This window comes from Dioscorea cayenensis, chromosome 8 (genome assembly GCF_009730915.1).
Source record: "Dioscorea cayenensis subsp. rotundata cultivar TDr96_F1 chromosome 8, TDr96_F1_v2_PseudoChromosome.rev07_lg8_w22 25.fasta, whole genome shotgun sequence".
Taxonomy (NCBI): Eukaryota; Viridiplantae; Streptophyta; class Magnoliopsida; order Dioscoreales; family Dioscoreaceae; genus Dioscorea; species Dioscorea cayenensis.
Genome location: NC_052478.1, coordinates 12,154,517 through 12,205,345, shown reverse-complemented (window position 1 = coordinate 12,205,345; position 50,829 = coordinate 12,154,517). Strand labels below are relative to the sequence as shown.

The 50,829-nt window shown below is 35.4% G+C and overlaps 5 protein-coding genes and 2 non-coding genes across 10 annotated transcripts; 3 read left to right on the top strand and 4 right to left on the bottom strand.

The window, feature by feature from the left end:
• Nucleotides 1-6,010: 6,010 nt before the first annotated feature.
• On the bottom strand, nucleotides 6,011-8,583 carry LOC120266362 (ribosomal RNA small subunit methyltransferase). The gene is made up of 2 exons (XM_039273990.1): nucleotides 8,198-8,583; nucleotides 6,011-6,918 (listed from the first exon to the last, which is right to left on the bottom strand). The coding sequence occupies exons 1-2, from the start codon at nucleotides 8,501-8,503 to the stop codon at nucleotides 6,166-6,168; spliced, it is 1,059 nt and encodes a 352-aa protein (XP_039129924.1). The 5' UTR covers nucleotides 8,504-8,583; the 3' UTR covers nucleotides 6,011-6,165.
• A 4,878-nt stretch (nucleotides 8,584-13,461) lies between these two features.
• Nucleotides 13,462-13,568, top strand: LOC120267985. The gene has a single exon (XR_005538656.1). It is a non-coding gene; the product is annotated as a small nucleolar RNA R71 (small nucleolar RNA).
• An 11,249-nt stretch (nucleotides 13,569-24,817) lies between these two features.
• LOC120267283 lies at nucleotides 24,818-25,384 on the bottom strand. Its single transcript, XM_039274955.1, has one exon. The coding sequence runs from the start codon at nucleotides 25,382-25,384 to the stop codon at nucleotides 24,818-24,820; it is 567 nt and encodes a 188-aa protein (XP_039130889.1).
• Nucleotides 25,385-26,409: 1,025 nt separating this feature from the next.
• On the top strand, nucleotides 26,410-26,515 carry LOC120268082. Its single transcript, XR_005538752.1, has one exon. It is a non-coding gene; the product is annotated as a small nucleolar RNA R71 (small nucleolar RNA).
• Nucleotides 26,516-28,540: 2,025 nt separating this feature from the next.
• Nucleotides 28,541-34,798, top strand: LOC120267432 (pentatricopeptide repeat-containing protein At5g48910-like). Of its 4 annotated transcripts, XM_039275087.1 has the most exons (3): nucleotides 28,541-29,184; nucleotides 29,284-31,260; nucleotides 33,824-34,798. In XM_039275087.1, the coding sequence occupies exons 1-2, from the start codon at nucleotides 28,851-28,853 to the stop codon at nucleotides 31,038-31,040; spliced, it is 2,091 nt and encodes a 696-aa protein (XP_039131021.1). In that variant the 5' UTR covers nucleotides 28,541-28,850; the 3' UTR covers nucleotides 31,041-31,260; nucleotides 33,824-34,798. The 4 variants fall into 4 exon arrangements, with proteins under 4 accessions (XP_039131021.1, XP_039131020.1, XP_039131019.1 ...); XM_039275086.1 differs by having other exon boundaries at nucleotides 28,542-31,260; nucleotides 33,978-34,798; XM_039275085.1 differs by having other exon boundaries at nucleotides 28,542-31,260; nucleotides 33,884-34,798.
• A 3,785-nt stretch (nucleotides 34,799-38,583) lies between these two features.
• LOC120267862 (tRNA (carboxymethyluridine(34)-5-O)-methyltransferase) lies at nucleotides 38,584-41,377 on the bottom strand. Its single transcript, XM_039275537.1, has 3 exons — nucleotides 41,199-41,377; nucleotides 39,834-41,029; nucleotides 38,584-39,191 (listed from the first exon to the last, which is right to left on the bottom strand). The coding sequence occupies exons 2-3, from the start codon at nucleotides 40,937-40,939 to the stop codon at nucleotides 39,107-39,109; spliced, it is 1,191 nt and encodes a 396-aa protein (XP_039131471.1). The 5' UTR covers nucleotides 40,940-41,029; nucleotides 41,199-41,377; the 3' UTR covers nucleotides 38,584-39,106.
• Nucleotides 41,378-46,297: 4,920 nt separating this feature from the next.
• LOC120267282 lies at nucleotides 46,298-47,682 on the bottom strand. The gene is made up of 2 exons (XM_039274954.1): nucleotides 47,381-47,682; nucleotides 46,298-47,126 (listed from the first exon to the last, which is right to left on the bottom strand). The coding sequence occupies exons 1-2, from the start codon at nucleotides 47,680-47,682 to the stop codon at nucleotides 46,298-46,300; spliced, it is 1,131 nt and encodes a 376-aa protein (XP_039130888.1).
• Nucleotides 47,683-50,829: the final 3,147 nt, after the last annotated feature.

Genomic DNA, 50,829 nt, shown 5'->3' with positions numbered 1-50,829 from the left:
AATTTAGCACACATCCACTCCATTGAGATCTGGTGACCAATTAATTGGTTTAAATAACCATCTCTGTGCATAAACCATTTCACTAATAATCTTATTTACAATCGAAAGTAGGATTACCAATGACCAAGTGGTCTATTAGTAATCTGATCTTATTAAAATCCTTCATAAATGGTGAGAATTTGAACTATAAATGAGGGCATATTTTTTAAAGTGTGAGTAGTGGTTATATACGGGTGATTCCAACACCTATGTATATATAGGCCTCGTCCCCACTTGCTCCACCAAGATTTGTACACGTTTTTGTCTTTTTTTATCGGTCTAATTTCTCATCTTAACAAATAATAATAATATTAATAATAATAATAATAATAATAATATGTTATTATTAGGGATTTTCTCTGGTATAAAGGTGGCAATGGAAAGGGCATCCATGTGATTGCTTGGACTAATTTAACTGCTCCCAAGCCTGGGGGTCTTGGTATAAGGAATCTTTCTATTTCTAAAACCTCCTTGATTGCTAAGAATGTCTTCCAGTATTTAAATGAAAATGAGTCCATTTGGGTTAGCTTTCTTACTTTTAAATATGGCAAAATTAATTTATGGAAAGACCCTATCCCTCCTGGTTGCTCTTGGTTCTTTAGGGGGTTATGTTACACTGCTAATACTCTTAAGCCCTACTGTACTATGAGCTCGGTGAACCCTAATCTGACATCTTTTCTTTATGATCCTTGGTTTTCAACTATCCCCCTTGCTTTCAATCCTACATTTTGTAATTTTAGCCTGAACCTTGAGAGTCTTTGCATATCAGAGTTTACTTCACAGGACTCTTGGGATGTCAATAAACTCCATAATTTATTTGGTGCTACCATGATGGGCCTTACTGATAGTCTTGGCATCGTTGATGTCAATGCTCCCTGTCACTGGATTTGGCTCCCAAATACAGCAATAGGAATATCTTTGCTAAAACCTATCACTTTTTTAATAGCACCAAACATGATTCCAATTCTTGGGATGGGTGGAGTAATATTTGGAGGCTTAATGTAGCTCCGAGGGTTCAACATTTTATCTAGATTTGTTTACATGGTAAGTTGGCGACTTATGATTTTCTTCACAACATTAATTCGGAACCCCGTAACCTTTGTATTCATTGTGGCCTCGATTATGAAAATACTGATCACCTCTTGGCTTTCTGTCCCAAGGCTCGGTCTATTTGGCATGACATTAGCATTTGGGCTGATCACAATTTTGACTTCCCTAATGGTTTTTTTGATGGCTCTTGGATTACATGTGATAGTCATACTGTATTTCATAAATCAATTATTGCTGCAATATCTTGGTTCATCTGGAAGCACAGATGTGATATCATCTTTAAAGGTATTGCTCCTCATTTTTCTATCATCGTGGCGAAAGCTATTGCACATGTCAGAGAGTATTCTACTGCTACTGCTTGTTGTTGGGTCGTAAACTCCTACTAAACAACTTCTCAAATGCTGATGGTCCCTTCCTTTTTATTTCGTCATCCTCTGCGCTGCGTTGTGAGGTAAGTGGTTTCGGTTATTTTATTTCTAATCATAACAAAGTTATTATTACTCTAGGATGTGGCCCCATTCTTGCAAACCCCTCCACCATGATTGAGCTTCAAGCCGTCCAGACCGTCCTTAGTGAAGTCTCCAGATATCAGATGCACATTCATCATGTTTTCACAGCTAATCGGGATGTTTTTCAAGCTCTCAACGGCAATACTCAGATTGATGGCTTCCCTGCTCGGATCATTAACCAGTTGACTTCATCTATCAACTCGCTGCTTGACAGAGTGGGGAACCCCCGCCTTCATCTCGTTCCTCCTGATTGGATCAGACCCGCCAACAATTTGGCAGCTCATGGCCGCATCCTTCACTCCATTACTATGTTTCACCAGGGTAGGGATCTCCCCAGATGGATCATGAGAAGCTTTAATTTTGCTAGTTTCCTTAACACAAAAAAGAGAGCTTATACTTATTTTGTACTTTTGAAAACAATAAAATAGTGAGAGAAAGAGCAAATATGGAAAGTTATCAAGAGATTGCCAATTTCTAGAGAAATGGGAGGTCCGCATGGTAAATGCAGTTAAAAAGGCTAATATATATATATATATATATATATATATATATATATATATATGTGTGTGTGTGTGTGTGTAATATATTTTTAAAAAAAATAAAAAAAAAATTGTAAAAATTTGAGTTTATTCTTAAGTAAAATTTTGGTACTTTATTAAATTTGATCGCGGTTGCATTTCCTAAAAAATTTCATAGACCCTCCATTAAACAAACTCAATAAAGTTGACTTCAAATTTAAATAATTACATAGATAAATCACAATTATAAAATATGCTTCTAAATAATGTTTGAAATAATGTTTTTTTGCGTATGTATGAAATTATTTGGCTTAAGTTTTACTCTCTCTGTTTTTTTTCTATGTTGTGATTAACTGAATCTCACGTACCAAGAAATTTAGTTATTTCACAAAATTTTATACAAAATTAGCTATCTTTTTAAAATTATCCCTAATTTATATGTTCATATTTCTCTCTCATATTTAATTTTAACAAAAAAGTTGAATAAAGTGTTAAGGGTAATTTTGGGGTAAAAATAATAAATGCTAAAAAATAACAGATAACAAAACATTTATTTGTGATATATAAAAAAGAACGGAGAGAGTAATATTTATTTTTATTTATATACTTTCTAAAATGTTAAATGTTGAATGTAATGTGTTGTTTTTATATTCTCTTAATAAGATGCCATATTCGAATCCATGGTTTGCCCAAATTTATTAGAAATTTTTTTTTTTCCTTGAATATTTGTGTATTTTCAAAATGTTTGCATGACCAATGTATTGGGGCTTTTTTATTAAAATAATGTTTTTAAATTATTTATCGAAATACATATTTCCATAATTATTTACGGAAATACATTTTTTATTTTTTTAATAGTTTTTTTAAGTTGAACATCCCACAAATTTTTTTAATATTTTAATTTTTTTTTTTAAAAAAAAAAACCAAGGGTCCATTAGTTATTTAATATTAAAATTTTATTTTTTTTAAAAACTGTGAATTCAGTAGTTTTTTAAATTAAAAAACGGTTTTACATTCAAGCTCTTATAATTTTCATTAATTTCTAAACATACGGTATTTGATATGTGTAATTATTTGATCATCTGTAATTTCTATATTTTCTTTAATGATTCTCTTAAATTAGCTAAAGCGATATCATTTTCTATATAAAAAAAAAAAATGATCATACGATGAAAATATTGCCGTCTCCTCACTTGTAGTGATTGAACCATTATAGTAAACTAAAGCAAGTGATTTTTTCTGCCATTGTAGAAAATGAAAAAGTGTGAGTTTAGTGAGTGTAAAAATTTATTTAAAAAACGGAGGAAGCTTATATGGAAGTCAACTGATCAACACGGATCAAAAAACATACCTAAGTCCATTGATCAAGATTGAGTAATTAACAATCGTAGTAGAAGCTTGTTCTTTCGTCAAGAGTCCATGCGGCTCGTGATCGGTGTTCCTCTCGACCAAGGTTGTCTCCTTCATTCCATATGACAAGAATATGAATTTCTCTAGTTTTAATGTAAAAATAAAATAAAATAACTTTACAAGAAAATAAAAAAAACTACAAAAATTATAAGGGTTTGATTGTAAAACTGGTTTTTAATTTAAAAAACTACCGGGTCGGCAGCTTTTAAAAAAATAAATTTTAATATTAAATAACTAATGGGACCCCTGATTTTTTAAAAAAAATAAATTTTAAATATTAAAAAATTAGTGGGACCTTTAATTTTAAAAAAATAAAAAACACGCATTACACCTATTGCACTACACCTAGGTCAATCTCTTCCGATTTCATATGGGCCTTTTTTATTAAAAATAGAAAACACACATTACACCTATTGCATACGCATTATGACTAATATGGGGCTTTTTTTTATTAAAATAATATATATTTTTTTAATTATTTATAGAAATATGTATTTACGGAAACTAATAAAATTATAGAAAAAATTTATTAAAAAAAAAAATACGCATTAAGTATAAAAAAAATTATTATATTTTAATGTATTTTTGTTACATGTGTCAAAAGTTCATTGGACACTACATGAACTACACCTATTGCGCTACACTTAAGCCAATCTTTTCTGATCGGATAAAATTTAGGTGAAGTGCTATACGTATAGTTCGTGTAGTTTATTATTAAATTTTTGACACTTATCCTGAAATAAATAATTTAATAAAAAAATAAAGATATTATGAAAAAATTATTATATTTTAATACATTTTTGTTACATGTGTCAAAAGTTCATTACACACTACACAAACTACACCTAAGTCAATCTCATAGATTAATGGTTTTTAGTTTCGTCTCATATTTCGCGTCTATTATTTTTTATTAATATATTTTTAAAATGATGAAAATGATCATTATTATATATTCTTTTTTTATTGGTTTTAGTTGTACTTTTAAAATGGGCAATAATGACCCATATGAGGCTTTTTTTATTAAAATAATATTTTTTTAATTATTTATCGAAATATGTATTTCCGATTTCATATTTATGGAAATCGGAAAGAGATTGATTTAAGGGGCCGTTTGGTATGGGGGAAAGTAACAACTTTCCCTGGAAAGTTGATGTGGTGAAAAGCTTTCATATGTTTTGTTGAAAAAAAGACCATGTAAAGTAATGGTCAAATTGTAATTACTTTCCCTTTGGCCAATGAAAAGGATTCATAGAGGGAGGGGGTGTGAAACGGATTACATCATGGGTGGGAAAGTAGGAGACATGTAAAATTCTAATTTCACCCTTTTCTAACATTAAAATTCTTATCTTTTGTCCTGTCTTCTTTTTAAAAACCCCAACTTTAGCAAAGAACTTCTCCACCGTCTTCATTTTCAAAACCGTAGCGCAAGCCAATCTCAGTAAGTCATATAATTTTTTGTAATTTTTTTAAGAATCTTTTCTTATTGCCTTTGATATTGTTTTATTGATAATGGATTCTTATTGAAAACTCATTGAAAGAAACATGCACAATACCTTTTCTTTAGGTGAGATCTATCCACAAAAAGATTGCCAAAATTCATATAGGAAGCGTGCCTCTTGGATAAAGTTCGGGTAATCATATTTCTCATAATAAAAAAGCAAGAATTAAATATCTACTTTTGCCGGGTATATAAGCAATTTTCTTAATTTATTTATATATAAACCATTGATTAATGTGAAAATTAAAACATAGTTAAAATTAAAATAATTGATATTCATTGAAGGATAAAATTGAGAATAAACATAACTTTACATGGAAAGGTTATTCATAACAAACAAAGGAATTCATTTTGCATGTATTTCAATTGCAATTTTCAATATTCATATCAAACACGTATTGTTACAGGAAAAGTAAATGCAGGGAAAATGAATGCATAGAAATACTTTGTAGGGAAAGTGTTTCCATGCAAAATACCAAACGGGCCCTAAGTGTAATACAATAAGTGTTATTTGTATAGTGTCCAATAAACTTTTGACACATATAACAAAAATATATTAAAATATAATAATTTTTTCATAATATTTTTATTTTTTTATTACATTATTTATTTCAAGACAAGTATCAAAAATTCAATAATGAACAACACAAACTATACTCATAGAACTTCACCTAAACTTTCTCCTTAATCTATTAATATCAGATTTCTTATATAAAAAAAATTTCCAAAAAAAAACAATCATCATAGGATTTAGCAATTTAAAATATTTTCAAAATACATCAATCAAAATGAATAAAAAAACAAAACATATAGGAGTGATTTTCAACATTTTTAACAATACATAGACCAAAATTAATAAAATATCAAAAATCCATGAACCATTTTTTATAATTTAAAAAATACATCAACAAGAATGAAGATTGAGACATAATACAGAAATAAAAAAATGCATTTAAACCTAAATTCACGCATAGCACCAAAAACTCTGATCAAAACAACAGGTATTCAAAATCTCCTATAAACACAAGTGTGACACATAAGATAAACTTAAGGACAAACTCAAATAAAAAGATCCTACAAAACTGGGAACCAAATGAACAGATGAACATCTGAAATCGTATCCATCATGTTCATAGGTCCATCAAGAAAAATGTATGCCGATCTTGTTGAACAGGGAGAGCAGATACAGGAAATCTACCTGTGTGAGCTTGGCAGCCCTCTTCTCCAAAAAGTCTCCCTGCTTCAACACCTCCAACACCTTTTCCTTGAAAGCCGACCTTTCTCCGCCACACAAATCACCATCTTCGATCTCCATATCGTCATCCTCCTTCCCAGACTCGATGTCCATGCTCAAATCGTCAACCATATTTGCCAAAACTAAGACATCTTCTGAGGTTACATTCTGTTCATTGATCGAGCTGTTCTGTAAGTGTTGCAGAGCTTGGATGGTCTTGTAGTTCTTCTCCAGCAACGAGAGGACTCTCTTTTGTCGAAAGATTGCACCCAAGGTCTTGTTCTTACGGTTGAAACATATGCGAACAAGCCCGTCCCACTCCTTGAAGCTAACAGGAGGGAGAGGCCGCCTTGGTTCTATTCGCACCACAGAGGAGTCGACTTTTGGTGGTGGTCTGAAGTTGTTGCGCCCCACTTTGAGGAGATGTGAGACACGTGCTAGAAGCTGAGTGTTCACGGAGAGCCGACAATAGAGGTTGTCGCCAGCATTGGCGACTAGTCTCATGGCGAATTCTCGCTGGAACATGATCACAGCGCATCTGAAAGGTGGGGTGTGTGACAAAAGCTTGAAAGTGAGAGGAGATGAGATTTGGTAGGGGATGTTAGCCACACAGATGTCGAAGTATGGAAGATCACACTTGAGGACATCTCCTTGGATGACCTGTCAGAATTTGAAGCACAGTGGATAAGAAGGCTTTAGTTACAGAGTTGCATGAAAATGTGAACCAAATGAATTTGCAATAAACTTCTATATTTTTCCTGTATTGAAAACAAGACCTCAATTCCAGCATTAGAATCTTACACAAATAAGCATTATCAAACATTCTACATAATTCGTTAAAACTTTACTAGATGAACAGATATGTGTGTCAAATAGTAAATTCGTAAAGACCACATTAAACCAGACATGCACATGATAAAAGATACTGTATCAGAAAACATACAAAAGGGATCTCACAAAGATAAACATTGCCGCAAACTACCCAATGACATAGTAGATTCAAAGAGAGTAGGCATCAATTTAAAATCATATTTCTATTAAAATACTCAAACTGTCCAGTGATTTAACAAAATCTAAAAATTATTACTTATTAGTATGAGAAATGTCAGCCAATAGCAATGATTCAATCAAAGGCTAGATGACTATGAAAAAACTAGATAGAACTTCTTCACACACAAGAAACTCATATGAGTTGGATGCATATGGGAATACCCAATTTAGCCCAAAATATTATTTTGATGAGAGAATGCAAGGTAGGGATGGATACATTCTTTATGTCAAAACAACTTGTGATTTGTTGGTCCAAAAATAATTATCTTTCTCTTGCTCAGTGAATTGGTCACATTTTCTTAGCTATTGAAAATTGAATAGCAAAGTCATAGTTAAATTATGCACATTACTAGTTGGCCATTAAAAATCATCCTCTACCAGAAGTGTGAAAGAACACATACAAGAATCATCCCAAAAAGCAGTAACAAGTAACAACTGCAAGATCAACTATTTGGTGCAACTGATATTTGCTAATGCTCCAAAGGCCATATTCACATCAAATTCATTAGAAAACTATTGCCACTTTATAGACCAATAAAATGAAGAAAATAACACAGACGGAACAATTCCATTGGTACACAAAAATATGGAACCAAAATAGCAAGGTACAGCCAAAGAGTATATGGAATTCATGTTGAATAAAAATAATTCTTCTTCAAAAAACAGGTGCAATGTTGATTTAATACCACCATGGAAATTTACTGCAGAATTCACATATCCTTTCTATTCTGTCAATTCTTATGGAGAAATTGATGATTTTTAATTAAATTCATGTCAAAATTACAGCAAAAGAAACACAAACAACTAGAAACAAATCAAACAAACATATAAGCCCTAAAATTACCCTAACAAGCGCATAAGAATCATCAAAATCAGAACGCCACAGTACCTTAAGCCGGGAAGAAAAAGGTGTGCCTTGAAAGCGTCTCTGAAGCTCGAGCACCATGCGGGGGTCAAGCTCAACAGCGACGACGGACTTGGCGACCTCGAGGAGCTTCTTGGTGAGATTCCCAGTACCTGGTCCGATCTCGAGGACGACATCAGTGGGCTTGATGCCGGATTTCTGGACGATGGTGTCAACGAGCATGGGGTTCTTGAGGATGTGCTGTCCTTTGGATTTCTCGAAGGGAATACCTCCCTGCATATGCTGACGAGTTCCGTGCTCCCTCTGCTTCCGCACTTTGCCGCCGGCCATGACCGCCGCCGCTGGAGCGTGGTGCTAGGGTTTTGAGATGGAGAAGATGAGTGGCAAAGTTAAGTTTTGTTGATTGTGGCCAAAAGCGAGTTGATATGGGTTTTGACTTTTTAATTAATATATATTAATAAACATTCGTTGGTATTACTTTTTTGAAAAATATTTATTAAATATTTTAATTTAAATAATTAAATTTTGTAATGTATATTTAAAAATTTTAGTTTTAAAATATTTAGTTTAATTAATGTTGATAAATTATTTCTTTAAACTTAGGTAGCTTTTGGTTCAGCAGAATGTAGAAGGATTACAGGTATGTTACGTAGAATCTGAAAAATATTACCACGTTTGGCGATCAGATAGTGGTAATCTGTATGGTAATATCACATTACCAACTTATAAATATTACCAAGAAAGTGGTAATACTATTACCACCAAATTTGGTGTCTATCTTGGATTACCGTGGTAATCTTATAACTTTTTATATTTTAACAAATTGATTACCATGAAAATCAAAGTAATAAAAGTTCCCAACTAAACATGGTTATATTAAATTTTCGTAATATTCCCACCCATATAATATTCTCACTTATATTACCATAATAATCTTGTTACGTGGTAATATGTCATTAACACGAACCAAACGGCCCCTTATTCTTATAAACTTCTAAAACAAATTAGGTTTTTTTTTAAAAAAAAATAAAAAAAAACAACGAAGAAGATATGGGTACCAATTTAACACTTATGTTATTCTAGAAAATCATTAGAAAGTCTATTATTTAAATATATCATTACTCTCGGTGCACATCCATTAACGTATATTAATCGAAAGATTTTGTGATGTATTTGCTCAAGCGAATTAAAAAAAATTAAAAAAAAATAAAGCACAGGGGTGGCTCCAAGGTAAGCCGATTAGAGTAGTTACTTTAGGCCTCTTAATTTTAGATCCCTAATCATTAATTTTAAAATCTTAATTTTTTTAAATAATTTTAAAATTGTAAAATATTGATGACCCCTTGGGACAATTATTCATTAGAATAAATCAAGATCTTAAAAAATTTTAATTAATATTTATTTAAAATTATATAATCTTAACTAATTTTTTTAAAATATAGAATAACAACTCAAGTTATTAAACATTTTAATTTGTTTATAGAGACTTTTTCGCAAAGTTTATATATATATATATATATATAGGGGATACGTCAACTAGGGACGTCCTCAGAATTCAATTCTGAGGACGTCCCTAGCAGCCGTTAGATCGTTATGATCTAACGGATGTGGTTTACTTAGGGAAATAAAACCAATCTTTTGTGCTGTGTGTGTGTCAGAGAGAGAGAGAGAGAGAGAGAGTGTGTGTGTGTGTGTGTTTTCTCATATCCGGAGAGAGTTTTCTCAGATCCATTTGCTCGCCGTGGCTTTTTTAGCATGAGGCGGTGCCATTTGCTCGTCATTGCATTTCTCAGCTTGAGGCGGTGCTGATCGATCCTTGACAAACCTCCATATCAATTCTAGGGTTCTTATTCCACTGGTATGCTTCAATTTGTTTGTGATCTCTGGTTTAACTTCCCTACGACTTGTTCTGTGTGTTGTTATGCGATATCGATTGATTTTTTGTTTCTTATTTTTAGGTTGATGCCATTGATGTTTCATAGTCTTTTTGTTTTGTATCATGGAATAGATTCAAGTTGTGATGCTTCTTTTACAAAATCTTATTAACTTTCTCGATTTTGGGGGACAATATAACATTAAATTAGCTTCCTATGTTTACTTAGAAATTGATGCATATGATGATCACGAAATAGTTTTGAAATGATGAAACTTCCAGCTTTTTCACCTAAAGGAAATTGATAGCATGTAAGCACAAAAATTCATCTTGAAAAGTATTAGAACATGTAGAAATAATTTCAATGTGGCAAACAGGTATTAGATATGAACATGTAAAATGATTTCATCAAAACTCACCAAGTTACAAACACTACTATGGAATATGCAAAGACAATGAATCCATATTTGATTCTTGCAAATATGGCTCCCTACTCAAAGAAAGTGAAGATAGGCTTTCTTTGAGCGTTTGGGAGTTATAGAATGAAGGGGCGCGAGTAGGTTTTGAAGAAAAGCTGTGCCTCTTGGCGTTCTGTTCATCCACACGGGCGTGTGGAAATTACCCACGCCTGTATGACTCCACAGGAGAGCTTACAGGGGCAGACACACACCCCTGTGTGCTCTCGAGATAGCCTCTGACTGTCTCTGAATGCATTCATACGGGCGTGTGAAAATTCCCCATGCCCGTGTACCTGACCTACAGGGGCACCCACATGCCCCTGTGGCCTCTCTGTTCTCCTGAGAATTTGGCTAAGTGTTCCACACGCCCCTGTGGAAATTCCATATGGGCGTGTGGATTCTCACAGGGGTACTCATAGGGGCACTCACACACCCCTGTGTGCTCTCGGGATGATAGAGAAGTCTCTGTAGAGTTTCACACGGGTATGTGCAAATTACCCACGCTCATGTGTTGTTCACAAGGTCATCCACAGGGGCATTCACACGCCCCTGTGTCTTCTCGGGATGGAGTCTGAGAACTTTGCAGAGACCCACACGCTCGTGTAAATTACCCACGGGCGTGTGACCATCACAAGGCATTTCATAGGGGCACTCACACGCCCCTGTGTCCTCTTGGGATGAGCTTTGAACGAAAACACACGCCCATGTGGAGGTTTCACATGGCTGTTTGTCTTCTCTAGATGACTTAGAAAAAATTACAGACTCTGTAGAAAATTTCTGCACACTTATACACACGCGGAGCCTGCGTATACTATGAAGAACTAACCAGAGAATCATGGAAAACATGCTCAAACGACCAAGAAACTCTGCCAATTACAATTAAGCATACTAAAACACCAACAATTTACGAGAAAAAACGTAGTAAAAGCATTTAAAAATCATAACACCAACACTAAAGCTCTTATTTATGCAAATACTAAACTAAAGCTAGAAAAATAGTAAAGACTTGGGTTGCCTCCTAAGAATATCTTGTTTAACGTTATTAAGCTTGACGTACTTGACCTTACCTCACGGGGCCTCATAGAGGAAGGTTGCCCTCTTACTTACAACTTGAAAGCACGATGAACATAGTCTTTTCAAGGTAGAGGGAGAGTTATGAAGCTTGTTACCACACAAGGGTTCATCACCCTTACTCTGTGCATGCACATCCCCACTAGTATATCTTTTGGACCATTCTCTTCATGATCCCGGGGTAGGTTGCAACTTGTCCTCTATACCAAGTGTCATAAATTCTTCATTCTCCACTTCTTGATCTAGCAACCCATCCAATGGATCCGGACATGACATTTCCTGCACGTATTCATCAATTAGCTCATCAGTAGTGTCAAGAAAATACAGAGTATCATCAAAGTCAAGAGAATGTCGCATGGCTTCGGTGAGGCGGTATGTTAACTTGTCATCACCAACTCTTAGTGTCAACTCCCCACCGTCCATGTCAATGAGAGCTTTGGAAGTGCGCAAGAACAACCTCTCAAGTATCAATGGAATCTCGGCATCCTCATCAACACCCAACACTACAAAGTCCACAGAAAATATGTATTTGTCAACTTTTACAAGTACGTCTTCAATGATGCCCCTCGGATATCTAACTGTTCGGTCGGCCAATTGAAGTGTCATCCGAGTAGGCCTAGGCTCTCCCAAGCCTAGCTTCTGAAAGAACATATAAGGCATGACGTTGATGCTAGCCCCTGAATCCGCCAATGCCTTATCTTCACCCAAGTTACCAATATTACAAGGAATGATAAAGCTTCCGGGGTCTTTTTTCTTGTTCGGAATATTTTTTTTGCAATACTACCGAACATGAAGCATATAAAATCACAGATGCACTCTCCTCCAACTTCCTCTTGTTGGTCAAGAGGTCCTTAAGAAACTTTGCATAACGAGGCATTTGAGACAATGCCTCCATAAATGCGATGTTGATGTGCAATTGCTTGAATAGACCCAAGAACTTCTTGTATTACTCATCATTTTGGTCGTTCTTCAATCTTGAAAGATAAGGGATTCTTGGCTTCTAAGGTGAGGGTGCCACCTCCTTCTCTTTGGCTCTATCCTCAACCTCCACGACCTTGGGTGATTCAAAATTGGTCTTCTTACTAAGGAGTCTACTCTCAACTTCATGACCATTTTTCAAAGTGATTGCTTTCATATGTTCTCTTAGGGTTGTCTTCATGTTGCTAGGAAAACTCCCTTGAGGTCTTTCCAAAAGTGACTTTGAAATTTGGCCCAGTTGACTCTCTAAGTTGTGCAATGATGCGGTGTTGTTACGAAGTGTGGCTTCAACAGATTAAAATCTTGTATCCGATGATTGAATGAACTTGGTCAAAGCCTTCTCTAAATCGGTCATCCGGTTTTTCAACCCTGAAACTCTATACTCCATGTTCGGAGCTTGTTGTTGTTGTTGGAAACCCGGTAGTGCTATGGCCTTTTGTTGCCCTTGATTACTTCAAGAAAGGTTTGAGTGGCTCTTCCACCCTGGATTGTAGGTATTGCTATACGGATTTCCTTGGCCTCTCATTGCATTACCTACAAAATCAACCTGTTTCACGGAAGTGGTACCACTAATAGAAATCGAGCAATCAGATGGAGCATGTCCTCCCCCATACCCAGTACAACTCATCATTGCTGCCCCTCTAGGAGAAGTTAGAGTGTCTAACTTCATGCTCGATGACTCAACCTGGGCCGCTAATGATATGACTGCATCAATCTCATGAAGTCCGACTACCTTCTTTCTGTCTCATGTGTTCCATTGATAACTGTTCATAGCCATTTCTTCAATAAGATGTCGGGCTTCTTCGGGGGTCTTGCTTCCTAAGGTACCTCCTACTGCAGCATCAAGTAATTGATTTATGCTTGGGTTCAAACCATTGTAGAAAGTTTGAATGGTTATCCACTCGGGGAACCCATGCTGAGGGCATTTCCGCAAGAGATCCTTGAACCTGTCCCATGTCTCAAAAAGAAACTTCAATTCCGTTTGTACAAAAGAAGATATCTCATTCCTAAGGTTCACAGATTTTCCGGGAGGGAAATTTTGGGCAAGAAAAGCTTCTGTCATCTCCTCCCATGTAGTGATTGATGCTCTTAGTAATGAATGTAGCCATTGCTTTGCTCTCCCTTTTAAGGAAAATGGGAAGGCCCTCAACTTGATAGCATCATCTGTTCCACCATTAATCTTGAGCATGTCGCACACTTCCAAGAAGTTGTTAATGTGATTATTGAGATCCTCATCGCCAAACCATTAAACTGTGCTAACTGCTGTAACATTTGGATGAAGCCTGGCTTGAGCTCAAAACTCTGAGATGTGATCATTGGCCGCACAATACTGGATTGCGTGCCAAGAACTATAAGTCTTGCATAATTTGAGAGTGCCCTCTATTACTCATGTTGATCTGCCATATTATCAGACCCTTCACCTTCTATCTCAGCTTGATTTGACTGTTCTTGCACATGTTCTTTCCCTTTCTATAAATTCTTCTTCTAATATCCAGATCACCTTCAACCAATGTTGAAGGATTTCCTCGAGTCATAACCTGAAGCTGCAACCAAAGAAAGAAAAAAAAATCAGAATAATGGAAGAATAAGTAAGTATGAAATAGAACAAGTGATGAATAACTATAATAGCAAAGTGCAAAATGCTTCCAAAACGCCTATTCCACAACAACGGCGCCAAAAACTTGACACACCCTTTCCGTGTGTGTACCGCAAGTGCAAGGTTATCGAAGTAATAAAGTATCCTGATGGGTGGGTAGTCATATCCACAAGGAATAGTGATCAGAAATATAAGTATTGTTGTTTAACTATAATGAAGATGATTCAAGAGTGGTATGAACAATATCAATACAAGTAAAAATAAAGAAAAGAAGAAAGAGACACAATAGAAATAAAGAGAGGCAATCGATAGAAAATGGGGCACTCGGAAATCGCTCACCATAGGACTATTGTTTCAAGTGTAAGACCAATCATTATATCTCCTAATTGATGTTTAATGAGTCGTGGAAATTCAAAAACACACGGTCTCAAACCTAAGGTCAACCGTGACTAACCCTACACTATGCCCCGGCGGAAAGGAACACTCTCGATGCCTCACACAAGGCAAGGTTGCTTCAAGCTCTAGGGACTCCAAGTGATAAACCATATTCCGTAATATAGATCTAATTCTTTGGTCCAAGCGAAAGACCCCTAGTCACGATTAAGCCCCAGCATTAAGGATTACTTTAACACTTCACTCTGTTGTTCACTCTATTGTGACCACAAAGAACTCTTAGTACTTCACTCTATTGTGAAGTTTGTCTCTTAGTACTTCACTCTATTGTTCACTCTGTTGTTCACTCTATTGTGACCACTAAGCCCCAGTGGAGTTTGTCTCTTAGTACTTCACTCTATTGTGACCACAAAGAACTCTTGGAACGTGGAGGTAGGATAAATCACACCGGAATGGAAAGGGGACGTTCCGCTACCTCTCGACTCACCCTCTCCACCTTCTCCAGCCTAGCTTTATCTAATCTTAAAGGCGTGTCACCCATCAATAAGGATTACCAAGATGGATTCTCAACCCTAGTGTCATTCTAAGGAAAAATCGATACAACAAGCATTCAAGGATGGAACTCAATTAAAGCATCAATTAAAGAATCATAATAAAGGTCAATGAAACAAAATCATCCTAGGGTTTATAAGTCCAAGCACCCATTAGGGGTACACCTCTCCATGGAGCAATACACAATTAACAATAAAATCAATAATGAAAACATGCAATCCGTAGATAAAACCCCCTTATAGTCCATATCGATGGTCTTATGGATCCATCTCGTCTTCTCCAAAGGTTCCCTTGTCAAGCCTAGGGCACATCTCGCCGAATCGATGCCAACGAAAACTCCCCCAATAACTCTCTTCCAAAGGAATGCGATGTTGAAGGCCGTAGAACCGCTCTAAAGGCCTAGCCAAAGCTTCTCCAAAACCTAGCCGCGAGCACCTCTAAAGATGGGAGAAAAATAGGGAAAAGATCCTTCAAAACGTCTAAAGGCGCGGTATTTATAGGGGTTGGAATCAGGCATCCACACGGACATGTGGAATTTCCACACGGCGGTGTGGATTTCCAGATTTTGGTTTCCTGTGAGATGTGAACAGTAACTACTACAGTGATTTACTACAGTATGCTAAATGCTCCCGAATCCACTCTTATCATCGAGGCCATATGAATGGGTACACATCCATGCTGTATATCACGTTGTGTCATCAATGTAATCACATTGACGAAGATCTTGCTAGTATTGCACAAGTCGGAACACGTGAGTGTGACTGCCTTTATGCCCCTTCACTTTGCGTATTCGCTTGAGCACAATGGAGGTTGGCACACACACTCACATGTCTTTGAGCACAACTTGTGTCTTCACGTTTGTTCACTCCAAGACTTTATCAACAAATGCATCCACGATCTACTTTTGGTTTCTTTCTTCCACAATTGTCTCCATAACCCTATATGCACAAAAGAGCACATATACACACGAATAAGCGATAAAATCTGAGGAAAGTAATATTCAATGTAAGAAAAGAATACTTCGTATTACTTATACACAAGCACTTATCAACAATACCAACAACTTAACCACCAAACTATACTATATGATTCACTTATGTCTAAATGTATATATATTTGGACCTAGATTTTTGCAAATTAGTTTCCTTATCTAGCAACTCAACGAACTCTAGTGGTTTATTGGTTTGTAAATTAGCACCACTTTAGCACCTCAACCTAGCAGTTTAATGAACTATAGTGGGGTTTTGCCAAAAAAATTTGCAAGTTTGATGTTGGAGGAAGAAGAAGAAGAAGAAGAAGAAGAAGAAGAAGAAGAAGAAGAAGAAGAAGAAGAAGGTGGAAGTGGTTGTGTCCATGCCTATAATAGTGATGATGGTGATAGTGATAGTGGTAAATGATAGTGGTAGTGGTGGTAATAATGATGATGGTGCCGATAGTGATGACAGTTATGGATGAGAGTTACAATGGTAGTGGACAAGAGTGATGGTGAGGAGGAAGGAAGAAAGAAAAGAGGTGGTAGTGGTGGTGGTGGTGGTGGTGGTGGTGGATCAGAGTGGTAGTGGATGACCATGGCTGTCACACCCACCCCTTCTACCGAGGTAAATGTGGCACCCATCAGTTAAAAATCCATTTTTAACTGGAAACTGATGCCCCTCAAAAAAACAAATCAGACTTACAGATTATAATTTACAACTTTACACCAACTACAGGATTCAAATACATAAATACAACAAATATAATTACTCAAATTTGCGGGTACAACCGCTACAAGATCACGACAACAACAAATACAAAGAAAGGTATGGGACCCATTACAATCTTGGACTCAACCTTGACTAGCTCTATAGTCGAACAGTGGTCTACTAGGGTCCTGCTCCTGCAACTACAACATGTTCAGTTGGTCGATAGTGGCTCAATAATTTCAAATAATTAAGTGTAGTGTACATAAAGTGTATAAACATCAATTCTCAAATAATTTCCCAACTTTTACAAATACCAGAATTTTAGAAAAAAAAAATACAACTTTAAAGAGCTTTTGAAACATAAATTCATCATAAATCAACATCAAATCGGATTTCTCAGAAAACACAAATTTTGTGAGGGATTGCCCTCCTAAGAGCGACAGCTGGCTTCGCCCCCTCACCACAATTCAAAATAACATAAATTTCAAATTCAAAATAAAATAATACCCAACACTCACCCAGCATAACATGGTCTAGAAACCTCTTTGACCTTCGCTATGGCCGCGGCTAGGTTCAAAGTCGTCAAGGAACTCATGTCCTTAACGTTGACCCATCAGTTCGCCGGTCGGTGACCCCGGCTACACAATGAATATCCAGTCAGGGTTCTACGCTCCCACCTGAACTGACCCTCGTAGAAATCAACACTCAGGTCCACCACGCCACCTCTAAAGGTGGCCCGTGGGGACCCACTACTGCAGTAGTCGGGCCTTAGCCCGCAATCACCGTCGAAACCATCAAGTAGATATAACAATAATACAATCGGTATAAATCATATCACAGGATCTTTATCCAGGACAAGCATTCACATCTCGGAAATAAATATTATTTTCCAGAAAGCCAATGCCAAAAGTATAACAATGCATAAACCAGTAAAGTCTAGATCCATGATACCATTCCTATACCAGGAATGAAAACTAATTCCACAAACAATGCCAATAAAACATTTTAATATGCTCACATGGTTTCACAAATCATTCCAAATCAAAACATATGTAACCATCAAAAATAAACACATGAAGCAAATAATTAAATCATATAAACGTGTATTTTTACTATTTAAAAATACATATAATTATACAAAATCATATATATCAATACGATCGTCATGGCACATCAACGGAAAATAAATAATAATAAATATAAGTATATTTCAATAGTATACGCAATTAAACATAATTAAATGAAATAATTAAACCATAATTTCCAAAATACTAGCCATTAAATAATTATTTTCAAAATAATAATAATTATCTAATAATTTAAATAATAGCCACTATTAACTCATCTGGTTTCCCTTGGTTTTCTTGCTAGACCTGGAACTCCCTCCCAATCCTAATCAACACCTAACAGGAGAATAGAATAAAATAAATAAATACGACAACTAAAAACATAATTGAACCCAACAGAAAATACAAGAAATCAATAACCGACTTTCTAATTAGGCCCACTCACTCCAATCAGTTAAAACACAACCTTGCATAGTTAAACCGGTTTCCAATTGCATTTAAATAAACCCAATTTAGGCTAGACCATTCTGAACCAAGCTCAAATTCACTGAACCAAACTCAATTTCACTGAACCAACCTCAATCTAGCCAACCAGCCTTGAACCAACTCCAATTCTTATACAAAATCTATTGAACAAGCTTGGTTCAACTGAACCCAAATTTTCCTTGAATTGGTTCAGCCCAACATCCAAACCAAGCCCAAATCAGTCTTAACCCACTCAATTTAACCAAACAATCCAAGTCCAACCACATTCAACTTGATTTGATCAAACTTAGACCAAAATCAATTCAATTGAACCCAACCACTCCAATTCTCATCCAAACCCAGCTCCAATCCATTTAATGAACTTTTGACTAAACCAAATCAAATTCTCTTCACTTGATTTGATCAAGCCCACTCAACCAAATTAAACCCAACTCAATCAATTCAATTCAACTCAACCAAATCAATTCCAATCCAACCATCATTATTAACATCTTAATCATCATCATCATCAATTAATTAACCAAACCAAACCCTAATCTCGGTGCTACAGTAATGCTATAGTAAAACCAAAAATCTCATCCTCCATTCAAGCTAGATTCATCACAAATACAAGATTTTTCCAAAACAAATTTCAAACTCTTATCATCTATAACAACATACCAAGTTTTTCTACTCAAATCCATCATTTTCTTCATCAAATCAACAATATATACATTTATCCATGCATACATACATCCATGCCAAATACAACACAAATAAAGGTCCTTTCCAAGGCAAGCCATCACTCCGGTGAGCTCTCTCCGACGATCTCCATGCCCCTCTATTTAAAAAATCCTTTCAAACTATCCAACAATCCCTCAATTATAACACAGTATTTCAAAAAGATCCCTGCCGCCTTACCTTTCAGTCCTTAGTTTTCAGAACATTTCATGTCCATCCTTTTTCTATTACTCTTTAATCCAAAATCTTTTAGAAACTTTCACATTTAGGTCATTGTTCTTCCCAGTTGGGGTTTCTCAACAAGATTGCTCTGTAGAAAAATCTTAATGCAACTGTAATAATACCTTCAATACATTTTCCAACAGGTATCCAAAAGTTCAGGGTATTACAATGGCGATGATGAATAAGAGTGGCAATGATGGTGAATGAGAGTAATGATAGTGGTGGTTATGGGGGACCATGTGATGATGAATGAGAGTGGCAATGGTGGTGGACAAGAATGAAGGCGATAGTGGTAGGTGATGGTGAAGAGGAAGAAGAAGAAAATGATGATGATGATGATGAGAAATGAGAGTAAAGGACAGAATAAAATTGTCCCCTGCCTAGAAAATTAGCCATAATTTAGCAGTTCGGTAAACTCTGGTAGTTTATTACATTGTAAAGTGCCTCCATTGTCTAGCAAGTTGGCACCTTAACCTAGCAACTAAACTAATTTTAATTGGATTTTTGAACAAAAAAAAATGCAAGTGTGAGGATTTGAACCATGGCCAATGAGTTACAACACCAATACCTTAACTACCAAACAATGATATATGATTTATTTATTTTTAAATTTATATATATTTGGACTTGGATTTTTGAAAATTAGTTTCACTATCTAGCACTTTAGTGCACTCCAGTGGTTTATTGCTTTGTAAACTATCACCACTACTTAGCAGGTTGGCATCTCAACCTAGCAGTTTAGTGAATTATAGTGGTTTTTTTGCCAAAAAATTGCAAGTTTGATGATGGAAGAAGAAAGAGGTGATGGTGGTCATCATGTCCATGCCTGTAATGGTTATGATGGATGAAAGTGGTGATGGTAATGACGATGGTAGCAATTGAGAGTGGTGGTGATGGTGGTGGTGGTGGATGAAAGTAGTAGTGATAGCATCGGGTGGGGCGGTGGCAATGACGAATGAGAGTGATAATGGTGGTGGTGGGTGAGGTAGCGGCAGTTTCGGGCGCGGTGATGGCAATGATGAATAAGAGTGATAATAGTGGTGAATGGAGTGATGATGGTGGTGATGATGGATGATGGTGGTAGTAATGGATGAGAGTGGCAATTGTGACAAAGAATAAGAACAAGTTGGACAAAGTGAAAAGGAAGAAACAAAAGGGAAAAAAAAAGGCCAAGGTTAATTTCGTTTTTGTGTTCAATAAAAAATAATTAAAATTCTGATTTGATGTCGGTAGGTATTGCATAGTCAATTATATAAAAAGTAAGGTCTTTTAGGGCATTATTAAAATTGGAGGTCTTTTGTTAGCCAGTTTGAAACTAGTGAGGAACTGTATAATATTTTGCTATATGTGTAATTTTATAAAATTAAAAGCACATAACTAAAAACTCTGTGTATTTCTATTTTGATCATATGGTTCCTTTCAATTATTTAGCTTTTTTTTTTATCTTTGTTATTCTAATAAATTTTTTTATCTGGTTTGTATGTTTAATATTTTAATAGAATACAGATTTACTTCTCACAACTATGGAAGCAAAGTCAAAACAGAGCTCAATGCAAGTGTGGCAACTGATATGTGGTGAAAATGGAGTTGCATATATAATTAAGAAAGTTGAAGGCTTGTACTAGAGGGAGAGATAAAGATTGAGTTCCTACCATCATTGGTTGGGTTTTGAATGGTAGTTGCGTAGTTAGGATTAGAGCAGCCACTTGGAACGCAAAAGATGGGCAACTTATATAGCATGGACCAAGTTATAGACTGGAAAAGATCTCAGCCGTTCAATCCTCTTAAGTAACACGTCCTGCTCTCATATTATAATCGAGATAGTTGGTTATTTAAAAAAACATGTTTCCTTGTAATAAGGAGAAGATTGATTGTTTTTTATGAAGTTATAATTGTTAGTTAATGTCGCAAAATTATATAACACCATTAGAGGCATGCAAAAGCAAGAATAAAATTACGATATGATCTAATTGTTGTAATGAACACACAATTTTAATTGATAGATTTAGAAAATTACCTCTAGATGTTCGAAAAATTTTCTTTTGATGTGCCGAATTTGTCCTCGGATTGTTGTAGATCTTCTAGCACTGAACGAAAGTCCCACACCTCTAGATCACACGCCGGAATTGAGAAACAGTCTCCTATACTTTTCCAAATAGCGGCTAGGGTTAGAGAATTAATTGATCTTTTCTAGGGTTAGAAAGGAGTCATGTTTATAGAAACTTCATAAAACATGATGAACACTATTTAATTATGAAGTCTGATTCAAATATAAAACTTCATAGCATGATAAATATTATCATTGAAGTTCATTACATATATGAGTCCTAATGTAACTAAAACCACTTTTGTTTTTAAGTCCTTATAATTTTGATTAATTATTCGACTCCATTGAATTTTAATCAAAATTTAAACTTAAGACAAAGTCCCTAAACCAATTTACAATTTTACTAATCCCATGAAGTAAAATAATAAATTGACAATTTTACTCCTACACTCAAAATGAGACTGATTCTTAATTCCTTTAAGCGTGACTCCCTAGGTTTTGATTAATAATGGGAGGATACCAAAGGACGTGGGTGACGCTTAGCCAGCCCCGTGCCCTCACATTGTAGCCCAATTGAACATGAATGAGTAGATCATTATGAACCTTTCCGATTATGATTACCATATATGTATACACCCTTTATTCTTATATCCCAACCGAGTGATAGCCATGGTAATTGTCAAACTCACTGAACTCGATCGTATGATAATAACCATAGTAGAGTAAGATTACCAACCTATCCTTCATGTCCCACATGATTAGTTTGATTGCCTTGGCCAAGGCCTTCTAATCTCACATACTTATAATCACATAGGATACTAACTCGTTTACTTCCGAGAGAATGAATTCCTTCTTGGTGATTACTTATAGTTGATACTTGCCCGACATAGTCACACTTCGAAGTCGGCCCTACCAAAAGATAAACTGAGCCTAACGACTCTAGTAACAGACTAAACGTCACAAGCACATTATAACCATGATACATTAGGTCTAAAGTCAATTCATATGATCATAACCAATAAATAATCTCAAACATTAACTATTAAAGAGTAAAACCCATGTGATTGGATTATTGTGAGTCATGTTCGAATACACCAATTTCAATGATGTATTTATGACATATGCTCCCATTATTTTATAGTGTTCAACTACCACTCTTTGTCAAAGTATATGTCATACAAATCCTTACAAATCTTTAACACCCAATTAAAGATTCTCTGATTTGCAAACTATTTAAGTGTATAAGTACTAAACTCTTCTAGTGATCTCCTCTTTATCCCACAAAGAGTAAAATGTTTAACTTAATACACATGGACTATGATGTTCAAAACTAATTTAAAATGGCATCACAAGATTTATATAAACATCAAATAATAAGAATTTATAATACAAATGAAATGCCCTAATATAAGTATCTTCATTGGCATTCGAGGGCATAATCCTAACAATAATAAGAATGAACTCTTCTCCTCACTTGACTCTTCCTTAATTTCTCTTCTCTTCTTCTCTTCTCATCTTCTCTTGTTCTCATCACTAGTATTAGAGACCTAGGTCTTGAAAATTTCTATGATGAATAACAGCAAGAAACAAGATCTTAAGGATCTTGAAAATCTTATCAAAGAAATTGATGAGAAGCATAGTAAAGCTATAGAAGAAAGCAGGATGTAGAGTACCAAGGGCATGGAGGAACTCAAGCTGATGATTGCTAAAATGGCACTTTAGAATACAGAGAGAACACTTCTAATGTTGCAGGAAATTCCTTATGAAAGCTTGGGAATTCTTGGTCCAGGGAAGAGTTCTCAAAGCACTCATCACTATACTAAATTGGAGTTTCGTACTTTAAATGGAGATTATCTCAACGATTGGATATATAATATCGAGCAGTTCTTTGATTTTGATCTCACTATAGAGTTAACTAAAGTGAAAATAGCATTCATAGGTTATTCTTGAAGACCATGGAATCAGAAAGAATGGTTTCTTTGAAGGAATTTGTGGATGCTTTAATGGCTTGATTTGGCGAAGAGGATTTTGTGGATCCTGTGTGTGAACTCAAGAAGTTGAAACAGATAGGATCTCTTTAGTACTATTTTATTAAATTTGATTTGATGCTTAGTAAGACTGATCTAAGATGGTGTTCGTTTGGAGGGTTTTATAGTTACATGTAACTTGAGTTACTGGATTTTTAGAATTCCAGTGTTTAAGTTCACAGGATTTCAAAAACCCATATAACTCAAATTACATTCAATGAGGGATTTGGTTTTACAGCCAAATTGGGCGTAAAACCAAACCCTTTATTTTTAAACTTCTTCACATGCATAACTTGTGACTTACATGTGACCAATCAAAGAAAAACAAATATTATTAAACATTCATGAATGCCTTTGTAGAGTGGAAAAATTATAAAATCTAATAAAAAAATTTAATAATGATTTTAATAACTAGTTTAATAATAAAATTAAGAGTTAAAATGATTAATACGATAATTAAAATCATTTAGCATATATGAAAAGTTCATAAATACTCTTTTTGTTGGGTTAATAATTAAGTTAAAAAATTATAAAATGTAATAAATTTTTTTTGTTAAATATACTAATAAATTTAATAAATAATTTAATAATAAATTAGTAGTTAAATTAATCAATACGGTATTTAAAATCATTAAAATGACAGTAAGATATTTGTAATGTAAAGAGTTTTAATTTCAAATTTATAAATTTCTTTGACCAAATACAAGACCTTATAATACAACATCTTCAATTACATCTAACCAAATACTAAATTTAACTGCACTGTATTTTAAAATTCATGTATTTTTAGTTATATTGCAACTGAAATCCACTGTATTCACAGTCCTTTTTTACTCTTCCTTAGTCTCTCTTCTCTTCTTCTCTCCTTCTTTGTATTACCAACACAAACTTAAAAGAGTGTAAGCTCACTTCCCTCAGATCTATATAGAAAGTGTGATGCATTGGTAACGGATAAAGTAGAGGTAATTTTTAAATTTAATTTAATTTAAATTTGAAAATAAAAAGTTTTAAAAATTAGAGATGTTTCTGGGATATGATAAATTTTGAAAAAAATTTTCCCAAAGGGTTCATTTTTCAACAACATTGGCCCCACTACGAAAGAAAAGTATCAATGGGTTTTCCTCCATAACTTCCTACACACATTCAGAAATAACATCATTAGTAACATCAATTGCAAAACAAGTCTCATGGCCTGGTGAAGTTTGATGACAACTTTTTCATCACCAACTCGTAACACCATTTGTTCATCATTAACATCAATTAGAGCATTGGATGTTGCAAGAAAGGCCCGACCCAAGATAAAAGGCACTTCCATTTCTTCATCAACGTCAAGAATAACAAAGTCAACCGGGAAGATTAATTTAACCCACTTTCACAAGTATATCTTCCACCACACCCGTTAGGTGTCAAATTGATCGGTGGACCGACTGAATTATCATCTTGGTTGGAGTTAGTTCGCCTAACCCCAACTTTATGAAGATTTTGTAGGTATTACATTAATATTCGCACCCAAGTTGGCTAATGCACACTCCTCAATAGAATCCCCAATCACATATGGGATTGTGAAGCTACCCGGATCCTTCAACTTCCTAGGCAATTTGTTTTGTGGGATAGATGAGCTTTCTTCACTCAATGTCGCCATCAACACTTCTCCAAGATTCTTCGTATTGGTGAGGAGATTCTTCAAAAACTTAGCATACGTAGGCATTTGTGTTAATGCATCTACAAAAAGGAGGTTGATGTGAAGTTGTTTAAACAACTCTAGAAACCACTTGACTTGGTCATCGGTTTCTCTTTGCTTGAGCCAGAAGGGGTAAGGAATTCTTGGTTGATATTCCTTAACAACGGTCTTCTTGACTACTTCCTTCTTGCCCCCTTCTTCTTCAACTTCAATCGATCTTACTTTTTCAGAACCTTGGCTCTTTTCCGACCTTATTTCAACTTCTTGGCCACTTCTCAATGTAAATGCTTTCACATGCTCTCTAGGATTCACTTCCGTGCTTCTTAGAAGGCTTCCTTGAGGTCTCTCCAATAGCATCCTAGCAATTTGGCCAACTTGATTCTCCAAGTTTTGTATAGAAGCTTGTTAGTTCCTCAAAGTAGTTTCAATAGATATGAGGCAATTGCCTTGTGTTTGAAACTTCACTTCGGTGGATTGCACAAACTTTATCACTAGCTCATCTGTACAAAAAGGAGGTTGATGTGAAGTTGTTTAAACAACTCTAGAAAGCACTTGACTTGGTCATCGGTTTTCGCTTTGCTTGAGCCAGAAGGGGTAAGGAATTCTTGGTTGATATTCCTTAACAACGGCCTTCTTGACTACTTCCTTCTTGCCCCTTTCTTCTTCAACTTCAATCGATCTTACTTTTTCAGAACCTTGGCTCTTTTCCGACCTTATTTCAACTTCTTGGCCACTTCTCAATGTAAATGCTTTCACATGCTCTCTAGGATTCACTTCCGTGCTTCTTAGAAGGCTTCCTTGAGGTCTCTCCAATAACATCCTAGCAATTTGGCCAACTTGATTCTCCAAGTTTTGTATAGAAGCTTGTTAGTTCCTCAAAGTAGTTTCAATAGATATGAGGCAATTGCCTTGTGTTTGAAACTTCACTTCGGTGGATTGTACAAACTTCACTTCGGTGGTTGTAGGTGGCACTATAAGGGTTCCCTTGTGGCTGATTCATTCCACTATCATAGTCCACTTGTTCAACTTTACCCTAGGATGCACTTACAATAGGGCAATCGGTGGTAGGGTGCCCTCCATTACAAGTTTCACAAGACATAATGGTAGCTGCTCTTGGGGTCATCATTCTATCAATATTTTTGCTCAATGACTCCCCTTGAGTAGCTAAAGTCGTCACCACATCCACTTCAAACACACTGCCCGCCTTCACTTCCTTGGCCCTAGAATTCCATTGGTAACTATTCATTGCCATGTCATCGAATAGTTTCCTAGCCTCCTCTGGTGTCTAGCTCCTAATAGCTCTACCAGCCATGACATCAATAGTTTGTTTCACACTTGGAGTTAATCCTTGGTAAAAATTCTGGACCTCCATCCAACCCAGTAAATCATGTTGTAGGCAACGAGTCAAAAGATCCTTATATCTCTCCCAAGCTTCATAGAGTGTCTCACCATCTTGTTGAGTAAAAGAGCCTATGTCGTGTTGAAGCTTTGTTTTCCTCCCAGGTGGAAAGTAACTAGTTAATAATAGCTTGGCTAATTGGCCCCAAGTAGTAACCGAAGCTCTAGGAAGTGTTCGCAACAATTCCTTAGCCCTTGACTTCAATGAGAGCGGGAAGACCCTCAAATGGATAACATCATTAGAAACCCCATTTAGCTTCAACATACACAAACTTCGAGGAAAGTGCTTAAGTGTGCATTGGGAACTTCATCCGGTAGGCTATGAAATGAGCACCATTGTTAGACCATTTGGATGAAAGCCGACTTGAGTTCAAATATGATGACCGCAACAGGGGGTCGCACTATGCTTAATTGAGTTCCATCAAGTGTGAATCTAGCATAGTCGGCCAAAGTCCTTGGTTGTCCTTCTTGTTCGGCCATACTCATTGAATATGTACTCTCAAAGTTTTGAGCCAACTATCTCACTCTCTTATGTAATGTTCTCTCAATTTCTGAATCTTGCTCAACAAGTCTTGATGTGTTCAAACAGGTCATGCACAAGCTTCTGAAAGTAAAAAAAAAAAGAGAGAGATATGGTCAATGAATCCCCAACTGAAAATTGTAAAGCAAAGAAAAGGAAAATGCTGAAAATAAGAAAGAAATAAAAGAAAAGACAATAGCTAGTCTAACAAATAAGAGTGTTCCTGATACATCTAGTCCCGGGCAATTGTGCCAAAAACTTGGTCGACTCATGTTGATACTTACTCAAATATATGTGTCAATCGAAGTAATACATGCAAAAGAGCAAGGTCGAATTCACAGAGACTAGATAATACAAGTATTATCTCTATCTTTGCTAGCTAACTAAATAACAAGGATCAATTTTAATAGCAAAACAAACCAATAAAAGTAACAAAAGACCAAATCGAGAGAAATGAGAAACCAGAAACGATAGATAAAACGGTACCTGGATTGGCTTCACTTGGGAAATTAAAGATTATGATGATTGCAATTCGATAAAGATAAATCCTCGGCTATTCGAATCAAAGGAAATCAAAATCCAACTAAGTGCTCTCTCAAGACTCCTTAGTGACTAATCCTATGCTAAAGGCGGAAGTGAATCTCTCCTACTCCTACCCTCGCATGATTGCAATAAGCTCTAGAATTTCCATGTCAAGAATCGGAGGTAAACTACCAAAATTCTAATAGAAATTTACATGGCATCCTAACTATCTCTAGCAAGCATCAATGATATTTATTCATCTATGTGTGATCTTCTCACAAGAATCTTTCGATACACAAGTAACATCAAAATGGTAAAGCCTCTCTCGATACGCATAACCAACAAGATAAACAAAGATGAATTCGAAAGCAGAAGGTAATTTATATTAAAAAGCAATCAAAAGATGAAAGTATTCCCAAGCTACATTAATCCGGGCATCCAAGGAAGTAAGCTTTCCATGAGGCCCAAGCTCATCGCTACAAAGTGTTTTTCAATCTCTAAAACCCTAGACATGTGAAGAAAACCCCCTCTCAATACCGTGCTGTTAGAGTTGATCTGAGCCGCTATCATCGCCAATGGATCGTCACTCTGGCGACTCCTTCGAACTCCTCCATAAAATCTTCAAAGCTCTCTCCAACCCTAGCTAGTCGTCCTCAGCTCCTTTTTCAGAAATTCAGCTAATACTCAGATGCCCTAAAACCTTTGAAAACTTTTATTTATAATTACAAGGACCCAATTGGTACATGGGCAAGTACATGGGTGTGTATCTTGCTCGTGTAACTCTTAGGACAAGCCCAATATCTTACAATCCTCGATGTACACGGCTGGATGTACATGCCCGTATACTTCTTCCTTTGGCCTTGTAACTCTTAGGTCTTTTCCTCACTTTTGCTTTTGAGTTGCACATCCATGCATCTTTCTTCCATGTTTTAATTTGGAACATGCTCTGCAACTCTTTAAATGTACACGAGCATGTTCTTCATCTACATGGCCATGTTCTTCTCGGTAGAAGGGTGATTGGGGAGTACGCAGCCGATCACACAGTGTCCACGTGCTTCTCTGAGTGGTCCTCTTCCGAAATGTTCACCGGTGTGTACCTTGCCCATGTAATTCTCTGTTTGTTGCCCATCATTTTACTCTTGATTTTTATTCCTGATTTCCTTCCTTTGGCTGATGTTTTGTTTCTTTTGTTTTATAAAAAATAATGGAATAATTAAGTAACAGTCATACATGAAAACATGCTCTAAAGAATTGCTTAAATTCAGAACAGAGCACTTATCATCATACATATTCCCCTTCCTTTTCTTTGCCTCCTACTGCGGAATGAGTTAAGGCACAGATCATCATCATCATCATCATCTTCATCTTCATCTTCATTGCTGCATGATCCATCCCCAAAAGCTCATAAAACGCTTCCAATGGCCGACCCCTTCTTCTCTCAACCAAACCACCCAACTCCACGCCCACTTCATCATCTCCGGCGCCGCCATCCCCCACCCCCTCTCCTACCCCTCCACCGCCCACCTCTCCTCACGCATCCCTAACCCCTCCACCTTCTACTACAACACTCTCATCCGTGCTTACTCCCGCTTCCATCTTCCCCACCTCTCCATCCTCATCCACCGCCAAATGATCACCAATGCCGTTCCTCACGACTCCCACACCTTCCAGTTCTTGTTCAAGTCCTGCTCCCTCCCTTCTATGTCGCTTCTTCATGGTAAGGTCATCCATGGACTGTTCCTTAGGCTTTTCCCCGAGTTTGATGCCTTGCCGCTGAACTCTTTGATCCATTTGTATGTTGCGTTTGGGTGTTTAGATGATGCAAGGTGGGTTTTTGATGGGATTGGGATGAAGGACGTTGTATCTTGGACGACCATTGTTGCTGGGCTTGCGAGAGCTGGTTGCTTGGATGATGCCCGGAAGCTGTTTGATGAAATGCCTGAGAGGAATGTTGTTTCTTGGACTAGTATGGTGTCTGGTTATTCTCAGGCTGGACGTGCGGCGGAGTCGGTAGAATTCTTTAAGAAGATGATTTCGGATGATGTCTTGCCAGATACTGTGGCGATGGTTGCGGTGCTTTCAGCCTGTGGGCAGTTGCGGGATTTGGGATTGAGCAAATGGGTTCATCAGTATGTGATTGATGCAGGCATTGGTATGAGTGATAATCTTGCTGTTGCTCTCATTGATGTCTATGCGAAATGTGGAGATCTAAATTCTGCTCGCCAAGTTTTTGACTTGAATGGTTGGAAGGTTCTTCCAGCTTGGAATGCTTTGATTGATGGTTATTGCAAAGTAGGTGATGTAGACATGGCTCGGTCCTTGTTTGATCAGACGGAAGTTCGTGATCTCATCACCTTCAATTCGATGATCTGCGGGTACATCCAGAGTAGTCAGCTCAAGCAAGCATTGCATTTATTTGTTGAGTTGCGCACTTCTGGATTTCAGCCTGATAAGTTCACAATGGTTGGCTTGCTCTCAGCTTGTGCAAACTTGAATTCACTAGACCAAGGCAAGGCCTTGCATGCTTATATCGAGGTGAGCTCAATTGTTTTTGATGTCTTCCTAGGGACTGCATTGTTGGACATGTACGCAAAATGTGGGAGGATGGATGAGGCACTGCTTGTCTTCAATAGAATGCGTGACAAGGATGTGATGACCTGGACTGCAGTTATTTCAGGCCTAGCCATGAATGGAAAAGGCAAACTTGCTCTTGAACATTTCGCTTTGATGCGGAAATTGAGCATAAGGCCTAATGCAGTTGCGTACATTGGTGTCCTGACTGCGTGTAGTCACTCAAACCTTGTAGAGGAGGCTCGCAAACACTTTCATGAGATGACATCTTTATACAATCTAGAGCCTGAGGTTGAGCATTATGGCTGCATGGTAGATATTCTTGGTCGAGGAGGACTATTGGAAGAGGCGGTCAAGCTTATTGATAGCATGCCGATTAAGCCAAATGCAGTAATTTGGGGATCCTTATTAAGTGCTTGTAGAGTTTACAAGAATGTTGATGTAGGTGAGAAGGCAGCAAAAAACATTCTTGCTTTAGAGCCCAATGAGGATGCTGTCTACGTCCAGTTATCCAACTTGTACGCCAATTCAGGAAATTGGGCCAGTGCCTCCAAGATCAGGAGACTGATGGAGGAGAGGGGAATAAAGAAGACAGCTGGTTACAGCAGTCTCAGTGTGGCTGGGCAAGTCCACAAGTTCATTGCAGGTGATCGGTGTCACCCTGAGATCAATGAGATTGAAGCTATGATGAATGTGATGGCCAAAAAATTAAAGTTGGCAGGATATTTACCGATCACATCAAAAATATCAGTTGATGTTAATGAGGAGGAAAAGGAGCAAGCATTATTTTTGCACAGCGAGAGGATAGCAATTGCTTATGGACTTATGAGATTGGGAGCTAGTTTGCCAATTCACATCACAAAAAACCTTCGTGTCTGCGAGGATTGCCACATTGCTATCAAGCTTATTGCGAAAATATGGAACAGGAAAATCGTGGTTAGAGACCGGAGTCGCTTCCACCATTTTAGTGATGGGCAGTGTTCTTGCAATGATTTCTGGTGAATTAATCAATCAGATGGTCTGCTACTTGCTGATCCATGTCAAGTTTCCCATTCTTGTACTACATGGATCGTGATATGCTTATTCATGTGCAAGAGCATTACAGAAGGAGTATTGTTTGAGACATTGAGTTGATGGTGGTTAAGCAGAAAAGGAATAGCATGTCTCCAACTTGATACAGATTCATTCCCATGAAAGTTAGGAGCACCAATACTAGTTTGAGGTATTTTTTCTCATCCTTCTCCATCTTCTGTCCTGGCCATTCCCTGATCATTGATGTTGTTTAGTGTTCATGTTCATACTTTTCATGCGTGCATTTCATGCATAGATTAGTAAATTATATGATGATACAAAACATTAGTAAGAAAGCTTTGGCCAATTGGATAACGTGATTTAATAATAAAATCTCAAGCGCTTTTTGGATTAAAATTTGATTAGTTTTTTTAGGATTTACTTTTGGATAAGAATCTCTGCATGCACTGCACCTCTGGAATAAGTGTTGAATATCTGCTTTGCACTAGACTGGCCGATCACCTCTTCAGAATGATTATATTTTTGTTCATGGCCTATTAAAAGTACAAGGCACTTTGGTGGATCCTCATATATAGATGACAAAAGAAAAACGATTGAAGACAGTTTGATAAGCATTACTCAAATTATGGAATCAGTAGGATACGGTATCAAATGAATGTTGTTCTATCATTGACCATAAATTTCAATATGAAAATAAAGCTGAGTTTGAAGAAATGGGACTTCCTGACCCGCTACAGAGACAATCACAGCTGGGCATAGCTGAACGACTCCTAGAATGCCTGTGTGGGGATAGGGACAGGGATAGAAATAGAAAAGAGAATTGGGGATGAGAACAAAAGTAATGTTTTGGTGGAGGGAATGAGAATATGAATAATAGAGGGTATAAAAAAATTCTTTACGTAAAATTACTTTTATACTCTCTTTCATTTTAATTAAATATTATATTTTAATTGTAAAAAAATAATAATTATTAAATAGCTTTAATTTTTATAAATTTTTTTTAAATAAGTTATTGAAGTATTATTTTTTAAATAAAATTTTAAATAAGTTAATTATATTTAAGGATAACTAATTTTTTAATTTATAAAATAATTTAAATAAATGAATTAACTATTTTAATTATTATAATTAAATATTTTAAATAAAAATCCACATTAATTATTATACATTTTTATTATAATAATTAAAATAGTTAATTCATTTAAGTATTATCCAATTTAATTTCTATAATTAAATAGTAATTAAATAATACATTTTAACTATATTTTTAAGGTATAATCACAAAAATAGTCCTTATACTTTTCTCTTTCTTCCCTTTTGGTCCCTCTACTCAGAAATACTCCCAACTAGTCTTTTTACTTTTAAAAATGTGCCCACTTAGTTAGAAATATTCCCAACTAGTTCTTCTATTTTTAAAAATTCGCCCACTTAGTCCTTTTAGTTGGGTTATTTTTAAAAGTAGAGGGACTAGTTAGGAGCATTTCTAACTAAGTGGGCATATTTTCAAAAGCAGAGAGTCTAGTCAAGAGTATTTCTGAATAGAGGGACAAAAAAAAGAAAGAGAAAAATAGAGGAAAGAATTAGAGTATTATACCTATTTTTAAATAAGATAAAATGGACAAATTTTTACTTTCTTAAAATAATTTCAGAGTCTATCTCAATTTATGATTATTAAATGTTTAGATATTTTTTATTTAATTATGATAATTAAATATTTTGATGACATAAATTAATTTAATTAAAAAGTGATTTAATTATAAGAGGTATGGGGTGCATTATAATAATAATTGTTTTTATTTATTAATGGTAAAATGATAATTAAAGGGCAAAGAATGCTCATGCCCCCAAATTGGGGCATGAACAATCCATAGGTTTTGAGGGGATGAAATCCAGCTCAATTTCATTCCCAACTCTATTGGTGTATGCCTATTACATGCCACAAGAATTGGAGAATTGGTGTATGCCTATTACATGCCACAAGAATTGATCCCCATTTTAATATTTGCATCCAAACGAACACAATATCGTCGTTAAGCAGAGAGAATGATTCAAAGTTGTTGGAGAGTTGAACATAGAATAAAAAAAGCACAGCAATCATGGCAACTTGCTGCAATCTAATCCTTGGCTGGTTATTGTGGATACATTTCAAAATCATCAATGTTACTAAAATAAATTCACTTTCACCATCCTGATTTGATAAAGAATTTGTTAAATTCCTTACAATTTTGATATTTACTTTCCTCTTGCATGTAGAATTCACTTTCTGCCATAAACTTGCTGGAAAAGTTTTCTTTTTTATTTTTTTTTCAATTTTCAAAACTTACCCAATTCATTTTAAGGTCCCCTGGAAAAGCATTGGCCTTATCTCATGAATTACTCTCATCCAATTGGAATACCTAAATCTTGATTTATGTTGAGAAAGCCACTACTTCATTTGCTTCTCATCCAAAGTTCTTTATAAATATAGTTTCATTTCTCATTTACAGTCATGATCCTAGAGAATGGTTGTATGTGTTAAGTGTAAACCTATGTTATTGGTGATTTCCTTCTAGTTATTCTCCACCTACTTCAAGATCATATCGTCAAAAAATAAAAAATAAAATAAAATAAAATAAGACTCACTGACATATCAATTTCTTCTGTCCATATTTTTTACAACTTGGTAATTATTTTTCTCAAGCTTGCTTAAATCAATTGATGATACACATGAGAAATTGTTTAAAATTTAAATTTCTGGTTCACATCCATGACAGAGATCTGTTTGCTGAATTTCACATGAAAAAACTGACACAAAGATTATTGTTTGATAAAAGTGATCCTGATGAAGCGGTTCACCTCAAAGATTGACAGTTCACTCACTGAATTAACAATCTTTAGCTTGATTGTTGCATTCGCTTTCCTGTTCAGCTCAAGATCCTCGACAAAAAGCATTGCACGTTCGACAATTGGAAGAAGGCAATAGAACAGATCATCTTCAACGACCGCGCAACAGCAACATGTTATCCATGCTACTATCCTTTGCATTATGAAGGATTGGCAATAAGCTATCAACTCTATATCAGCAATATGCTGTTGGGTGCTAATACAGTTCACATTATGAAGGATTGACAATGCTGTCAATTGATTGTACTATAATTCACATTATGAAGAATCAGCAATACAGAAAGTCTCAGAATGAGCTGACAATGAATAAATACTAAGCTTGATCATCTGATCATATTTTATTCAATGGTTACTAGTAATCATTTTCTAATTTTTTTTTTTTTTAGTAATTTGAGTCTTGATACATAACTTTGTAGTTTGTATTCAAAGATTACTAGTAATCCTTTTTTTTTTGTGGTTTACATCTTGATACATAACTTTTTCCTGTATTCTTTGAGTTTCAGTCAAGTATCAAGATTCAAGATGCCTGCATGTGTATTCAAACAATTTGGAGACCACCAATTGAATGCTCCATTTTATTCTGATTTTCATCTGATTTATATCTGATTAATTATTGTTGATATATGTCATTGTGCTACAACTTTGATTTCCTAACTTCATAGTCTCTAGATTTTTTTTTTTAGTTTTCAGGTATAATTTCAATATCCATGATTCTATCCCCTTCTGTATCAACTCTTGCTTCACACACACACACACACAAAATAAAATAAAATAAAAATCCATAATTTAGAAGATATTATATCTGAATGTTTCTATCCAGCTCAAAAACCAACATCTACCACACACAGACATCAAAATAACAGAACAAGATATTTATTGCAATTTACACAGTAACTGCACAGCATCAGCATTCAAATTAATAAAAAAAACAAAATTAAGGACAGAAGAAGCCTTCTGAAAGAGCAAACCCTAAATGACTCTTTGGCTCAAGAGCCTTCTTAGCAAACTCCATCATCTTCTCCAATTCCACACTCTTCTTCTTCAAAGAACACAGAATCACAGAGCTCTGCTTCTCCTCAACTCCATGACCGATCTCAAACCTCTTCCTCCTCTCAAACTCTTCCATCACTAGCAAAGCTATGTCTGCCATTTTCTCAATTAATCAATGCTTAAACTACCACATCTCAAAGTGTTATATTTATATGTAAAAAAAAATAAAATAATAGCTTGTGTTTTGTGGATAAGGATGACAGGTTTGAGACTGTTTATATTTGGCAGGATATGATTTGGTTTTGTTAGTAAGAAAACTATGGGCGGTGGTTTTAAGCATGTACTCATTCTGTTTGGGGCACTAATGGTGTTGTTTTTCTGTGGGACAAAGACATGTTCTTGAAGGTGGCCTTGTTTTACTTTGCCCCCTTTTTTTCTATGAGAGATGAGAAGTTGGTAAATTGTTTTTGACTAGTGTTGATCATCACCAGCTAGTGGTTTTGTGACAAAGCACATTGTAACATATTTTATATCCGGAAATTTGCCTGTGTCAGAAGCAATTAATGTTAAGTGTTATCTAAATCTGATTCAGACTCAAAAGCAACAAATTTACATACTATCAAAATTAAATTTAATTTAAAAACTTAAACTAATAAAACAAAAGCTTATACTTAATAAGTAGGGTCAGACAACCACTATGTAGCACAGTGAATGTGCTGAATTATACTATGACAATGGGCGGAGAGATGTAGAGTCAAAGCCATACATTGTAATATTATAGTAGTTATATTTATTTATTATTCCCGAGTTTAGATAGTGTTTATAATATTATTTAAATAGATTTAAAAAAGTCATCTCTGGAAAGAGTCGCATCACTCACATGCACATATTAAATTTTTATTGCTCAATGCGGTATCTAATAGAATTAATAAATCTCTAAAAGATCAACAAACCACCATAATTATGCACTTTTGTACGTACATATCTCTTGACAAACCCATAAATGGAAGATCACATATTATCGATTATAAAAAAAAATCATAAATTTATAAATTAAAATTCATAATTTTAAATAATCTTTGTACTTTATAAAGTGGATAAGCAAAGAGTGTCCATCAAAGAAAAGTTGATACCTCAACTCATTTATGCTCTCCCCTGTTTTCTTGATAATGACCAAAACATTTTTAATAAAAGTCTTTTATACTAATAGACTAAAAGATCACTTATCCAAATAAAATTTATATATTTAATTATAAAATTTCATAATATGCAAATATATGTTTTATATTGTGATTAAATTTTAATGCCGTGCGCATGACAAAGTATTTCATGCAGTAGACCAAGTCAGATGCTACGTAACACATTGAAGGTATAAAATAGATCAAATATTTAATATGATAAAGCAAATATTTTCACTGAAAGGAAATAAGAACTGGCTTTTATTTATTTTTTTAAAATATTAATTTTTAATAATTCTTTTTATATTATAAAATATCTAAATGTGAGATTTAGACTAAATAAGTGAGTATTAAAAGAAAATAATTTTTTTTAAGATTCATCATTGATATTTTATGATTTGACAAACACCGTGCTACATTATAAAAGAAAATCATTATAAATTCATATCACATGGTATTAAAATAATGTATTACCAAAATTAATGAGCTAAAGAAAAGTAGACATAAATCCAACATAGATTATATTACAAGAAAACAACACCCAATTCATACAAACAAAACTTGGATCAAACTTTTTTAACTCACAATAACCATCAACAAAAAAGAGAGAGAAAAAGATCAAGGAGAAAACAATCCTTGAAACATAACTGAGCTGATGGGGCTCTTAGGCTCAACGGCTCTCTTCATCATCTCCAAATACTTATTTTTCCCTTCCACCATTAACTCCATGAGATGAGATGCCTCCTCCTTCATCTTCCTTTTCATTGCAAGGAAAGCTATGGATTCAGCATTATCATCAACTCCATATCCATTCTCAAACCTGTTCCTCCTCTCAAACTCCTCCAGCATCAGCATAGCAATGTCTGAAATATCTGCCATTTCTGTCAAACTAATATTTGATCTTGATTTGTTTTGTGAGTGAATGCAAAATGGTTTTGGTTAATTTATAGGCAATGAGAAACGATTGAATCTTCGGTTGCTGGTTTCTGTTTTTCTGTGTTCTATGTTGGTGTCTAAAGTCCTGGAATTTGTGAAGTGGCTGACCACAGTTTTCTGTTATTGGTATTTCAAGATATTACAAAACCGAGGTCTGCATGTTTAATTAGCACAGAAATAATATTTTACAAAGACTAGGTGTGTATGTTTGATTATTTAGACAGAAATAAGGTGAAAGTACACATTTGTCCCTCAAACATCTGGCCCACCCTACTTTGGTTAAGATATTATTTGAATGATGCTCGAGACAAGTCTATTTTAAGCTTCTCTTGTCCAGCTCAAACTGGAATCACTAAAGAAATATCAAGCACGAATTTGGCTCGATAACTACAGTATCATAGTTATAATATAGACATATACAATAATTTAATACAGTTATACTATATATGCTATAACAATTTTAATTACTGTAACATAACTACAATGATAATTGAAAATAATATTTAAATTGTTACAATATTATATATTACAATACTGAGCTTTTCATAAATCTTAAACGAGTCGAGCAATTTGAGACTCAAGTTAGAGTGATTATCTATTCGAATTCGAAAGCCAAATTAGAGTTCAGTTCATTTATTTAATAAATGAGTTTTTTTTTTAGTCCAAACTCTGAATTGCTCGTAGACTATTTGGTTCGATTTATACCTTTGCCCAAACATACTAAAAACAAGAAATTTTAAAATTTTAAATATTTTCTTAATTACATGATTAGGAGATGTAATTAAGTGCTATGCCACATTTTAAAATTTTAAAGTAAAGAGAGTTTTTCTTTGTTTAGAGTTTAGGGTTAACTTCCCAGTTTTTTCTTTAGGGGTTTTGATAATAAAAATAAATAATTTTTTTTTTACTTTTTTTCCGATGTAACAATTTTAAATTTGAAAAAGATAAAAATCATATGTGATGTTAGTGTTTCATTGACTTCTAATTCCAAAAACATAATATATTTTTTTAAAAAAATTCAGATAGTGATACTACATCAACCACATTATTAAAAAAATAAATAATAAATAAATAAAATTTATAATTTTTTTTAAAAATTAATGATGTGACATATATATTAAAAATTTAAATGATCTTTACATATATATATATATATATATTAAAATGACATAGTAGTAAAACTGCATGATATCAACTTCGCTGTAAAAATATTAGAACTCCCTCATTGTTAAGCAAAACTCCAAGAGATCAAATCCCTCACAGTTAAATAAATTATGCCAAACAAAATCTAATGATTTTTTATAATAAAAAATAATAACACACTCATCTTCAATCTACAAAACATAACAATTAAAAAAAAAAACTAAATTACAACCATTTAAATAATAACTTCATGACACCTAAGCAGTAGAGCACGGTAGCGTTATACATACTAAGTTTTTAAATTTTTATAGTATTCTTAAAATCTTCAAAATCTAATTAAAGTTTAATTAAAAAAATTAAGTTTTAAACATGTAATATCTATATATATATATATACATATATTTCTAATTATATAAGCGTAGTTAGGTGACAGACCAAAAATACATTATGTTTAAAGTACAAAGACCAAAACAACTTCAAGATGATATTTGGAGAAGCAAAATTGCCACAAAAAAAAAAAGTACAATTCAAGAAATTTAATCCAAAAAATAGATATGGTCTTGTGACCATGGACTTTTCCCTGTTAACCTCAAACTGATTTTGGAATGCTTTCAGCTTCATTAGTTTTGCAACTATGTGTATGCCTTCTAATACATCTGCATACTAAGCCAAAAGAGCTCTTGATACTCATGGTCACTTGACAATAACAAAATATATTGCAGATTATGATGGACTCTTTTCAGTACAGTAAACAATATAGATATGCTCCTCCATTGAAAACTTGGGGAGGCAATCCTTCTATTAAGAACTTGAAACAGACTGGGCCGCTTGAACCACTGATGACCTTGTTTCATATGAAAAGGACAAAATCACAGCTTAGAGAGTCTCTTGTTCTTGCAACATAATTCATCTCTTCTCCAACACAATACACCAATTGGACTTGTCATAAAATTGTTCAACAATGGTTGCATTATCCATTCCAGAAACTAACCTGGTTGATAGAGCAGGCGAGGCGTGCATGTTATGTAATAGGCAAATATAGGCTTGATACATCATAAAAATGTAAGCGTCTAAAAATCTTTCAATGTACTTGTGTATGTGTGTGCGTTTTTTTTAAACAAGTGTTCACCAATCCAAAAGTTTCTCAGGAAATGTCTAGCCAAAGCCACTTCTTAGTGAATTTGAGCTCTCTACATTTGTTCCAAAGAAAACTTTTGCATTTCTATTACCACCTTACACATCCATCTTGGTCAAAGTTATGCCTAACCTTTTATTTAATAATGGCCGCATATTCGTAGTATTCATCCCAGGCCAAGGGTCTAGCTTTCTCCACTTGGACCTTGATGGAAGAAAATCTATTTTCCTATTCAAAGTTTTATTACTGTACATTCTTGGCGCATCATAAAAATATATGTTTATCTTTGTCTACATGTCTAAATTGGTTCATTTTCCACTTTTCAAGCACTTGATGGAGCTCCTCGACAGCATTGCGAAAATGCAAAAAAATGGGTTGCATGATTATTTATACTATGACAAATATTTCTGAAATAACTCAAGAAAGAGCAAAACAGGGCAAGGAAAAACACACTTCGATAAGAAAATTGACAATTAAACTTAATACAAGAATACTCACCTTTCAAGCTCGCCTTCAGCAAAAACATGGTAGTATCGATTGTACACCATAGCCCCCTTCTTATTATCTTTCTTTGCTAGTCCATTTTCAAGCGCAGATGCAGTTGCACCTCCAATTTCAGCACGATGAAATGGTAAATGCCAAGGAACAAAATACTCTTGTTGTGCTTCTGTTTTGCCACTGCATGAAGAACTAGAACTTTCAACAGCCAATTTCTCCTCTGACTTGTCTTCGCCATTTGACTGAGTTTGTGGTTTGCTAGATTGATTTCCTTGATGTTGGGAGTTCTCATCTGCCTCCGGGATGCTTTCAAGCACGATTGCTGATGGATTACGTGATGGAATAATATTAGTAGGACTTATCCACTCTTCATTGTACTTTTCACAAAGAGGAGTCCATTTCATAAGCAACGACTTATCCTCTTGCTCAACAGCCCACACCGTAATAAGAACAAGACCACCTTTTCGAACAACCCGTACTAACTCATCAACGGCTTTTCTCCTCCTGCTTTCAGTACTTAGGTGATGCAACACAGCAATGGAAATTGCAGCATCACCAAAATCATTCCTATATGGAAGGTTAACTGCATCTGCAACCAAAACTTCATGTCCTCTTCTTGCACATATGTCAATAAGAGATGGACTTATGTCGCATCCAATGTACAAGCAATCTGGATTCAAACCCAAATATTTCCCATTTCCACAACCAGCATCCAGGATAACTGAACCAGGTTTCAAAGTATTCAAGAATCCGGCAACCTTTGGCCATTTTGCAAACCTTGTGGCGCTGAAATGCGGAGCAATTGCATCATAAACACGATGAACATACTTCTTTTCAATTTCTGGTGTCAACTGAACAGATTGATGATCCCTGGTTTCAAAGCTTACATGAGGCCCTTGCTTCAACTCAAGTGAATTCAAATCCAACAAGCTTTTGCTATCAGTGGTCGTACAGTCATCAAGATTTGGTGTCATGGTGTTGCTAAAATTGCACCTATGTATATTTGGGCATGCTAGAGACAAGGACAATTTAAAGAATAACCCAGTTTCTTTGAATTGAATATAAGTTCTCCACAGCTTTGTAACACAATGGAGACTATAGACCATGAGTTGGCTTATTCCATTTGAAATATAGCACCAACAGAGACTCTGAAGGAATCTAGATCTCAAAACTCCGAAGACATAAAAAACGAAACCCTAATAATCAAAATGCACATATTAAATCACAGATCAAACAAAAACAAGCATATAATCCACAAAATTGAATGCAGAAAGAAAACCTAAGTATAGAAACCCTCAATCCATGCATAGAAAGAAATCGACCACGATTAAAGCAAAGAAATTGACAGTATGATCTGATTGAAACCTTGGAATGCTTGATTCCTCGAGAAGACACTGGAGTTTGACGCACAAGAATCAGATCTTCTGATGAAAACAGTGATCAAAGAAATACAGGAAGAGATTGAGATTTCATGAATCACGATCGCAGACCTTGCGCTCAATCATGCATAGGAAAACGAAACCCTAGAAATTTTAAAAACCATATTTCTATTTCTTATTCATTGAAAACATAATGAAAGACTTTTATTTTTATTTATTATTATTTGGAATGCCCAAACGGCGGAGAATAGTATTAATAGTCCAATACAGTATTTTTATAATATATTTATAGTATATTTATATAATATTATAAGAGATTCGATTTTACATTATTCATTCATCACTTTTGGTGACTTTCACTTGGTTTTCTAGTTAGTGATCGTAATGAAAAACTTTTCAAATATTATATATTAACTTTTATTTTATTTTATTATCAAATTTTGAGGTTTTAAGTTTTAACACGTTATGTAGGGCTCCGTGCGGCGACTAGAGTTTTCTTTCAATGAGACGCAGTGAAAAAGAAAAAAGGAGAAAGAGGGGGAAAGAAAGAGAGAGGGAAAAAGAGGAAAAGATGAAGGATAGGCTCCTTGCCCACCGATTCTCTTGTTTCATAATATATACTCCAATAACCATCACTATGAGTCTCGTGCCTTACACTATTCCTTGCTATATTAGTTAAGGATTACAATCATTTCATATTAGTGTGATATACTAATTATATGACAATTCCCTAGCTTCATCCCATGATAAAATTCCCAAAACGGGTAACAGCTGTCATCCTCCGATTGCTTTTCTGTAGTCTATTGGCTTTTTGACTGTTGACCACCATATCATTGGCAACTTGCTCCTCATTGACTACTACATATTAAAAATAATATTTTTACATAATTGTTTAAATAAAAATTTGTAAGTATAGAATAATTTTTATTTTTATGAAAAAAATCATATTTTTAATTCAAACCAATTATATAGCTTTATATTTTCTTAAAACACATGATATATAAAAAATATAATTTATATCTATACACATATTTGATAAAAATATAGTAAAGTAATAGAAGAACTAAGTTTTTATTAATTAGTTTTTCCTTTTAATTTCATAATTTTAAGTGTTTTAGTATTAATAAAATCAAAATCTGATTAATTCAAATAAAGTTTGTAGGGGGTGAAGGGAAGTGCTATAAGTGATGAAGTTTTAGGTAACTAACTATCTACAAAATATGTACAATATTAGTATACAATAAATAAAACAGGAAAATAGCAAAAAACCCCTCAATACTTTTAAGAATCCTAATCCCCCCAATGTTTGTGTTTCCTCAGGGGTCCCTACTTTTTGTGCAAATTTCGTTTCAGCCCAAAAGCAACTGACAGAGGCGAGGGAGGCGTTAATTGCGTTGTGAAATGACCTTGCTACCCCTGTGTGCTTTGAATTAAATGCGGTTGAATTCAGAGTGGTTGATTTGACGCTTTTACCCCTGCTTTTCCTTGGGAACTGCTAGAGGCATGGCTGGGATTCGGGAACGAAACCCTATCTTCCAATCGTCGCATCCAACCGGCGCATCCTTTCGCCTTCTTCTTATATCGGTGGAAAAAGTTGAAATCATTTTTTCGCTCATTTCCTCTCTTGCAAAACCTCATCTTCGAGATCGCCGGCGAGTTTCATCCTCGGTTTCCATTGCAGAGTTGTTCTTTGGCAAAGATCTTCAGTAATATTTTGTGGAATCTTGGCGATTTACCTCAAGGGGAAAAGGCCGCACGAAGGTGAGAAGGCATATCTGATTGCAGTGGAAGAAGGGTTATTTGTGTGGCCTTCCTTATTTTCTGTGTAAAGTTGTGTGATTCCTTTAATAATATCGACATTCTTGTGTAAAATTTGTTGCTTTTCCTATGTATTCTGTCAGGTTTGATGTGTATATTATTATTTTTATCTCTTAGTGATTGAGTTTGTGTTTGCCTTTTTTATATAGATTAGAAGATGGCAACAATACTTGTAAACGCTCGGTGTTATCTAGGCCCAGTTATTGAAACCATTGCAGAGTTGAAAAAAAATGAACAGGCGTCATTGGGAGATACTTCGTGGTACGCTGTTTGTCCATTTTAGGGACGTCACTCCTGTATTGCAAGAGCGAGGGGTTCTTGATGTGGTATTGCAGTTGTACGACGTGAACTGCCAAATATTTACGATAGGACAAAGTATGCTCCCGTTCAGAACAGAAGATGTCGCTCTCATCCTAGGCCTCAGTTGCCATGGAGATATTGTCTCTTTCAAGCATGAGAGGGTCTAGTCAGAATTTGAGAAGAACTTTCTGCATAAAATGCACAACCATCACCGAGATGCAATCAAAGATAGCCTGCTGAGAATTGTACGCAGCAAACACGGCGAGGAGGAGATCTTTGTGAAACTCCTGGTGGCGTACTTCATGACGATGATTCTGTTTCCGCAACACTTGTCTAAATGCGCCACCATTTGTAGCAAGGTACACCGACGATTTGGTGTCACCTGGCCGTTATGCATGGGCGCATGCTACTCACAAGTGGATGATGGAAGACATCCCTGCGACAGCCGGCCATGTCAAACTTCGTTGTAAGGAAAAGTGCCATAGTGCAGGGTATTTGAGAGGTTGCTCCATTGCTCTGATAATTTGGTTTTATGAGGTGACGGGCAATGTGAAGGAACAAAGAATAGGCCAGTCACCGCGTCTCATGTGCTATGGAGATTCCAGTTACATCAAGTCGGCGTCTATCGAGCCGCTGCTTAATTCAATTAAAGGGAGAAAAGTAAGTTAATCCTATTGCTGATGAAAATGATTGGTAATTTGGATGAATGTATTATTTCCAATGTTTAACAATGTTGTACTATGTACATTACTCATTTGTCGCCTCCGCTATGTCGCACGTATACTACTCGACGCGATGAAGAGAAGAATAATACCAAGCACTAGTATGAAGACTGACGCCGAAGGTCAGAAGGAGGCCATGGGTGAGAAGGAGGACAACCAAGGTGAGAAGGAAATGGAATGTGAGAAGGAGTCCCCAGGGGAGAAGAACGGCCAGGGTGACAAGGAAATAGAATGTGAGAAAGAGGCCGCTAGGGAGGACAACAAAGGTGAGAATGAAAGAGACGGTGAGAAGGAGGCCGCCGAGGAACATGATAGCCAATGTGACAATGAAAAGGACTGTGAGAAGGTCACCACCGGGGAGGACAGCAAAGGTGACAAGGAAAAAGAGGGTGAGAAGGAGGCCGCCGGGAGGACACCGGGGAGGACAAGGAGGCCCCCCGGGAGGATAAGAAAGCCGTCATGGAGGACAGAGAAGGTGACAAGGAGGCCGCCAAGGAAGACACTGAAGGTGAGAAGCACACAGAAGGTGAAAAGGCCACCGAAGATGAAAAGGACGAGAATGAATCAACTACTGAAGATGCTCCCCCCACGAAGTGAGGCAGGAAAAGAAGAACCAGGAGAATGCCCGGACATTGAACACCGATGTAGCCGTTGACCTAAACAATTATCCAGCTGTAACTGCACAAGGAGTCTGACAAAATTGTATAAGGTACTGGAAACAAACATGAACAGTTATGATATTACATGTTAATTCTTGCGATTGTAATGACTATGCTTGTTTGTAATTGGAAATTTCGTTATGCAATTACATTTCATACATACGAAATAGCCATAAATTATGGATGTAATACACGGCAAAATATATTCCATACACAGTAACGCCAAAGTATATATAGACAAATTCATTTCATACACAACAAAATTTAAATATACACAGATTAAGGTTTACACACACAAACAAAAGAAATAAGACAGGTAAAGCAAAAAAATTAAAAAGGTCCTGCTAACGAATATGGGGAAGAAAAATCAAATATCATACGCTACCGTTTGGTTTAGCATGGTCAGTTCACAATGACTGCATTACATGATCGCCGATTATGACCACTTTCGTGGCACCGGCTACAATGTAATTCACGGACATCAAAGGCTTGTGACTCTATTCTCTTCCTCCTTGGACGACCTGGTCGTTTCTTTGATATTGGTGACCTAAGTCGTAGTTGACGGTTGTCGTCAGATGGTTTGTCACTGTTAGGAACAAGTGATATTGGATTCGCATATGCCCGACGATACCATTCCACTGTGAAATAATCATTAACATAAGAATAGATATTCGTGTCTATTTGCATAATCGTGACACAGGCATGCTTGCACGGTAGGTCATGTACTTCCCACCTTCTACATGAACATTGACGAGACTGGAGGCTGACTGTGTTGTTGTTATTGTCAATGACTTCGTATGTGTGTTCGGTAGACCGCCCTACTCTGAGGAAACGACTATCATCAACGATTTGATCAACCTTTTTCCGTATTCAGGACATAGGTTTGTATCCCACCTGTTGGATTGGTCTCGTCTTTCGGCTAACATATTCATAAGTTTAAACCTCGAAAAAGACAGTTAGTTGCACAAGAAATCAATATGTATAAACACGGTAAAGTAATATTTCTACACATAAACATAAATGTATACACAGTTCATATAAAACTATACACCGGAATCCTATATTACACACAGAAACGCTTATATATTACATCAAACACATAACCATACACAGTAGGCAACTAACCTGATAGAATCAAACATGCTTGTTACTGGTAGATGCCGTGCCTCTTTAATCCAAGCATTGAAGGATTCTGCCACATTGGAATACATCTCGCACCATCGCAATCCTTTAAATAAAAAGTTTGACCAATAATCAATGTCGGACTTATTCATCAACCAAGAGTGTGCGTCGGGCGATAGACATGCAAGTTCACGAACTGCATCATCGAACTCTTTCGAAGTGCATGCGTACGCAATTTTCATGATTACTGCCCAGCATTGCATTCGCAAAGATTTACCGAGGCTAGAGTTGGTCTTGATGAAGTTCGCCTCCAAATGATGTAGGCAATAACCATGTGGTGATGAGGGGAAGACTCATGCGACGGCATTGATCAGGCCCTTTGATCGATTTGATATAAATGTAATAATTTTATCGTAGGTATCTTCACCGTACAAGGCCTCCCCAAGAGTAGCGAGAAACCAAGTCTAGTTCTCATCAGTTTCGTTGTCGACGATAGCAAATGCTACATGGAATAGGCCATCATTGCCATCTTTCGCTGTTGCCCCTAGCAGAATCCCACCATACTTGGCCAGCAAATGGGTTCCATCAATAAAAAGTAATGGCCTGCACCCATGCTTAAAACCCAATAAACAAGCCTCGAATGAAAAAAAAAAAGCACTCTTAAACCGCTCGCCGTCTTTGTTAATGGTAACAACGCTACTGGGATTTGTCTCGGATACTTTATTTGCGTACCATAGAAGTAAATCATAGCTACTAACCTCACTACCATGAATCACTGACCTCACAACCTCCTTCCCCATCCAAGCAAGCTTGTATGGAAGACGAACACCGTGGTCACACAATATGTCTTTCTGTATGTTAACAGCTCTGTATAATGGTGTTTCTTTTAATTTATGTATGACACGTTCACAAATCCACTTCTTGCTTGCTTTTGGATGTGCTGTAGTGCCAATTCCTCCACTACAAATATGAGTTGCTTGCATTGTCTTCAGCCGAAATGTGTCATGAATTCCCTCTTTAGAAGCATGCACTCGCCATTGGAATTCCTTAGTAGCGCACCTTACAGTCACCCGAAGTTTGTCATTTTTTATAAATGTAAAGTCAAAATTTTTCCTTATAGCATAGCTTCGCAGGCAATCTTTAAAGTGCTCTGCATTCTCGAACCATTGGCCTACTTGTAAAGTGGAACCATCATGTGTATCGGTAAATTCGGCAATACTGAGCGCCCCAGAAGAATTATGTTGGGACAGAAAACTATTGCCACTGGGGTTGACGCTGTCTGACAATGACCCTCTGCGTTAAAATAATACACAGAAAAGTAAACATAAATGTTACATAGGAAACAGATATTATACATAGGAAACATATATATTATACACATGAAACAGATATTATACACAGGAAACAGTTGTTATACTCAGGAAATTGTTTTTCATACAACACCATATAGTAATACACATGAAATACTTGTCATTTATAGTACCATCATATAGAACAAAGGAACACAAAAAATAAGTAACCAGCAAGATCAGTGATTGTAATATTACGATGGGATCAAGAAGGCCTGGTTTCCATCTGCAGAGACACTCACATCCTCGATGATGATGTCTATGATAAATTTGTTGAAACTATGATATATATGACACATTCGTTCAAAATCGGCGGCATACTCAATTGGGCAAAGCGTTCTGTATGCTTCAGGCATTACGAACTTGACTCTCACTTGAGAAACATCTACGGCCCAGCGTGCACATATCTCACCCATGACCGACTCCCATGAACTTAAAACTGTGAATTGACGCATACGTCCTTCACCTTTGTATCGCGCCACGGCTGAAAATGTTTCCATTTTTAATGACGCCTACATGAAATTGCAAAAAGCTTGTAAGAATCTACATACACAAAAAAAATGACAAAAAATGAAGACGCTTGTTAAATTACAGATGCAAGCGCATGGAAAATGACACGCAAGAGCATGGAAAATAACACAAAGAAGAAGAAGAACAACAACAACAACAAAAACAACAAGACAAGATGAAGACAAGAAGAAGGTTAACAAGATGAAGAAGTAGGTTAAGAAGATGAACAAGATGAAGAAAACAAAGAGAAGAACATGAACAAGATGAAGAAGAAGAAGAAGAAGAAGAAGAAGAAGAAGAAGAAGAAGAAGAACAACAACAACTTTCGTGTAAATATCTTCACTTCAACCTAACTAAACAAGATGGAAGACAAAATTGAAGCTTCGGCAAACAAACCGAGATAAACAAGGAGAAATTTAAAAACAATGGCAACAAGAAGAAGGAGTGAAATATCACCTCTTCTCTGACAAAGAAGCCATTGGAAGATATGGCCATACTTTACATTAAATGTGATGTGACTTGGAGGAAAAGTTTTTCTTTTTGTTTTCCTTCTCACATGGGTACATGGGTAGTTCAGTCATTTTACCTCAAGTTAACAGACGGAAGTAACGGCAAGGGCTAAAGAGAGCTTGCCCTAAAAAAGGAGGGATCTAGGGGGAAATGAAATTGTCAGAGGGACTGCAGTGGAAGTTTGAAACTTTTCAGGGACTTTTAGGTAATTTTTCCTAAATAAAAATATTTTAATAAAATCTTCTCCTTTTTGAGGGTGAGATATTTTTCACACCTTTCACTTGTTAGTCGAAAGATATTTTTCATATTTTCAATGCATTGCATTTCACACTTAATATCTCTTTTATGGGAAGAGGGGGATGAAATGCGTGCACGTGGATTCATTGATGAGGTTTGATGCATCAAAGAGAATGGTTTAGGGGAAAAACAATTGATTTATGGCCATGTGATCATCCTTTCTGTTTTGTTTTTTTTTTTAAATAGTCCATTTTCCCTTCTAGTTGTAAAACCACACCCCAAGATTATGAGAAAGATATCAATTTGTTATAAGATCTAATTATGAGAAAGATATCAATTTGTTATAAGATCTTAATAGTAAGAATATCATCATCATCATTATTTGTTTTTGGGTCAAGACTAAAAGACTTGTTAAAATTGTCTTGCCATATAAGAAGTCTAACTAAACACAAAATTTAAAACAATTTTTTTCATAAACATAAACATAATTGTCACATGGGCATTTGCACTTTATATGAAAATATTTATTTATTATCTTAACTATTTTGTTATTATATTTTATAAAGTTTCACTGTGATAATCCTTTCTACTTGTTTCACTTCATTTTTGGGGAAGTGACTGAAGTGGGGATTGAGAAGACACTAGAGTATGTTTGTTTCACTTCATTTTTGGGTTTGAAGTGGCTAATTTAACACCTTTAGCTACCCCTCACTTCTCCTTTTTGACTTTATGAAAAAGAGATGAAGTTTGCTTTAGCCTTCTTTTTCTTTTTCTGTTTTAAAGTTTTCAAGTCTTGGTTGACTTGTGTTCTAGTTCTTAGTAAGCAATTAGCTCATGATTTCTATGTTGTTGCAAGTTTAACCCTCTTTTCTACTACAATTGGCTATTTCTCCGTTTTCACCTTTATTATCATTTTTCCCTTGATTTGTGATGTTGATATGTTTGATAGCATGATTGCTCTTCAATTTGTATTATTTCCTTATTTTTTAAGGTTTTATGTGTTGGTCGCCTAAATAGGTTATTGTCTTCGATCTCTTTGCATGCAATTAACCTGTGATTGTTTTGCTGTGGTAAGATCACCTCCTTCTTCTCTTAAAGCCATATATTTCTCCCTGATCTAGTTTGTGATAGGTTTTTCCCCAATTTCTAATGTTGCTCTATTTGATAGTATGTTTATTCTTTATTTTGTAATAGTATTTCATTTATTTATTTATTTTAAGTTTTTAGGTCTTGGTTGTCTAAATTGGTTGTCGTCTTCCATCTCTTTTCAAGTGATTAGCTTGTGATTGCTTTGATATTGGTTTTCATTTATGTTAGCAGTCATCATGGATTCTCTTGTTAGGTTATTCCTTTTTTCTCTCTTTGATATGCCATGTTGTTTTATTTATTTTCCCCAACAGATTTTCTATATATATATATATATATATATATATATATATATATATTTTTCCCTTTAGTGTTGATAATATGTTGAATAACATGCTTTCTGCTATTTTAATTGTTGCTTTATCAGATATTCTGTTAGGTTTGTGATATGGTATGTTATTTCGTATCTATTTCTCTTGATTATTTTTTTGTTGGTTATCATGGTTTCTTCTATTGTTATCTTCTTCTTATCATGCCTTTAATATATATATATATATATATATATATATATATATATATATATATATATATATATATATATATATATATATATATATATGTATGTATTGCTCTTGTTCGGTTTTATTTTTTCTCTCTGAAAATTTTCCTTTCTTGTGTTGATCTATTGGATAGCATGCTTTCACTTCATTTCTTTCATTGTATTGCCGGATAATATGTTAGGATTTTGATTTAATTGTTATTTCCTAACTATTTATCTTGACTTTTTTTGGTTTATTATCATGGTTTGTGGTGTTTATATTTGCCTTGTTTTGCAATTGATTCTTCTTTTTTTTTTCCCTTTTGTTGATCTGTTGGATAGCATGCTTCCACATGCATTATTGTTTATTTTCACTCTTTGAACTACTGTGCTATTTTCCCCATTTTGTTGTTATGCATACCAATTTTTTTATGGTGATCTATTGAGTGACATGCTGACTTCATTTTCTTTGTAGTTGTAACTATTCTTGGTCTAGTTTGTTATTAGCTGACAATTTGATACTTTTCCTTGAATATCTTTGCCATTATCTTTCCTATCATGCTTCTCACATATGACTAGCGTCATTTGGTTATCATGCTACTTTCCCCCATTTCCCCTATCTAGTTTGTTTGTAATTTTTTCTCTCATTTTGTCCCTTGTCAGTATGTATAATAGCAAGCTTTCAATTACATTTTGTATGTTGTTTTGAGTATGTTTTGTTGGGTTTTTGAATTGGTTTGTTATTTCTTATCATATATATGTTTAT

Excerpts from the sequence above, each read along its gene's own strand:
- LOC120266362 (XM_039273990.1), bottom strand. The coding sequence starts at position 8,503 with ATGGCCGGCGGCAAAGTGCGGAAGCAGAGGGAGCACGGAACTCGTCAG. Across the intron at positions 6,919-8,197 it reads CTTTTTCTTCCCGGCTTAAG|GTCATCCAAGGAGATGTCCT; the intron begins GTACTGTGGCGT and ends AAATTCTGACAG.
- LOC120267283 (XM_039274955.1), bottom strand. The coding sequence starts at position 25,384 with ATGCTATTGGAGAGACCTCAAGGAAGCCTTCTAAGAAGCACGGAAGTG.
- LOC120267432 (XM_039275086.1), top strand. The coding sequence starts at position 28,851 with ATGATCCATCCCCAAAAGCTCATAAAACGCTTCCAATGGCCGACCCCT.
- LOC120267862 (XM_039275537.1), bottom strand. The coding sequence starts at position 40,939 with ATGGTCTATAGTCTCCATTGTGTTACAAAGCTGTGGAGAACTTATATT. Across the intron at positions 39,192-39,833 it reads GCTGAAGGCGAGCTTGAAAG|GTTAGTTTCTGGAATGGATA; the intron begins GTGAGTATTCTT and ends TCTATCAACCAG.
- LOC120267282 (XM_039274954.1), bottom strand. The coding sequence starts at position 47,682 with ATGGAAACATTTTCAGCCGTGGCGCGATACAAAGGTGAAGGACGTATG. Across the intron at positions 47,127-47,380 it reads CAGGCCTTCTTGATCCCATC|AGGGTCATTGTCAGACAGCG; the intron begins GTAATATTACAA and ends ATTTTAACGCAG.